General features: G+C 36.9%; 6 protein-coding genes across 6 annotated transcripts; 5 read left to right on the top strand and 1 right to left on the bottom strand.

The window, feature by feature from the left end:
- Positions 1-11056: 11056 nt before the first annotated feature.
- On the top strand, positions 11057-12013 carry LOC109245225 (olfactory receptor 8K3-like). Its single transcript, XM_019412540.2, has one exon. It carries the CDS (start codon positions 11057-11059, stop codon positions 12011-12013), a length of 957 nt encoding a protein of 318 aa, XP_019268085.2.
- Positions 12014-22071: 10058 nt separating this feature from the next.
- On the bottom strand, positions 22072-23016 carry LOC109245226 (olfactory receptor 1052). Its single transcript, XM_019412541.2, has one exon. It carries the CDS (start codon positions 23008-23010, stop codon positions 22072-22074), a length of 939 nt encoding a protein of 312 aa, XP_019268086.2. The 5' UTR covers positions 23011-23016.
- Positions 23017-28118: 5102 nt separating this feature from the next.
- LOC109245307 (olfactory receptor 8K1) lies at positions 28119-44417 on the top strand. Its single transcript, XM_019412611.2, has 2 exons — positions 28119-28223; positions 43290-44417. Exon 2 carries the CDS (start codon positions 43299-43301, stop codon positions 44256-44258), a length of 960 nt encoding a protein of 319 aa, XP_019268156.2. The 5' UTR covers positions 28119-28223; positions 43290-43298; the 3' UTR covers positions 44259-44417.
- LOC109245308 (olfactory receptor 8K5) lies at positions 38060-39004 on the top strand. Its single transcript, XM_019412612.2, has one exon. The coding sequence runs from the start codon at positions 38063-38065 to the stop codon at positions 39002-39004; it is 942 nt and encodes a 313-aa protein (XP_019268157.2). The 5' UTR covers positions 38060-38062.
- A 15281-nt stretch (positions 44418-59698) lies between the features above and the next one.
- Positions 59699-60646, top strand: LOC109245309 (olfactory receptor 8J3-like). The gene has a single exon (XM_019412613.2). The coding sequence runs from the start codon at positions 59699-59701 to the stop codon at positions 60644-60646; it is 948 nt and encodes a 315-aa protein (XP_019268158.2).
- Positions 60647-71136: 10490 nt separating this feature from the next.
- Positions 71137-72087, top strand: LOC109245310 (olfactory receptor 1044). Its single transcript, XM_019412614.2, has one exon. The coding sequence runs from the start codon at positions 71137-71139 to the stop codon at positions 72085-72087; it is 951 nt and encodes a 316-aa protein (XP_019268159.2).
- Positions 72088-72089: the final 2 nt, after the last annotated feature.

The following is a 72089-nucleotide window of genomic DNA, read 5'->3' as shown; positions in this document are numbered from 1 at the left end:
AACATGGATCACAGATATAAATATAATACCTAAAATCTAAAAATTTCAAGAGAAAACATAGTAGAAAATATTCATGATTTTGGGTTGCGTGAAGTCTTCTTAGATACAACACCCAAAGTAAAACCAACAAAATAGAATTTTGATACATTGTACAACATGAAAATGAAATCTACTCTTCAAAAGATACTCTTAAGAGGGTGTAAAACCAATTTATGTTCTGGAAGATAAGAGTTTCAAGTAACGTATTTCATAAAAGACTCATTCCACAACATACGCAGAGATGTCAAAACTCAATAGTAATAATAATAGACCTCCTGAATGGGCAAAACATTTGGAAAATACTTCACCAAATAGCACCTGGGTGGCTCAGTTGGTTAAGCATCGGCTCAGGTCGTGATCTTGCAGTTTGTGAGTTCGAGCCATGCAACAGGCTGTGTGCTGACAGCTCAGAGACTGGAACCTACTTCAGATTCTGTCTCCCTCTCTCTCTGCCCCTACCCCTCTCAGTCTCTTCTCCCTCTCTCTCAAAAATAAATAAACATCAACAAAAAATTTAAAACCTCAATGAGATAACAGTCTAGATCTATTAGAATACCAAGATGTTGGTGAGTATACAGAAAACTAGACTCTTTCATGCATTTTTGATGGAAAAGTAAAATAGTATCAATATTTGAAAATAGTTTGTTATGAGCATCAGTGTCTTAAAACTTAAACATAACTTTAACACATTATTGAGACTTTCCACTCTCACGCTTTTTCTACAAGAGAAATGGCAACACATCTTATAAGACTTGTATCCAAATGTCCATAGCAACTGGAAGATTCAGAACATGTCACTTCCAAATCTGTTGCTTTGGCGTATTGATTACTTTGAGCTAAAGATGCAGAAAACACAGGTAGTGCAAGAAGGGCACTCTGAACTTCCTTTTTCCCTCTGAAAGCAGAAAATGAAATTCCCATGTCAACGATGACATTTTAATTTTAATTTTTAATTTATTTACTTTTGAGAGGGCAAGACACACAGAGAGAGACATGAGCAGGGAGAGGCAGAGAGAGGTGGAGACACAGAATCTGAAGCAGGCTCCAGGCTCTGAGCTGTCAGCAAAGAGCCTGATGCGGGGCTCGAACTCACAGGGCGTGAGATCATGACCTGAGCTGAAGTCAGACACTCAGCCAACTGAGCCACCCAGGCTCTTTGCCACTATGTTTTTTTAATGTTTATTTATTTTGAGAGAGAGAGAAAGAGAGAGAGAGAAGATCCCAAGCAAACTCCGCACTGTCAGTGTGCAGCCTCATGCTGGGCTCAAATCCACAAACCATTGATCATGACCGACCTGAAACCAAGAGTCAGACGAACTGAGCCACCCAGGCACCCGCCCCTACAAATGCCACTCTTTGTTCAACTTAGTAGGTAAATACTTGATCCTGCCAGTTCGCTGGGTTTTCATACTTCTTATGAAGACTCCCACATACATGTAAAAATTTACTAAATAAAATCTGTATGCTTTTGTCCCATTATCTCTTGTGTCAGTTAGATCTCAGGCCAAGGTGGAAACGTTAAGGTGGTAAAGGGGTAATTTTTCTGCCCCTTCAGTTTTATTAACTTTTATTTGTAATGGCCTCAAACTAGAAACAAGCCAAATGTTCCTACGCTTGAGAATGGACTGTAGGATATCCAAGCAAGTGAATGCCACTCTCAGAGAAGAGAAGGAGGGGAACAAACCACAAGAGACTCTTAAAAATAGAGAACAAACTGAGAGTTGATGGGGGCGGGGGGGGGGGGGGAGGTGGGCTAGATGGGGGATGGGAATTAAGGAGAGCACTTGTTGTGATGAGTACTGGGTGTGGTGTGTAAGTGATGAATCACTGAATTCTACTCCTGAAGCTAATATTGCACTGTATGCTAACTAACATTTAAATTTAAAAAATAATAATAATTAAATAAATAAATAAATATTTTTTTAAAAAGTAATAAATTATTGGTACATCCAAAAATGTGGATGCTCTCAGAATACTTCTGCTGAGTAAAAGATGGCAAAACAAAAAGGCTAAATAATTTACAATTACATTTACAAAAAAAATCTAAAAATGCAAAATCACCTATATTTACATGAAGCAGATCAGACAATGCCCAGAAGGTGCAAGAAAAACACATAGAATATTTACAACTTGGAAATCAAAACAAACAAAAAAAATGAAATGATCCTTACATGCAAATGATATGTTATCTAATGAAAAAAATCTCCATGAATCTGAAAAACAAAAGTTTAAAACAAAATTGTGAGTTCAGTAAGGTGACATGATATATGATTAATGAACAAATATTATATATAATATTATATATATTATATATTATATAATACTATATATTATATACAGTATTATAATCTACATATATTGCAAACTAAATAAAAAATAAAACATTCAAAATCCATCACGTATACTGAAATATGTAATTAGAAACAAGCAAATCATGTACAAGATCTATATGCAGAAAAGTACAAAGTAGTAATTAAAGGAATCAAAAAAAGATCTGAATAAATTAGAAGGCACATTGAGTTCAGAGATTAGAAGACTCAATACAGTAAAAATATCAATTGTTTACAAACCTATCTATAGATTTAATGTAAACTTAGCAAGATTTTTGTAGTACCAACTTTATACTGAAATTTACATGACAGTTCAAGGACCTAGCGGAGATGAAACACATTTTAAAATGGAGCATAATGAGGGTCTTCTGGGTGGCTTAGTCAGTTAAGAAACTAACCCTTGATTTTGGCTCAGGTCATGATCTCATGGTTGGTGAGCTAGAGCCCTGCGATGAGCTTTGCCTTGGCAGCATGGAGCCTGCTTAGGATTCTCTCTCCCTCCTTTTCCCCCCTCTCATTTTTCTGAAAATAAGTAAACATTTAAAAAATAACAATAAAATAAAATAAAATGTAGCATAATGAGAAACAAAACAATCCACTCCATGTCGAGATTTACTACGTAGCCACAATAATCAAGTCTGTGTGACTTTGGTGGAGATACCACCACATAAATGAATCTCACATAAATGGACAGAACTAGACCTCTATTCTGTCAACTAAACAGTTCAACTAAAATTTTATGAAGAGGCAAAAGTTCAGCTAAAATTTTATAAAGATGCAAAGGTAGCTCAAAAGAAGTGAATAGCCTTAAAAAAATAGTGGTGCTGTATTTGGGAATACAGAGGCAAAAAATAAACAAATACTGTTAACTTAAACCTTATACAAAAATTTAACAACAAAATGAATAGCAAGTTAAATGGAAAATGGCAAACCATAAAACGTCTAGATAAAAACGTAGGGGAAAACCTGTATTCGGGACCTCGGGCCAGTGAAGAGCTTATAGACATGACATCAAAAGCATAAACTATAAAGACAGTAAAACCTTGGTTTGCAAGCATAATTCTTTCTGGAAACATGCTTGTATTCCAAAGCACTTGTATATCAAAGTGAATTTCCCCATAAGAAATAATGGAAACTCAGATGATTCATTCCAGAACCCAAAAATATTCATATAAAAATGATTACCATACTGTAACATAATACAAAATAATAAATAAAATACAAAATGTAAAGAAAAATAAACAAATTAACCTGTACTTACTTTTGAAAACCTTCGTGGCTGGTGTGAGGGAGACAAGGGAGGGGAAGGTTATTGTACAGGATGACATTTCCTATCACTGTTGGAATCCCTGCTGTCTATTGGCTCAATGGAATCTTTTTCTTTTTGTGCAACTTTAACAATGAACCTATGCAATGACACCTGCTTTTGCCTCCTTTTGAGGATTTCACAGAAATATGGCATTGCCCTGTCATTAAACAGATCCATCGCTTGCACTGCCACAGCCTTATTCAGGTGGTGCTTTTCTATAAAATTTTGAAGCCTTTCCCACATTTTACACGTCTCCCTAATCTCATTAGAAGCAAGGGATTCCTCTGCCTTTTTCTCTTCCTCTTCTGCAGACGAGATCTCCTCCGTAACCTCTTCTGGTTGCTCTCAATGCAGATCCATCAGTTCGTCGGTGGTCAGCTCCTGACCATGTTCCTCCACCAGCTCCTGAATATCGTCCTCATTCACCTCCAGTCCCCTGGTCTTCTCCAAGGACACAATTTCACTGACAACAGGTGGCTCTTATTCATGAGCAAGGCCCCTCTAAGACATGTCCGAGAACACAATCAGGCCAGTTTTCTCCAAGTAGAACTGAGGGTTCTTGGTGGCCCCATCCCAGGCTTTTTCAATGATCTTGAGGCAGTTTGCAATGTGGAAATGATCTTTCCAAAACTCTCAGAGGGTGAGGTTTGTTCCTTGGGTCGCCTCAAAGCACTGCTGAAATAGTGCTTTGGTATAAAGCTTTTTAAAGTTCAAAATGACCTGCTGATCCATGGGCTGGAGGATTGGAGTGAGGTTGGGAGGAAGGAACTTGACATTAATGAATCGAATTCCTCCAGTAAGACATCATCCAAGTCTGGAGAATGAGCAGGAGCATTATCCATAACCAGCAAGGCTTTGAGTAGCAGATTCTTTTCTAAAAGGTATTTCTTCCCTGAAGGACTGAAGACTTCATTGATCCACTCAGCAAACAAGATGGCAATGACCCAAGCCTTGCTGTTGGACCTCCACATCACGTTTAACTGGCTCTTCTGCACCTTGCATTTCTTGAAGCTTCATGGATTCATGATACATAAGTCAGGGGTTGACTTTGAAATCCCTGCTTGCCTTAGCACAGAACAAGAGGGTGAGATGGTCTTCCATGGGCTTGTGACCAGGCACTGTATTTTCTTCTTTTGTAAGGTCGGTCCTCTTTGGCATCTTTTTCCAAAAAAGCCCCATCTCACTGCAGTTAAAAACTTGCCCTGGAAGATAACACTCAGAAACTATGAACTTGCGGAATTCAGTAGCAAACACCTCAGCTGCCTTAGCATCTGAACTGACAGCCTGTCAATGCTTCACAACAATATGGATGCCACCTCTCTAAAATTACCAAACCATCCCCTGCTTGCCTTCAAGTCTTCTTTGTTTTCTGTTGATGTGCGTGGCAGTTTACTCATGAGGTTGGTGTACAAGGCCTTTGCCTTCTTGCAGATAAAGTTCTCAGTCATAGTATCACTTGCCAGTTGCTTCTTGTTCATCCAAACCAGAAGCGACTTTTCTACATCTTCCAGAACACATCGACATTGCTTTAATATTCTCATGACTCCTTTTGTGGCATCTAGCCCCCTTGTTTCTTCTTTCTTCTTTAATATTGTGCAAGTGGTCAACATAGACTTCTTATAAAATCTTGTAATTTCGGCCACTCACATACCTCATTTGTACTTCTCCATGATTTTCTTCTTAACTTCCACCTTGATCTTCTCCTTCTTCTCACCACCTTTCTTTCCAACTTTTTCTGCATGGGGACTATTGTATACTCTTGCACCATTATTGACCACAGTACAGTATTAATAAACTCTTGTCATATACTGTATCTAATATAACTGTCAGTAAGGCAGCAGAGGAAAGGGTCTGCAGTCAGCCTGACCTAGAAGGAAGCAAAGCATTCCTAAGCTTACACTTGTATGGAAAAGCAAAGAACTTCCCATAGGTTCTTTGAAGTGAGAATAAATGCACTAGAGCCAGTTGTGGGCACCTTCCAATGTTCTGAAAAATCACCAATGTTCTGCCAAACACCACGGCCTGAGATTGAACATACAAGCATGGAAGACGATCACCCGCAATCCTACAGCAAGAGAGAGAGAGGGAGAGAGGGAGAGAGAGAGAGAGAGAGAGAGAGAGACAGGAACCAATGTCTCAATTGTGATCATGTAATGTTTGGCATCACGTACTACTTGTTATGCAAGACATCACTCATTTATCAAGTTAAAATTTATTTAAAATGTTTGCTCTTCTTGGAGAACACTCGCAGAACAGGTTACTTGAAATCCAAGGTTTTACTGTACTGGTAAACTGGACTTGATCCAAATTAAAACAACCTATAAATCTCACTCTTGGATACCCATCCCAAGGGAATGAAAATCTGTGTTCACATAATCATGTTTAAGTGAACATTTACAGATGTTTTACTCTTAATAGTTGAAAACTGGAAAGAACTCAAATGCCTTTCAGTGAATGAATGATTAAATTAATCAATACTGTGCAATACTGCTCAGTAACAAGAAAGGAACAAATGGTTTATATACACAAAATACAAGTGAATCTCAAGAGAATTCTGGTGAGTTAAAAAATTCAATCTAAAAAGATTAAAAATTGTAGGGGCACCTGGGGGGTCTCAGTTTGTTGAGCATCATCCACCTTTGGCTCAGGTCATGATCTCACGGTTGGTGGGTTCGAGCACTGCCTCCAGCTTGCTGCTGTCAGCTCAGAGCCTGCCTTGGATCCTCTGCCCCCTCTTTTTCTGCCCCCCTCACATATGCTCTCTCTCTCTCTCTCTCTCTCTCTCTCGAAAATGAGTGAACATTTTTTTTCAAAATTACAAATGGATTTTTTTTTTATTTTAGAGAAGGAGCATGAGAGTGTGCATGAGTGGGAGAGGGGCAGAGGGAGAGAGAGAATCTTAAAGCAGACTTCACGCCCAGGGCAGAGCCCCATGCAGGGCTCCTTCCCATGACCCAAAGATCATGACCCGAGCCAGAATCAAGAATGGAACCCTTAACAGATTGAGACACTCAGGCACCCCACAAATGGTATATTATTTATAAAACATTTTTATAAAAGATAACAATATAATGATGGAAAAGAGATCATTGATTACCAGGAATTAGTAACAGTGGCAGAAGTGGAGGTGGGAGGTGTCACTATAAGGGGACAGCTGAATGGAATTTTGTGGCAAGGGAATAGATCTATTTAAGGTTGAGGGTTAACAGAATGGAATCACTGAAATGGTGCAATATGCAGTAAAAGGAAAAAAAGCAAAAATACAAGAGAACAATGAACAGACAGTTGGAAATTTGCAATAAAGTGAGGAATAACAGTAACTAATTTCTGTCCCTTCGGGAAAAGTAAAAACAATAAGAGCCACCAATCAAAGAAGCAGCATCTCATATTTGCATAACGTATTCTTTTGATTCCCTAAAAACTTAAAAATAAGGTCATAGGACGGTGTTTAAACACTTCTCCGCTGCGCTATTCATTTCAAGAGACCATTGTGAAAATGCAGATTCCTGTTGGGATGCCCTATAGATATAATATTTTAATCAAGAGTCCCATGTATACAAAAGGAAAGGTAACCAAGAGTAAAAAAATGGAAGGAAGGAAGGAAGGAAGGAAGGAAGGAAGGAAGGAAGGAAGGAAAGAAGGAAAGAAGGGAGGGAGGGAGGGAGGAAGGAAGGAAGGAAGGAAGGAAGAAAGGAAGGAAGGAAGGAAGCAGGGAGGGAGAGAGGAAGGAAGGAATTCAGAAAGGAAGTCAAAAAGAAAGAAAAGAAAGAGAGAGAGAAAAGACAATAAATACAAATTTTCTCTGATAATTAAAGGACAACCTCCAGACATTTTGTTATGCTCACAAATACTTTTGGGATAATCTCCTCAGGGAGAGTCTCAAAAGCTGAAAAAAAAAGCCATAAATTGCTCTCAATATGCCATGTAAGAAACACAGGAGGGAGTCAAGACAGAGGCTTCATTCCAGGTAAAATGATAGAAGATTTCATGGGGTATCTTATGTTACCAACACCAACAATGATCAAGTGACATAGGAAAAGTTCGGCTTTAATTCAATAGCAAAGCTGTAGCAACAAGTTGCCATTTATGTTTTAGTATTTTTTGTTTGGTTGGGGGGATTTTATTTTGTTCTGTTTTCGTTTTTGCTTTTATTACTCCATAATGCCTAAGCAGGAATAGGATGCCTACCCTTTTCTCTTCCTACTGTGCGAGTATTTTTACCTGGATCGACAAACTATTCATGGAAACATCATGCTATTGCTTACAAAATATTCATTTTACAGAATTAATTATATCTCCAATGCAGACCGAAACAGAGATCAAGTGAAGCGTAACTAAAGAGATACTCGTTTTTAAAACTTGGCAAAATTAAGAGGCTGCAGGTGCTCAGTCTTTCATTTTGAGGTCCTTCCAAACTCTTAGTTATTTAGTGACCCCAGGCTCTTTTTTGTGACCCTTTCCATATAACTTAAGATTTAGTGATTATTTAAATAAAAATATAAATATGATTCTTTCCAGATCTCTTGATGAGACAAGAAAGGGAGAGAGGGTATTCTACCTCACGCTGACATGTGAAAAGCATTATTTGGAGACTTGCAGACTTTTAGGTACCCCGTTTTATGGCAATGATACGGTGTTCAGCATGTGCTTCAATTTGAGTGGAATTTAATGGGAAGCAGATATAATTATCTCAAAGAATACAGTTTTTAAAAAAGTAACAATTGGTATTCAACAAAAATGTTACACTGTGAACAGACAATTTGGTCCTTTCCCTAGAACTCTAAAACTTAGAGAAAAACAAAGCAAAATAAAACAAAACGTGTTGATCTTTCCTTACCTTAGAGAAAACTTGGAACATACCAAGTATGCTTTTTCTTAGTCTTTCATATTTTTAAAACGAAACAAAACAAACAAAAGTTAAGATTGATACCACTCCTTATTGAATTTGCAGAAGATATTTTTCTAAAATTACTATCGACTGATACATGCTTCCGTCTTTATGATGGAAGACAGATGTGTGCATCAAGGCAAGGCAGTTTATCAGGATGTCACAATATTAGCAGGAATATTTTAAATGAGTTAAGTGCAAATTTTATGTACCCATTTTTTAATTTAATGTTTTATTTACACTTGTATGTTTTTATTTTCTTATAGATCAGAGACTGCTGTAAGTATGTAATGTAACTACATTATAATGTATTGATTATGTCACAATGTATGTTTCATTATATCTAGTATCAATTCTATTTTTTTTTCTTAAGGAAGTATTCATACTGGCAATATTTTAAATTTAATACTTCTCTTGCCTTAATCTGCCATCCCCTTCTTACTGTTATATTCCTAATCTGTATATTGTTAGGGATATTTAGTTACATTTTTATTTGGTTAAAACGTATATCTGTGTTTTGTGTTATATTATAGTTTGGAGAAGTTCCTGTGGCCTTAAGGTCTAGAAGAACTTAAAGGAATATCATAGAATCCATGTATATCTCACCTTTAGTGCATTTAATTCACCTCCATGGGAACTTTAAACAGTTTTTTAAAGTACAGTGTCTCTTAATCCAAAGGGAGTTTTTTTTATGAGTCTTTATTATATGAAAACAATGCCCACGGCTGCTCATTCTCCCAATGGGCCCAGATTTCCTCATTCTCTTTGGGTTCTCGCATGATGGAGTGTATTTGATTTGTCACATGCGTGTTAGTACATGACTATAATTGACATGAAAATGTTCCTTGGGGAAGATTACTTTTTTAAAGAAAATTTATATCAAAATAAACTTATTTTTATATTTTGTCAAAACAGTTAAGGAAATTAGAAGACAAGTAATTAAAAGAATAGCACCTTGACTGTCCAATATAGTTATGGAGAAAGGGCTCAGGGTAGGGCCTGCATTAAGCTGCATTTGATCGTACTTGACCTATTCTGTACCTGTTCATCCTCATAGCATGGACAAAGAAGATATTTCATAGTCCAGAAGAGTTTACATACAAATATGTGATGAGACCTGCTTTGAGCTAAGTTAGTGCTACCATTAAAAAAAAAAAAAAGAAGAAAGAAAAAAACTGGGGCATCTGGGTGGCTCAGTTGGTTAAGTGTCCAACTGTTGATCTTGGCTCAGGTCACGATCTCATAGTTCATGAGTTCGAGCCCCACACAGAGTTCCAGTCCGATGGCATGAAGCTTCCTTGGCATTCTGTCTCTTCTTCTCCCTGTCCCTCCTCTATCTCTTCCTGTCTCAAAATAAATAAATAAACTTAAAAAAATAATACAAGCAAACACTACGTACATGATTTTCAAGTAGCATCGGCACATTGAATCATTCAATTTTCATTTTTCCCTCTCAAGAGCCCGACGCAAGGAAGTATTGTTTTGTATATGAGAATAAAGAGTTTTAGCTGAGTTAGATTACTGGCCCAGAGTAACCCTCATATATGCCATAAGTGGAGGTATAACAGACCGTATCTATATAAATCTACCTCATATATTTATGCCACAAAGACAAATAATTCTCAGCTGTAATCCATTATAGGTTTTTTTTTTTTAATTTATACACGTGCCCACGCACACAGTGCCAATTGTGACAACCTGTAGGTGTAAAGGATTTATTTTATGGGAATATGTATCGAAGTAGTGGGTTCTGTATATTTTTGAGAATTGGGTATTTTAAATTTTTATTGTATTTATTATATAATTGTATAATATAATTGATTATATATTGACGTATATATTAAGTTATAGTATTAACTACAATTTATAAATGCCACTGTGTAATTGCAATTATATCAACGACTAATTGAAAACTTTGAAACATTGTACCGTATGGTTTCTATGTGTTACAGTCAAATTTTTAACATAGTTTTGATTTAAAAAAATTTTCCTGTGTGTACCTATGTCTATATCTATATCTATATTTATATACGTATATGTTTTTGTATCTACCTATGTATCTATTTCTCTCTCTCTTATTCATCTGCTTATCTATCTATACCATCCTGGTCTCTCAAACTTGGCATTATTGCTATTTCTAACTGAATATTGGGTATTGCAGGATGTTTAGAAACAAAACTGACCTCTAATCATCACAAGCCTGTAGAGCCCCACCTTCCAGTTGTGACAACCAAAATGTCTTCTAGATATCGATAAAACGACATTCGGTTACAATAAAATTGCCTCCAGTTGAGGACCACTGACTGTCTATGTTTATGTTATACTAGCCTTGGGGGAGATGGCTGCATTTTCAAATATCTGAAATTGGAAAGTTTGGATGTATTTTGTTTATACGAGTTTTGCATACTAAAATTCACCCAGCTGATAGTACATGAAATCTACTGACCATGCTGATATCTCTATCCAGAATAGGTTTCCTGATAAGTCTGCATGGAAACACATAATCTAACAATGCTCAATGAATTCATTCTCATGGGAATCACAGACCGTCCTGAGCTGCAGGCTGCATTATTTGGGCTCTTCCTCATCATCTATGTGATCTCAGTGGTGGGCAACCTGGGCATGATCATCCTCACCCAGATGGACTCCAGGCTACAAACACCCATGTACTTCTTCCTCAGACACCTGGCTCTCACTGATCTGGGTTATTCAACAACCGTAGGACCCAAAATGCTAGTCAATTTTGTTGTGGATCAAAATACAATCTCCTATTATTTTTGTGCTATACAGCTCGCTTTCTTTCTTGTGTTCATTGTTAGTGAACTTTTTATTCTAACAGCAATGTCCTACGACCGCTATGTGGCCATCTGTCACCCTCTGCTCTATCCAGTCATCATGTCACAAAGTGTGTGTCAGGTGCTGGTGGCAATCCTCTATCTCTACAGCACATTTGTGTCTCTTATAGTCACCATAAAGATTTTTAGTTCGTCCTTCTGTGGCTACAATGTCATTAGTCATTTCTACTGTGACAGTCTCCCCTTGATATCTTTGCTTTGCTCAAATACACATGAAACTGAAATGATTATTCTGATTTTAGCAGGTTTTGATTTGATTTCATCCCTTTTGATAGTTATTGTGTCTTACCTCCTGATCCTTGTAGCCATCGTCAGGATGAACTCAGCTGAGGGTAGACACAAGGCCTTCTCCACCTGTGGGTCCCACCTGACAGTGGCCACCGTGTTCTATGGGACTCTGATATTTATGTATGTGCAACCTGAGTCCAGTCATTCCTTTGACACTGATAAAGTGGCGTCCATATTTTACACCCTTGTTATCCCCATGTTGAATCCCTTGATCTATAGCTTGAGGAACAAGGATGTAAAATATGCAGGACAAAGGATGTGGAAAAAAATATGTAATTCTTTTTTCTTAAAATGCACTGTCTAACATGATTCCTATAAACTAGGTTATGGACTTTAAATTTTTCTCTCTGTGCCTCCGAAGAAAAGAGGAAACACAAATGCGTTCAACATATTTGAAGACAGTTTATAGATTGTCTTATGTATGCTAGGCACATCTAACTGTTGTAAATGGATTTGTAAAAAAAATAGTAAAAAATATTGCCTTCCTTCCAAGAGAAAGGTGGATTGTGTATGTAAATCAAGTAAATATTATAGTACAGTAGAATGTGTTAGATGGATATACACACAGAGAGACACATAAACACAAAACTGTCAAGTATTTCTGCGTTTTTCTCACCTATATATTGTAAAACTGCAGTGCCTATGTATATGTGTGTGCGTGTGTGCGTGTGTGTGTGTGTGTGTGTGTGTGTGTGTGTGTAAGTCCTTTCCTTCTGTTTTAGCCTTCAAACTCTTCCCTGGTATGTTTTGGAATTATTTTAATACTGGTTGTTTCTGTGATATCTGATGATTTGAAGTATTGGGTCACAGTAGTGTGTTCAAACACCTTTATGACAAGCGTTGAGATTCCCCTTTCTTCTCCTCAATTTATGAGTCTATTGGCTGAACATACTTGGTAATCCAGCAATCTGAGTGGCCTGTGGTTTGTCTCACAAAGTCCCTTCAGTTGATATCTGAGGATATTCAAATTAAGATAAAGTTTTGAGGGCTCCCTGGTTTGTGCTTTTTCCCTCAACTGGTTGTTCTTAGTAATCTGGCTTGTTGGTTTAGTATATTATAATATTTCCTTATCTTTTTTAAGAAAAGTAATTATCTGTGTTTAAAAAATATGTTCCACTTGTTTTTGTATCCTTGAGTAAAAGGACTATTCTACAATGAATTAATTGTATTGCTTCTCTTTTCTTGGATTGATGTTTCCCAAAATTTATCAATACTTTTTATGCACCATATGTTAATGGACTATCACCATTTACCTGCATTGATTGATTCTCTTACATGTGGGAAGCAAAGGGAAATGAACAATCCTGTTTTTGCATTCAGTCATACTTCTTTTTTTTAATGTTTATTTATTTTTGATAGAGAGAGAGAGACAGAGCATGAGCAGGGGAGGGTCAGAGACAGAGGGAGACACAGAATCTGAAGCAGGCTCCAGGCTCTGAGCTGTCAGCACAGCCCGACGCAGGGCTCGAACTCACAGACTGTGAGATCATGACCTGAGCCGAAGTCGGCTGCTTAACCGACTGAGCCACCCAGGCGCCCCAAACTCCGTCATACTTCTAAGGTGAATGAGGATGGATACATAGCAAGGACACACAGATCTTGCCTCTCATGCATAGGTAATCTATGTCGCTCCACACTTTCCCATGTGCTTATTTTTAATTTCCCCTTTGCTTACCTTTATTCTTCTTAATACTTCTGGGATTTTACTGAAGTTAGGAGTTAATGATACTTGCTTTGGTCACCATGATGCAATAAAGTCTCTGTTTAGCCAATGGACATTGAATAAAATAATTCACTGGAATAAAATTTAAGAAGTGCGTAATGATGGCACTTGCTGTGATGAGCGTTGGGTGTTATATGTAAGTGATGAATCACTAAATTCTACTCCTGAAACCAATATTACCCTATATATTAAGTAGCTAGGATTTTAATAAAAACTTGAACCAAAATTTTTAAAAAGTAAAAAAAAAAAAAAGGAAAAGTACATAATGCAAAGCAATCAAGATGCCCTTCCATAAGAATATGGGTAAGTAAACCATGACACATGCAGACAATGGAATATTATTCGGCACTAAAAAGAAATGATCTATCAAGTCACAGAAAGATATGGTGCAACCATAAATGACTGTTGCTAAGTAAAAGAAGCCAATCTGAAAACACTACTTACAGTATGATTCCAGCTCTACGACACTCTGAAAAAAGGCATAACTATGGAGACAGTACAAAGATCAGTGGTTGCCAGGAGTTAGGGAAGAAGAAGGGATGAATAGAGGAAGAGATAAAAAATTTAGGGCAGTAAAACTATTTTGTATGAAAGTATAATGGTGGATACGAGATGTTATATATTTGTCCGAAGCAATAGAGAAGTACAACCCCAAGGGTGATTTGTAATATAAATGATAGAGTTTCAGTGAAAATGACGTATCAGTGTAGGTTCATCAAACGTAACAACTGTACCTCTCTACTGGGGAATGTGGATAATGGGACATGGGGAGGCTATGCATTTGTTGGGACAGGGGATATATGAGAAATCTCGGTACCCTCTTAAGTTTACACTAAACCTAAAACTTCTCTTAAAAAATAAAGTCTCAAAATAGAAAAAAAAACTATATTGCATAATTCAGTATCATGTGAGGATCAATTTTATCAAACTGTTGATGTCCTTAAAAGGAATCTTTGTGATGGTCATAAAGACTAGTAGGTATTATCTCCTCTTTGGGTACTGTATGACAGGCATTCTTCACGTCTTGAATTTTGTCCTCACAACAGCTCTGTGAGATAGATTTTACTAGAATTTTTATTTTTTAACTTATAAAATGGTGATTCAGAGGGGTTAAGTAAGCTGTCAGAGTACACAACTCATTAGGTGTTAGAACCAGGCTTCAAAGCTGGGTGGTCTAGTTCATTACTAAGGCTTCATGCCCTTAAGACATACCCTTTATTGTCTCTTAATGTCATTTTTATGCTTCACTGATGTCATCCCAGAGATGACAGAGAGTAAAATTTCCCGTAAGCTGATGTCAGATTAGAAAAGGAGAAATAGCAGAGAGATTCATAAAATAATGGAAGCCACGTCTGTACAGAAAAAGAATTCAAGAACGGTAAAATCAGTTAATTACAAATAAATGAACTGACTCACAGTAATTAATTAATTAATCAGGCATTTGGGGTTTTTTAAGTGTTTATTCACTTTGAGAGAGAGAGAATGAGAGAGAGAGAGAGAGAGAGAAAGAGGGGGAGGGGCAGAGAGAGGGGAAGTAAAAGAATCCCAAGCAGGCTCCACTGTCAGGCCCAGACCCCAATGCAGGAGTCAATGTCACAAAACAGTGAGATTATGACCTGAGCCAAAATCAAGAGTTGGATGTTTAACTGATTGAGCCACCCAGTCGCTCCTAATCAGGCATCTCGTAAGGGTGATTTTGCTCAGACAGCCATAACAAAGTGAATGCAGGACAAAGCCTGAGCAAATCTCTAATAAATTGGAGGAGGGCAAGAATTAGCATTAAGTTATCAGAAACATCCTGAAAAGAAATAAACAAGGAGGTTTATATTTTTATATTTATGTTCAAAGTTTGACTCCTTTTGAGAAATAAAAGGTAAGGAGAAGCAGAATTACAGAAAAAAAGCCAAATGTCATTGTTAGTGATTTGTAGTAGGAATTCTGCCAGGGACACTATAAGAGATAGATACTCTTTCCAAAAAAAAAGTTGGGGGGGGTGGGAGAGGCCTGTAAGGGTAGTATTTATTCTCAATCATCTTCTACTCCTTAGGCTTTGCTGAAATTTTATCCAAGCTTCACCCATTTGGAAAATTAACATAAGGACAAGAGAATATATTGACTCTGATGTTGTGCAACAGAGCTAGTGAAAAGCCATGAAGTTCAACAGTCCATCACTTTTTTTTTAATGAAAAACATGGCCCTCTTTCTTGAGCCATGATCTGTTGAGTGACCCATTAAATGCATGGGAAAATCATTCCTAAATGATATAATGGAGAAAGGTAGAGCATTACCTGCAGTTGTGAAGGTTGGGCACCATGTTATTTTAGGGTGTGCCATTCATATAGACTAAGATGTGAAAAACACCTCCCCAATGAAGTAGAATACATTGAATATTGCCCTGATTCATGTTAACGCCCAAAGGCCTTTCAGCACAGTGGTGACGCAGATAAAAAGAACAAGCTAAAACTTTATCCACCTCATGAAAAAAAAAAAAAAACTTTATCAGTCAACCTACACAGTTTGTCATCAAAAGAGCTCCTGAAAATATGAGGAAGAGAGAGAGGGAGAGAGAGAGAGATAACTGAGAATCTTGCGTATGAAAGTTAAATGATGTTATGTTTGGAATAAGGAACGATCTATGATTCATTAAATATCTAATGACCTACAATAATCATAATATTCCCAGATGTCAAATTGTATCTGCATATGATTTCTTAATTAGAGAAAGGCACCACTGGGAAAGAAGAAGGATGTGGGAATTGACAACTGGTGCCACGCGTATCTCAGAATTCCCTGGAGAAAGAGGAACCACTTGGAGAGCTGAACAGGAATGCTTTGAGGTAGAGAAATCTCAGAAGTCATATTACAGGAGAAACTCTATTCTAATTTCTAGTATGTGTGAGTGACTCCCTGGAAGGCACGAAGGGTGTGCCTTCCTATTCCTTACTGTGTCATATTTCAGCAGAAATTCATATTATATTTACACTCAGTCTTACCTTGATTGTTTCCTTCATGATAAGGATTAAAATACTTTGGATGATATTCTTTAAATCTCAACAAACTTTCATCAAATAGCACACGAAATGAAATGATAGCAAAATATATGGTCAGAGGTATCTGCCTATTTATATGATGCACAGCTCAAAATAATAGAAATCAGTCAACCATAGAGTAGACAAAGTAAAAATTCAGATTTTATTCTGTCATAGAAAATTTTGGCATTATTATTATTGTTGTTATTAATTATTATTAAAGTTTTTTTATTTATTTTGAGAGCTTATTATTATTATTATTTAAAGTTTATTTATTTATTTTGAGATAGAGAGAGAGAGAGACCATGAGCAGGGGAGAGACAGAGAGAGAGGGAGAGAGATAATCCCCAGCAAGCTCCACACTGTCAGTGCAGAGCACAACGTGAGACACAAAACCATGAACCATGAGATCATGACCTGATCCAAAATCAAGATTCAGATGTTTAACCAACAGAGCCACCCAAGCACCCCTGAAAATGTTGGCGTTTTTAAAACTTACCTCTTCATAAAATTTTTCCTTGGTCATCACAGTGCACCTTGATTCCATAGAAATTAGAGACTTATTTTCAAAAAATTGATTTAGAAATAGAACATTATAAAGATTTCTTTCAAGTTTTAATTTTTTACAAAATCATTAAACTTTCACATGTTTTGTCTACCATAAAGAATTTAATACCTGTTAGATAAATGTGATTTCTGTCTCTTGCAAGGTGGATTATACATAGATTAACCTCCTGATTTCAGATCTAGTAATAGTCACGTAAATGGACTTTCTTCCCCTTGTCGCTATTTTTATTTTTATAGCAGTCTCATTGAGATATAATTTACAAGCCATACAATTCACCCATTCTAAGTGTACAATTCAATGATTATAGGATATTCACAGAGTTGTACAACCAACACCACAATCAATTTTAGGACATTTTCATTACCCCAGAAAGAGACCTCGTGCCTATTAGTACTTAGTGGTTACTCCTCATTCTTCATCAACACCTCCAAACCCCAGCCTCAAGCAACCAACAATCTCTTTCCTGCCTCCATGATTTCATCCATTGGGGCATTTCCTGTAAGTGTACTTATACAATATGTGTACCCTTGGGTCTGATGTCTTTCACAGATCTGAAACTTGAACAGTTTTATATTATAAGTCAACGAATCATCTTTTATCTTGTCTGTTTAATAACCTTTCTCTGACAGTGCTTAGCAGAGGAAGGAGGAACTGCCTCATGACTGCCAGAGGGAAAAAAGAAGCCCAGATTCCCCACTTGGTCTCTGTTGACGTCTCTGGTTTTCAGCAGCTCTTTCAATGACAAACTGTATAGGTTGATCCGTGAAGGTTCTTTTCATGGGGTTGATAGATATTCCTGAGTTGTACCTTGTTCCTTTTATTTGTCTAATCACTGTGGTCAGCAGCCTTTGGATGTTTACATGAATCGGGACAACACTCAATATATTGTATGGGCATACCTTGGAGATAGTGCAGATTACTGCCACATTAAAGCCAGTGTCACAATAAAGCTGTATCACACTAAATCAAGAGAAACAAATGTTTTGATTCCCCAGTGCCTATATAAGTTGTGTTTACACTATAGTATTGTCTATTAAGTATGCAAAAGCATTATGTCTAAAAAACAATGTACATATCTCAATTTCAAAAAATGTACTAACCATCATCATCTGAGCTTCCAGAAAGTCATAATCTTTTTGGTAATGGAGAGTGTTGCCTCCATGTTGGTCCCTGCTGACAGATGGGGTGGTGTTGCTGAAGGCTGGGGTGGCTGAGGCAATTTTTTTAAAGCAAGATGACAATGAAATTCACTGCCTCAATTGATTCTTTCTCAGATGAATTTCTCTGTAGCATGCGATTCTTTTTGGTAGCATTTTACCCACAGTAGAACTACTTTAAAATTGGAGTAGATCCTCTCAAACCCTGACCCGACTTTATCAACTACATTTATCTAATATTCTAAATCCATTGTTGTCCTTTCAATAATCTTCCCAACATCTTTACCAGGAATAGATGCCATCTCAAGAAACCACTTTCTTTGTTCATCCAGAAGAAGCAACTCTTCATCCAACACTGAGGACGGGAGGAGTTGTAGTAGGATGAGGCAATCCAAAAGGAAATGCTGACCGGATACAGTTCCTTGTCCTTCTTCCTTCTGCAGTTAGCCAACATTTCTCTATTCGACCCACCTCACTTCCATTAACTTTTTTTTATGAGATTGCAGCCGTTCAAATATAATGATAATGAAAAAGTCTGAAATATTGTGAGATTACCAAAATGCAACACAGACACAAAATGAGCTGAGGCTGATGGAAACATAGTGCCAATACACTGCTCGATGCAGAGTTGCCACAAACCTTTGAGCTGTAAAAAAAAAAAAAGTAGTATTTGCAAAGTGCAATAAAGTGAAATGCAATAAAATGAGTTATGCATGTTCTGTATAGGCATTGACATTATGCATTATTAATAATATTACAACTATGATAATTATTATTACATTGTTGGAAATAACTTTATACCATTGGCTTCTTATCCCTCTGAATGATTGTAGTATATATTTTAAATTCATATCCATATCATATACATTCCAAAATCTGTTTATAAATATGATCATTTTACAGTTGTATTTTTTACAACAGGAATGTCTGGGGTTTTTCCCTGTTTATGTAGAGAGACTTTTGTTAACTAGTTGAATATGCCTGGCTTGTCAGTTATGAACTAGCAAAAATAAAATCATTGGAATATATTTTCAACTGACTCATGGGCTTTGAGAATCCCAGATTGCATCTACTGACCTTCACAGTAGTAGAACTCAAAAATACATTGAAGAACCTGGGTGGCTTAGTTGGTTAAGCATCCAGCGTTGGCTTAGATCATGATCTCAAAATTCATGAGTTTGAACATGGCATTCGGCTCTCTGCTGTCAGCACAGAACATGCCTTGGATCCCCTGTCCCTCTTTCTCCCTGTCCCTCCATCACTTGCACTTTCTTTCTCAAAAAAAATAAATAAACATTGGGGTGCCTGGATGGCTCAGTCGGTTAAGCGTCCAACTTTGGCTCAGGTCATGATCTCATGGTTTGTGAGTTCAAGCCTTGCGTTGGGTTTTATGCTGACAGCTCAGAGCCTGGAGCCTGCTTCAGATTCTGTGTCTCCTTCTCTCTCTGCCCCTCCCCAACTTGTACTCTGTCTCTCTATGTCTCTCAAAAAATAAATAAATGTAAAAAAAATTAAATAAAAAAATTAACATTAAAAAGAAATGTTTAAAGAACTCAAAAATACACAAAATTGTACTTAATTTAATGTGAATGCAAATATATTTCCCTCAGATTTATTTTTGTTTATTAATGGTAAAGGTTGGTATTATTAAATGAAGGAAAACTATCAAATCACTGAGTACTTACCGAACTAAGCCAGTAAGTGCGTGTCAAATTACAGAACCTGATTTTTAAATGTATTCAATGGAATTTTTCGAAATTGTGAGATTCCAGCATGTGAAGTATTTTCTTGGCATTTTCGTTTTGTTTTAAATCTTGAATGAAGAAAAAGAGGATACTTAAAAAGAGAGAAGGTTTTGAATTTACTAAATTACTCTCGTTTAAATTTTTTAATGTTTTATTTATTTTTGAGAGAGATAGAGCATGAGTGGGGGAAGGGCGGAGACAGAGAGAGAGAGAGAGAGAGAGAGAGAGAGAGAGAGAGAATCTGAAACAGGCTCCAGGCTCGGAGGTGTCAGTACAGAGCCCGACGAGGAGCTTGAACTCGGGAACAACAAGATCATGACCTAGGCTGAAGTCAAACGCTTAGCCACCTGAGCCACCCAGGCACCCCTACTAAATTAGTCTTTAAATGATCCTACACTAGGGACTAGAACTGAAACACCTGAAGCAGAAATCTTGAGGCTCCTGTTATAATCTCAAAAGTAGTCATTGGGCGGCCAGCTTCCCTCTTCAGAGATTAAGACATAGAAAAGAAAGAAACATGGACCAAATAACAAGCTTTGGAGTGGAAAGTTCTCATTACATTTGTATGGAGGTACCACTAATGATTTTGTACCTAAATTCCAGTGTGTGTATCTGTGTGTGTGCACATGTGCACGTGTGTGTGTGTGTGTGCGCGTGTGGTTTTCCCACATTTTTTTTCTCAGTTAAATCTTTATGTTATTTCCAGCCAGAACACCACATAGTGTTGGTGAGAACTAACAGCCCCTGGCATTGCACAAACAAGTCTTGGCCGCCTGTTTTCCTCTCTTTTCCTTTTAGCCCTCCTACTGTTCTCTTTATGCTGCAATCCACACAGCAGCAATGGCCAGCCTAACTCTGTTGATGTTAGTGGCAAGAAATTTCTAACAGCAGAGAGGAGTCCTGCAATTCAACTCAATATTGACTCCCTCTACCCAGAGATAGTGTCAGATCCTCCGGGTTAAGGGTTCAGTCCCACAGACTGCCCGCCCCCCTCCCGTCCCCCACTTCAGATGCCAACTCCATGACCAGGTTGTTTATTGTGACTCTGACCAACTGAGTCCAAATCAGAGGTTCCAATGACCCCATTCCTCACGGTTAATACATTTGTTAGGGCAGCTCAGGGAACTCAGGAAACCGGTTTATTCACTCCAGAGAAAGTTAAGGCATAGAAGCAAGCCTTCATGAGTATAAAGAAAGAAAACATATAATATATATGGATTTAGGTCAATAACAGTTTCAGATATTTGAATAAGCATATATACATAGGACAGAATATACCTGAATAAATGCAAAAACTAAAATTAATTTATTAATTATTTAGGGAAAGCTCATTATTGCATGTTGACGATTGTAACTATCATTTTCTCAAAATGAGGTCACTCATATCTAAGAAGAACAGTAGACAAGTAGCTGCTGTTTGGAAAATATCACTTGAAATAACACCTGTCTTTTTAGTCACCAGGGAGATTTTCCCATATTTAAAATTTAATGCAAGTTTTGGGGTACCTGGGTGGCTCAGTCGGCTGAACCTCTTGGCTTCCACCCAGGTTATGATGTCATGGTTTGTGAGTTCAAGCCTAGCATTGGGCTCACTGCTGTCAACAGAGAACCCACTTCAGATCCTCTGCCCCCCTCTTTCTCTGTTCCTCCCCTACTCATGCTGTCTCGCTCTAAATGAAAAAAAAAATAAAATAAATAAATACATTTAATGCAAGTTTTACAAATAAAAGAAAAAATGTATGCAGTTAAATTTGTGGGCAAATAATTTTTAAGTATCTTAGAAGAACCCCTAATTCTTTATATCTCCAACAGTATATGTATATTTTTTTCTTTCCGTTTTCCAAACATCAGAAAATACACAATTCTAGGAAGTGATGAAATAATTTTGTTGAATTAATTTTATTAAAATTGATGCAGATACATATCTCACATGAGCTAAGCTTTGTTATCTGTTCTAAAATGCAATTATGAATTAAATCACTTTCTACAAAAGTAGAAATACTTTTGTTTTCTCGTGTGAAAATGAGTATGTAGAATATATGGTTTGTACTAAGAAACTACAGTTAATTAAATTCATGCGAACGTTAGTTAAGTAAAGAAGGGACCGGTGGACTGTTGTACAATTCACAGGGACTTGAAATTAACAGGGGAAATGTTTCGTCCCTATGGCCCTTTTCACAGCATCCTTTACCTCTTTGTTTCTCAGACTGTAAATAAGTGGGTTTAACATGGGAATCACTAGTGTATAGAACACAGAAACCACCTTCTCCTGCTCCACAGAATACTGGGAACTTGGCTGAATGTAACTAAAGCTTAAGGTACCATAGAATATGGTCACAGAAGTCAGGTGAGAGGCACAGGTGGAGAAGGCTTTCTGTCTACCTGCTGCTGAACTGATCCTCAGGATAGTGATAAAAATGAAAATGTAGGAAATGACCACAATCAAAAAAGTAGCCATGGCAATGACTCCAGAAAAAGTTAAGAGCAGCAACTCATTCTTGGATGTATCAGAACACGACAGCTTTAGCAGTGGGGGAACATCACAGAAGAAGTGGCTGACAACATTGGACCCACAAAAGGACAGTCTTCCCAAGCTTATTGTGTGTATCAATGAGTTGAGCATTCCACCTACGAATGACCCAGTGACCAGCCCTACACACTTCCTTTTAGACATGACTACACTGTAAAGCAAAGGGTTGGCAATGGCCACATAGTGGTCATAGGCCAGCAATGACAGCAAGAAGCCTTCTGTGGTGATAAACACCCCAAAAAGCAAATGCTGCACTATGCAGGCAGAGAATGAGATTGTTTCCCTCACAACCAAGAAGTTGATCAGCATTTTCGGTGCAATAACAGATGAATAGCAGGCATCTATAAATGAAAGGCAGCTTAGGAAAAAGTACATGGGTGTGTGGAGCTTGAGAGTGATTTGGATTAAGAAAATCATGCCCAGATTCCCTGCCAAGGTAATTGCATAAATCACCAAGAACAACACAAAAAGCATGATTTTCAGGTCAGCATTATCTGTCAATCCCAAAAGAATAAATTCAGTAACAGCTGTGAAATTTTCTTCGGCCATTTGTTAATTCCTTATCTTGAAGTCTGATATGAAAAAAAATAAAGGAATTAGAATGAACAGGACAGTCTGGCATTTAGTAAAAACAAACAGAAACATGTTTAGAGTTGTGTCTTTAAATAAATCATTTTGCTGAATCTAAGTCTACTCATTTATAATAACTGGAGCTTTATTAAATTGCTTCTTAATTTTTTTCAGGGTTACTTATGATTCTATCCCATAAGGAAATATTGAAAAAGCATTTAGACTTTCAAAAATTTTAGTCTGTTTCTATGGTGCCCACCTCAATAGAAAGAAAGCTAATACCAGAATGAGGGACACTGATGGCAAGTGAAAAGAATTTGCAAAGTTAAATTTAAGCTATGGTCTCAACTCTTCTTATTTAGACATGAAAGAAATAAATTACAAGAAGATCTAAGGCAGGGGTTGACCTTCAAGCTGGTGCCATGATACTCTTCAAAGTGCATGGATCCCTGGTTTCTTGTGATGGCTTCTGATGAGCCCTTGGAAGGACACCCCCAGTGAAATCACCTACTCTGAGACCCAGGAAATCACTTTCACTACTGACTTACTGACTTTGGCAAACTCATTTATCTTTCCTCAGACTGCATATAATTACAACTACGTCACATGATTATTGAAAAGAAAATAGGAGATATTGCAAGCAAGATGCTAAATATTGTTTTGAGTGTATAATAAATACCCAAATTATAGAAAAGATAGTTAAGATATATATAACAGAAAAATGATAGATGTAGATTAGATAAAAGACAGACAGATAGATAGATAGATAGATAGATGATAGGTAATAGATGATAGATATGGAGGTAGATAAGCAATATATTGATAGGCAATTGCTGTGTGAGTTTCTTTAAGAGAAGATGTGGACAAATATAGATCATGAAAAAAAATATTTTAGTCAACCAATTTACCTTTCCCCAATTTTAAATATCTGGCTCATTTTATTTAAAATGGCATTTAGGGGCGCCTGAGTGGTTCAGTCGGTTGGGCGACCGACTTTGGCTCAGGTCATGATCTCACGGTGGTGAGTTCGAGCCCCACATCGGGCTCTGTGCTGACAGCTCAGAGCCTGGAGCCTGTTTCAGATTCTGTGTCTCCCTCTCTCTCTGACCCTCCTCTGTTCATGCTCTGTCTCTCTCCGTCTCAAAAATAAACATAAAAAATTAAAAAAAAATTTAAATGGAATTTAAATGTAAATGTAAATGGATGGTTTAACATTTCCTTTGATAAATTACTGGCCCATAAATATTCACAATTTCTCATATGCTGCTCAGAAACTATCAATATATTTGCCACAATGCATGAGTGCTTTCAACAAATGATGTTAAGCCCAGACTTTTCATTACTGAATATAACATTAGTCTATCACGTCCCAAGTATCCTATGCAGTGTGATTTCATGAAAATATTTACACATAAAGTGAAACTGAATTAAATTTAAATTATGTGAACTAGTCCCCATTCAAGTGCTCAAGACCCATATGTGACTGGTAGTCAATATGCTGAACAACAGAAATTATAGACATTTCCATCACTGCAGAAAGTTGCATTGGTTAGAATTCTCATGGAACTGTCTGCTTCTTCTTTTCAGAACACCAACTAAAAAACATTTTCTCAAGGAAAGATTGTCTATTGTAAACAGTTTTCATCGTGAGTATAATTAAAAACACGGCACTTCCAAATGGAATTTAGAAACTCAATTATAGTGCTTATTCAGAGATACCCATCCTCTGCAAAATTTAAGATGATATTGAAGCAGAATTGAATGATAAGGTGTTGAGTTAGATGACATAATCTCTAATATTCTTAGCACTCATATGATTCTACCAGACTTAAAACAAATTTTCTAACTAATCTACTAATTATGAGGAAATTCAAAGAAAAAGGAAAAAAAAGCTTACAAAACTAATTGAACTTACCAAAAAAATTTTAATCTTTCAGCTTTAGAAACTCTGTGTACTTTTCCATGTTTTTTATTGGTGAAAAACAGTTTCCATTAATAATTATGTGATATACAGAGTTATTATATTAATAGTATGTATATAAAGATAACTCCAGGTAAAATAATTGAAGGCAAATTTTATCTATTAATGTACAAGGAGCAGAATAACAAACTAATGAACAGTTTTAACATATTTAATACTTTTCCTCTAAGAGGACAAGTTTGTACAGAAGGGACGTCTATATATATACACACACTTGACATTGGCCTCTAAGGAGATCTATGACAGCTTCAATGTTATACAGTAACTTAGGACACTGTCTCTCAAGGGAATTTACACTTTCCCATGATTTCTGTATCTCCCTAAAGTGTATAATTAACTAAAATGCTATTAATAATTTAAGAAAACATCAAACAAAAGATGGGGAGATTTTTGAAATTCAGTAGCATATAATAGGAACAATAACTGAAGATAAATCTGTTCAAAAGAAAAGTGAATTAACTAAGTGATAAATATTTAAAGGTTTCTAGGCGTGTTACAAACTTTGTCTTTTTTTTTTTTTTTTTTTTTTTTTTGAAGTTTAGTTATTTATTGTGAGGGGGGAGAGGAAGAGAAAGAGAGAGAGAGAGAAAATCCCAAGCAGGTTCTCCACTGTCAGGGCAGAGCCCAGGGCTCTCCATCCCATGACCTATGAGATCATGACCTGGACAGAAATCAAGACTTGGTTGCTCAACCAACTGAGCCACCCAGGTTCCCCCAAACTTTGTCTTTATGCAGATGTTCAAGGTAAGGACACTGACAAATGTTACTACTTTAAAAGCAATGTACGCACACACAGTAAACAAGCAAATTTCTGATGGTTAGGACACCTATCTCTATTCTTGGTTTAACATGCAGAATGATTTGGAAGAAATCCTGCTTGAAATCTGGCTTAGAGTCAGTGCTTACACTCACCAAACTAATGTTTACTGATGCATGATACACTCTAGGCATTATGGTACACACTAGAGATGAGGGGTTATCAAAAATAATGGAATATTCGTTTTAAGAAAGATTGGAGAATAAACATCCTCCCAAAGACACTTACATCAGAATATCTAGATATCTGTTCAAAAAAAGTAGATAATCATGGAGGGAAATAGGAGGATGCTAAAAATCAGGCTGATAAGGGAAAATTGGTAGCATGTCTTTTCTGAGGGCTTTTGTCAATCTCTGTAACTGGAATCTGGCTTTTAATAAGCCTGCTGCAGAAAACCACTGAAAATTGGAGAACACACATGTGACAGATGTTTTCAGATATTTGATGATTGGCGGCACATTACTGTGATCTGTAAGGGGGCACGTTTACTGGATCCTGACACGGGGTGGTGGTTGGGAACACAAGGAGAACACAATAGTCACACTGAAAGGAAAAGACAAAATCAGATCAGGAAGGGCTGGGGTGCCTGAAATGTGGGAGCTTAGTCCTGGAGTAGAAAGACCTAAGCAAAGTGATCAAGATGTTGACATGACGTTTGAGACTTTGGATGACTTCCGAAGTGCACATATTAAGAGAAGACCCCATAAGTCCAGATCAGGAACAACTCCCAGGGAGAAAGAAATCATCAGGAATCTGTATGATGAAAACTACTGATTCACACAAGATATATCAGATATATTTAAATTCTGTTAACACTTAGTGAGGAAATTTATTGACTATATAGGGCTTCCAGTGGAGATAGGAAAAGAGAAAAGAACTCACCCCAGAGGAAAAGATTCACTAGACTCCATTTTAACACAGCTCAATATTAACTTTCAACAGGATTAAGTAGAATGTCAAGTAAATAAAAGTAAACAAACTCCTTGCCAAAAGAAAACTCAACACTGTTTAAAGAAAGATGTAAAAATTCTCTACTCAACTGCAGAATGTTTGAAAGGTTTAGCATCTAAAGTTATATTTCTCTGCAGGTTGAAAAAACAGGAAAATGTTATCCATAATCTCAGGAAAAGTAAATCATCGGTATTAGACCTAGAAATAACAGAGATAATAGAAATAGCAGATTAGGACTTTAAAACAATTGCAAATATTTGCAAGAATTTAAAGGAAAACATGGATATTAAAAAGAGAAACAGGAATTATGATAGAGAACCTAAATGAGTTACTAGGGGCAGGAGGTAATATCAGTCATAAGCATTTTATTGTTCTTTTTTTTAAAGTTTATTTATTTATTTTGAGAGAGAGAGAGAGAGAGACCACAAGCAGGGGAGGGGCAGAGAGAGGGAGAGAGAGAATCTCAAGCAGGAGAGAAAGAACCCCAACCAGGCTCTCAGTACAGAGCCAGACATAGGGCTCAAGCTCATAAACTTTGAGATCATGACCTGAGCTGAAATCAAGCTTCAGGCGCTTAACTGACTGAGCCACTCAGGCATCTCTTATTCATTATTTTTTTTACAGCAAACTAGATACTGCATAAAAAAACAATTAGTGAATTTGAGAACAAGACAATAGATTTTACTCTTAACGAGTACAGTTCATGGGAATCAAAGATTGGTAGGATCTCAGCTCAGGAAACATTATACTTGAGGCAATCATTATGGCAATACATTGCATTACAATCATGGTTACAGGTTTGCCATATGAAAGGTCAAGGCATGTATATCAGTCATTTAAAGATGAGGCTTTAATTTCAAATCTTCTACTTGTCAGCCATGTGACTTTTGGCAAGTCATCTGAGTTTGGTGTCCTTTGAATATGGAAATAGTAATATCTATCTTACTGAGGTTAAATGATGTATTTTAACCCAGTGCCTACTGATATGCTTGTATTCTAATAATAAATTCCAAGAAAAATTCTTGTCCAATTATGATGTTATTGTCAAATGTATCCATGATTTTTGGAGCTATTCCAGTTTTACTGGGATAAAGCTGATGTCAAACTATTTTCCATTGTTACTTTCATCACTGACTCTGAATGAGTGTATTTATATCATGTAGGTCTCCATGGAGCTGTACATTATCATTTACGTTGTTTTGTTCCTTTCCTTGAATTGTCCCTTACATTTTTTCACTAGGGAATATGTAGGATATCCTCGATAATTAGTAGGTAACACAAAGCAACTTAAAAATATCTCTCAGATGATTTGGGCACTTTCATCTGAATGAATTACATGTAACTTCCTCAGGGAGCATTGCAAAGAAGAGGAGAAACATAAATTCTCCCTGCCCAAAGGAAAAGTAAGAGTAATTTAGGAGAAGAAAATCCAGTCTATTAAAGGTGAGTAGATAGGATTTGTTAATTTTGATTATCACTTGGATGCTGGTAATTTCCCGTGATTCCTGGCTTCTGGTCATGGACACTCCCATGGTCACTGACAGCAGATTCTTTCCAACACACCACAAAAATTCATTATACTTTTTGTTAACCGGGGTTCCGGGGAGGAGAATTGTCTTTTTAGGGCACTAAATCCTATGAATTGACTATGTGTCATAGATCCATTTGATCTGTGAGAGTTGATAGTGGAATTTGGATATTACAAGTGAAGAGGAAGCCAAAAGTATCTGAAAAAATCAATATTGGTCTCATCAACTAGAAACTGTTAAGGTTAGGATTTCTACATAAACTACAGAATGCCCAGTTACATATGGATTTCATATTAACAACAAATAATTTGTAATATGTGTCCTATGTAATATTTAATAATATTCTTTAGTATGAATATATCCAATGAAATATTTGAAAAAGAATATTTTAAGATATATTATTACCCATGCAATATTTTATAAACTACAAATAATTTTAATATAAGGACTCCAAGGCATGAGCTTGTAAATATTTTAGTTGTTTGTTTTTTGTTTTTTTTCCCTGACTGATTTGCTTCCTACTTGATTTCTTTATTCAGAATGGGATTTATAAACTGATTGAATAGCCTGGAAAATAAATAGAATGACTTTTAAGAATTATGGAGAAAGCCCTGAACCCCAAATAATTCCTACCTAATATTACCATGTCTGAAGATTGAAAAGTCATTTTCAATATGTCGTTTTTTTATATCCTGTTTTAATGGCTAGCCCTAAATGGAAGTATTTAAAATATATGCATCAAGAAGTTCAAAACTGGGGCACTGGGTGGCTCAGTTGGCTAAGCATCTGACTTGGGCTCAGGTCACCATCTCGCGGTTTGTGGGTTCGAGCCCCGCATTGGACTCTGTGCTGACAGCTCAGAGCCTGGAGCCTGCTTCAGATTCTGTGTGTCTCCATCTCTCGGCCCCTCCCCTTCTCATGCTCCGTGTCTCTCTGTCTCTCAATAATAAATAAATGTTAAAAAAAATTAAAAAAAAAAAGATGTTCAAAACTGATCAGATATCCTTTTCAAAATAAGAATGGATAGGGTGTTAATCTCTCTTTAAGACCTTAATAGCCATTCTTTTTGATAAATACTCAGAAGCAGTGTTCCTAGATCATATGGGGAATTGCTAATCAACAGGTATAAAGTTTCAGTTATGTGAGATGAGTAAGATCTAGAGATGTGTCATACAACATCGTGCCTAGTTAACAATGCTGTGTTGTAGAGTTAAAAATCTTTTAACAATGTAGATCTCATGTCAATTATTTTTATAATAAAATAAAAATTAAAAGAGAAAAAAAAACAGGGCGAAAGAATCCAGATATCTTCATAGAGAGGTAAAAACTGACACTGAAAGTGGAGAGAAACTCAATAAACATTAGACTAGTTCTTAGCAATACATTGACGACTTCAAAGTGGTGGGATTGGTACCAGAATTCTGAATCCCTTTGTTAAGCCAGTGCATTTTCCGTTCTGCGGGAAAACCCATGACAGCAGGTCCGGCGACCCTTGGCGCTTATTCGTGCAAGAGGAAGGGCCCTGAAAGCAGGGAGGAACTCAATGGAGAAATAGACAATATCATCCAGGAAAATGGGCTGGTATCTCCAGTACTGCCTCTCTTGTCCATGCCCACTCCGGGGATCAAACTGGCTGACTCAACACTAAAAATTATCAGATTCTTAGAAATCTGCCAGCTGCCCCAGGTAGCTTCAGACTCCAGCTGGCCTGTGGTAGGCTCCCGGGAGTTTCATCTGATAGGTCGAAGTGTCTACCTTAACCCCCTTGGACTGCTAGTTGTACTGACTAAAGCTACACATCTCGTTACGTGAAAGTAATTCTATTCTGTATTTTATCTGACTGAATATGTTCAATTCCAATTCCTTCTCCACTTGAAAATCATGCTAACAGAGTTCCGAACGTTCACTGAAAAACAGTGGGAAAGGAAGGGAATCCAGGTGGGTTGAGCTAAAGCAGTTTCACTGTCTTCAATCACTTTGTTTCACTGACTTCCAATGTAAATTTTATGAAACGAAGGCGACACTTATCAGAGAAATATTTGCAAATCACAGTGTTGTGCCCTACGTATATCCCTTTGTGGAATTTGAGAAATAAATTGACATAATAAACACTCAAATAAACATGTTAAATGTTTTATAGACCTTATCATATCCACAGTGGAAGAATCAATCTATGCATATAAATAAGCAAAGCAGAGGCAATATAGCATGTAAAATTCAATATTCAAAATCCCTGAATATTGATATAAACTGTATATTTTAGCAGGAGTGGATCCAAACCTTGTGCATTTTGAGGCTTATCCTAATTTGAGATCGTTCTTTAAAAAAAAAAAAAAAAAAGAAAGAAATAGGGGAGCTTGGGTCGCTCAGTCAGTTAAGCGGCAGACTCTTGATTTCAGCTCAGGTCATGACGTCATGATTTGTGAGTTCAAATCCCACAATGGGCTCTGTGCTGACAGCTTGGAGCCTGCTCCCAATCCTCTGTCTCCCTCTCTCTGACCCTTCCCTGCTTGTACTCTCTCTCTCTCTCTCTCTCTCTCGAAAATAAATGAATGTTAAAAAAAAAAATTAAAAGAGAAGAAATAAAACTATGCATGTACGTTGCAATGTAAATGTGAATATTTATTTACAATGGAAACATAATCTTAAAGTTCAGCTCTAAAACTAATAATCAAAAGCATCATAAAATCTTGGGGTGCCTGGGTGGCTCAATCAGGTAAGCCTGATTTTGGCTCAGGTCATGATCTCAGGGTTTGTGAGTTTGAGTCCCACGTGGGGCTCTGTACTGACAATGCAGAGCCTGCTTAGGATTCTCTCTCTCCCTCTCTCTCTCTGCCCCTCTCCCTCCCTCACTCATGCTGTCTCTGTCTCTGTCTCTATCTCTCTCTGTTTTACAAAAAAAAGCATTATAATATCCATAAATATGTTCTTATTAATGACATACATCTCAGCATATTGGGTGGTAGGAGTGTTCTTAACAGCTGTTCTTACACCAAATGGATGGTACTTTTCAGTGATAAATATCATTGATTTTGAACCATATAGATATATTCAGATATATTCAGTAACCATCAAATAAAGTATTGTTTACTCAACCTCTCTTTAACTGGATCCCACAAATGTCCTCAGACATGACAAACTATCTTGACATTAGCTGAAGGATGATGGAGAAGTTGGAAGGGAGAGAGAAAATGAGCTTAATTGATCAAGGTTAAAATATTTTACATCTGCAACATTTACAAAGATATATTACTTTGTTAGTTCATGCCTAAAGCCTCATTCATGGCCTTGAAAATGCAAATGAGGAATCTAAATCTTAAACTGCATTACCTCCAGATTATTTCTGCTTCTTTCATTAAGAATATCAAAATTTCACTGGAATTATCATACAAAAATGGAAGTGTACAAAAGGAAAATTGATACCATTGTGTAGATGAAATAAAGTCTAATAAATCTGTATTAATGCTTATATGGCTTTTTACTTTTTTTATGAATAGACTTTTATTTTATTTCATTTTTTAAATATAAAATTTATTGTCAAATTGGTTTCCATACAACACCCAGTGCTCATCCCAACAGGAGCCCGCCTCAATGCCCATCACCCACTTTCCCCTCCCTCCCACCCCCCCCCCCCCCATCAACCCTCAGTTTGTTCTCAGTTTTTAAGAGTCTCTTATGCTTTGGCTCTCTCCCACTCTAACCTCTTTTTTTTTTTCCTTCCCCTCCCCCATGGGTTTCTATTAATTTTCTCAGGATCCACCTAAGGGTGAAACCATATGGTATCTGTCTTTCTCTGTATGGCTTATTTCACTTAGCATCACACTCTCCAGTTCCATTCACGTTGCTACAAAAGGCCAGATTTCATTCTTTCTCATTGCCAAGTAGTATTCCCTTGTATATATAAACCACATCTTCTTTATCCATTCGTCAGTTGATGGACATTTAGGCTCTTTCCATAATTTGGCTATTGTTGAGAGTGCTGCTATAAACATTGGGGAACAAGTGCCCTTATGCATCAGCCCTCCTGTATCCCTTGGGTAGATTCCTAGCAGTGCTATTGCTGGGTCATAGGGTAGGTCTATTTTTAATTTTTTGAGGAACCTCCACACTGTTTTCCAGAGCAACTGCACCAGTTTGCATTCCCACCAACAGTGCTGGAGGGTTCCCGTTTCTCCACATCCTCGCCAGCACCTATAGTCTCCTGATTTGTTCATTTTAGCCACTCTGACTGGTGTGAGGTGATATCTGAGTGTGGTTTTAATTTGTATTTCCCTGATGAGGAGTGACGTTGAGCATCTTTTCATGTGCCTGATGGCCATCTGGATGTCTTCATTAAAGAAGTGTCTATTCATATTTTCTGCCCATTTATTCACTGGATTAATTGTTTTTTGGGTGTGGAGTTTGCTGAGTTCTTTATAGGTTTTGGATACTAGCCCTCTGTCTGATATGTTATTTGCAAATATCTTTTCCCATTCCGTTGGTTGCCTTTTTGTTTTGTTGATTGTTTCCTTTGCTGTGCAGAAACTTTTTATCTTCATGAGGTCCCAATAGTTCATTTTTGCTTTTAATTCCCTTGCCTTTGAAGACGTGTCAAGTAAGAAATTGCTGCAGCTAAGGTCAGAGAGGATTTTTCCCACTTTCTCCTCTAGGGTTTTGATGGTTTCCTGTCTCACATTCAGGTCCTTCATCCATTTTGAGTTTATTTTTGTGAATGGTGCAAGAAAGTGGTCTAGTTTCATTCTTCTGCATGTTGCTGTCCAGTTCTCCTAGCACCATTTGCTAAAGAGACTGTCTTTTTTCCATTGGATGTTCTTTCCTGCTTCATCAAAGATTAGTTGGCCATACTTTTGTGGGTCCAATTCTGGAGTCTCTATTCTATTCCATTGGTCTATGTGTCTGTTTTTGTGCCAATATCATGCTGTCTTGATGATTACAGCTTTGTAGTAGAGGCTAAAGTCTGGGATTGTGACGCCTCCTGCTTTGGTCTTCTTCAATATTACTTTGGCTATTCGGGGACTTTTGTGGTTCCATACAAATTTTAGGATTGCTTGTTCTAGGTTCGAGAAGAATGCTGGTGCAATTTTGACTAGGATTGCATTGAATGTGTAGATAGCTTTGGGTAGTATTGACATTTTAACAATATTTATTCTTCCAATCCATGAGCACAGAATGTTTTTCCGTTTCTTTATATCTTCCTCAATTTCCTTCATAAGCTTTCTATAGTTTTCAGCATACAGATCTTTTACATCTTTGGTTAGGTTTATTCCTAGGTATTTTATGATTCTTGGTGCAACTGTGAATGGGATCAGTTTCTTTATTTGTCTTTCTGTTTGTTCATTATTAGTGTATAAGAATGCAACTGATTTCTGTACATTGATTTTGTATCCTGCAACTTTGCTGAATTTATGTATCAGTTCTAGGAGACTGTTGGTGGAGTCTATTTGGTTTTCCATGTATAATATCATGTTATCTGCAAAAAGTGAAAGCCTGATTTCATCTTTGCCAACTTTAATGCCTTTGATTTCCTTTTGTTGTCTGATTGCTGATGCTAGAACCTCCAACACTATGGTAAACAACAGCGGTGAGAGTGGACACCCCTGTCGTGTTCTGGATCTCAGGAGGAAATCTCTCAGTTTTTCCCCATTGAGGATGATATTAGCTATGGGCTTCTCATAAATGGCTTTTATGATGTTTAAGTATGTTCCTTCTATCTCAACTTTTTTGAGAGTTTTTATTAAGAAGTGATGCTGAATTTTGTCAAATGCTTTTTCTGCATCGATTGACAGGATCATATGGTTCTTATCTTTTCTTTTGTTAAGGTGATATATCACATTGATTGATTTGCAAATATTGAACCAGCTCTGTAGCCCAGGGATGAATCCCACTTGATCATGGTGAATAATTCTTTTTATATGCTGTTGAATTTGATTTGTTAGTATCTTGTTGAGAATTTTTGCATCCATGTTCATCAGAGATATTGGCCTTTAGTTCTCTCTTTTTGCTGGGTCTCTGTCTGGTTTGGGAATCAAAGTATGCTTGCATCATAGAATGAGTCTGGAAGTTTTCCTTCCCTTTCTGTTTTTTGGAAAAGCTTGAGAAGGATAGGTATTATCTCTGCTTTAAATGTCTGCTAGAATTCTGCAGGGAAGCCATCTGGTCCTGGACTCTTATTTGTTGGGAGATTTTTGGTAACTGATTCAATTTCTTCACTGGTTATGGGTCTGTTCAAATTTTCTATTTCTTTCTATTTGAGTTTTGGAAGTGTGTGGGTGCTTAGGAATTTGTCTATTTCTTCCAGGTTGTCCAGTTTGTTGGCATATAATCTTTCATAGTATTCTCTGATAATTGCTTGTATTTCTGAGAGATTGGTTGTAATAATTCCATTTTCATTCATGATTTTATCTATTTGGGTCATCCCCCTTTTCTTTTTGAGAAGCCTGGCTAGAGGTTTATCTGTTTTGTCTATTTTTTCAAAAAACCAACTCTTGGTTTCGTTGATCTGCTCTACAGTTTTTTTAGATTCTATATTGTTTATTTCTGCTCTGATCTTTATTATTTCTCTTCTTCTGATGGGTTTGGGGTGTCTTTGCTGTTCTGCTTCTATTTCCTTTAGGTGTGCTGTTAGATTTTGTATTTGGGATTTTTCTTGTTTCTTGAGAAAGGCCCTGGATTGCAATGTATTTTCCTCTCAAGACTGCCTTTGCTGCATACCAAAGCATTTGGATTGTTGTATTTTCATTTTCATGTTTTCCATATATTGTTTAATTTCTTCTCTAATTACCTGGTTGACCCATTCATTTTTTAGTAGGGTATTCCTTAATCTCCATGTTTTTGGAGGTTTTCCAGACTTTTTCCTGTGGTTGATTTCAAGTTTCATAGCATTGTGGTCTGAAAGTGTGCATGGTATGATCTCAATTCTTGTATACTTATGAAGGGCTGTTTTGTGACCCAGTATGTGATCTATCTTGGAGGATGTTCCATGTGCACTCGAGAAGAAAGTATAGTCTGTTGCTTTGGGATGCAGAGTTCTAAATATATCTGTCAAGTCCATCTGATCCAATGTATCATTCAGGGCCCTGGTTTCTTTATTGATCCTGTGTCTAGATGATCTATCCATTGTTGTAAGTGGGGTATTAAAGTCCCCTGCAGTTACCACATTCTTATCAACGAGGTTGCTTATGTTTGTGAGTAATTGTTTTATATATTTGGGGACTCCTGTATTCGGTGCATAGACATTTATAATTGTTAGCTCTTCCTGATGGATAGACCCTGTAATTATTATATAATGCCCTTCTTCATCGCTTGTTACAGCCTTTAATTTGAAGTCTAGTTTGTCTGATATAAGTATGTCTACTCCAGCTTTCTTTTGACTTCCAGTGGCATGGTAGATAGTTCTCCATCCCCTCACTTTCAATCTGAAGGTGTCCTGAGGCCTAAAATGAGACTCTTGTAGACAGCAAATAGATTGGTCTTTTTTTTTTTTTTAATCCATTCTGATACCCTATGTCTTCTGGTTGGAGCATTTAGTCCATTTACATTCAGTGCTATTATTGAAAGATGTAGGTTTAGAGTCATTGTGATGTCTGTACGTTTCATGCTTGTAGTGATGTCTCTGGTACTTTGTAGTCCTTACAACATTTCACTCACAGAGTCCCCTTTAGGATCTCTTGTAGGGCTGGTTTACTGGTGATGAATTCCTTCAGTTTTTGCTTGTTTGGGAGAAGCTTTATCTCTCCTTCTATTCTGAATGACAGACTTGCTGAGTAAAAGATTCTTGGCTGCATATTTTTCCTGTTCATCACATTGAAGATTTCCTGCCATTCCTTTCTGGCCTGCCAAGTTTCAGTAGATAGGTCTGCCACTCGTCTTATGTGTCTACCTTTGTATGTTAGGGCCTGTTTATCCCTAGCTGCTTTCAGAATTCTCTCTATCATTGTATTTTGCCAGTTTCACCCTGATATGTCGTGCAGAAGATCAATTCAAGTTATGTCTGAAGGGAGTTCTCTGTTCCCTCTTGGATATCAATGCCTGTTTCCTTCCCCAGATCAGGAACTTCTCAGCTATGATTTGTTCAAGTACACCTTCAGCCCCTTTCCCTCTCTTCTTCTTCTTCTGGAATTCCTATGATACAGATATTATTCCGTTTGATTGCATCACTTAGTTCTCTAATTCTCCCCTCATACTCCTGGATTTTTTATCTCTCTTTTTCTCAGCTTCCCCTTTTTCCATAATTTTATCTTGTAATTCACCTATTCTCTCCTCTACCTCTTCAATCCGTGCTATGGCCACCTCCATTTTATTTTGCACCTCATTTATAGCATTTTTTAATTCCTCATGACTATTTTTTAGTCCCTTGATCTCTGTAGCAATAGATACTCTGCTGTTCTCTATACTTTTTTTCAAGCCCAGCGATTAATTTTATGACTATTATTCTAAGTTCTTGTTCTGTTATATTTCTTAAATCAGTTTTGATCAATTTTTTAGCTGTTGCTACTTCCTGGAGTTTCTTTTGAGGATAATTCTTCCATTTTGTCCTTTGTGTAGTCCCTATGGTAGCTCCAACTTGAAGGGCACTTCCCCTGTGCTGTCTGGAGTAACTTGAGTTGGTGAGTGGGGCCGTAGTCAGACCTGATGTCTGCCCCTAGCCCATCACTGGGGCCACAGTCAGACTGGTGTGTACCTTATTTTCTCCTCTCCCAGGGGCAGGACTCACTGTGGAGTGGTGTGGCCCTTGTCTGGGCTGCTTGCACACTGCCAGTGCTGCTTAGATGGGATTTGGCCAAGGGCATATTAGACAGGGTGGATCCACAAGTTGCACAGGGGAGGGTGGGGCAGGCTTAGCTAGCTTTGCCCTTGGTGGTCCTCTGTGGAAGGGACCCTGCAGCACTGGGAGGGAGGCACGCCCATCGGAGGCATGGATCCACAGAAGCACAGCATTGGGCGTTTGCAGGGTGCAAGCAAGTTCGGTGAAGGGAACTGGTTCCCTTTAGAATTACGGCTGGGGGATGGGAGAGGGAAATGGCACTTGCCAGTGCCTTTGTTCCTCTGCTGAGCTCTGTCCTTCTGGGGTTCAACAACTCTCCCTGCCGTTGTCCTCTCACCCTCCCCACTCTCTGAGAGCAGAGCTGTTGACTTTTAACATTCCAGATGTTAAGTCCCGCTGGCTGTCATAACTCACAGAATCCGGCCTCTCCTCTCTGCAAGCCAGACTTCAGGGGCTCTGCCTTGCCCAGTGGGATGCCCCTCCACTGTCCTAGCTCCCTCCCACCAGTCTGTGTAACACTCACCACCTTTCTGCCCTTCCTACCCTCTTCGGTAGGCCTCTTGTCTACGCTTGGCTCCAGAGATTCCATTCTGCTAGTCTTCTGGTGGTTTTCTGGGTTATCTAGGCCAACGTGGGTGGAATCTAAGTGACCAGTGGGACGCAGTGAGCCCAGCATCCTCCTACACCAACATCTTTGCCAATCTTGTATGGCTTTTTAAAAATCAATGGGTATGTTCCAAATATTGTTGGCTCTATTTAAAGTTTAATCGGCTATCCCAGTACATTTGTTTCATGTGGATCTCTTGCTGAGAAGTAGAGAATTCCATCATTTGTTTTAGTTTCAAAATAAGACGTGGAAATTCTTCTTCTATCCCCACTACAAAGAAATATTTACATTGTGTCTACCAATATTGTAATTTATTTAAATGAACTACATGAAAGCTAATAGCAACCTCTCTGTGTCTTCTCAGAAGAGCTAACTGGAGTACATGGGCCAACAGAATCTAACATCACTGACGGAGTTCATTCTGATGGGAGTCACAAGGCAGCCTGAGCTACAGGTTCCCCTTTTTGGGGTCTTCCTCATCATCTATACAGTCACAGTGGTGGGCAACCTGGGCATGATCATCTTGACCCAGGTGGACTCCCACCTACATACACCTATGTATTTTTTTATCAAACATCTGGCTTTCATTGATCTTGGTAATTCTACTGTCATTTGTCCCAAGATGCTGGTAAATTTTGTTGTGGATCAAAATGCCATTTCTTATTATGCATGTGCCACACAGTTGGCTTTGTTCCTTATGTTCATCATTAGTGAATTTTTCATCTTGTCGGCCATGGCCTATGACCGCTATTTGGCCATCTGTAACCCTCTGCTCTACAATGTCATTATGTCGCAGAGACTTTGTCACATGCTAGTGGGCATTCCATACCTCTACAGTACCTTTCAGGCTCTAATGTTCACTATTAAAATTTTTACATTGACCTTCTGTGGTTCTAATGTCATCAGTCATTTCTACTGTGATGATGTTGCCTTGTTACTTATGCTCTGCTCAAATGCACAAGAAATAGAATTGTTGATCATACTATTTTCAGCATTTAATTTGATCTCTTCCCTGTTGGTAGTCCTCGTGTCTTACATACTAATTCTGATATCCATATTTCAAATGCATTCTGCAGAGGGTAGGAAAAAAGCTTTCTCCACGTGTGGGTCTCATTTGACAGTGGTGATTGTGTTCTATGGATCTCTACTATTTATGTACATGCAGCCCAAATCTGCCCACTCCTTTGATACTGATAAAATGGCTTCTGTGTTTTACACATTAGTGATCCCCATGCTAAATCCCTTGATCTACAGCTTAAGAAACAAAGAGGTAAAAATTGCCTTCCGCAGGGTCTTTAAGAATCAGCACAAACTTTGTGTCTAATATTCAATATGGAATAATGTTCTAATAAACAATGATAAAGGCAAATGTCACTTGATAATGTATCTAATTCCTTTTGACTCCAGAACAAAGACTAATTATCATATACAAATCAATCTCTTCTATTTAACCAATATACTTATATATATTCAGTTCGTATTTTGGATCTTAATTAAATGCACTCACCCAAAACATTCTTGCTTTTGATTCAAAGTTTATTTTAGTTATCCCATAGAACTTTACATTATTCCCACTGGAAACCTTATTAAATGCTGCATCAGTAAACTAAGTGTGTGTTTGTTTCTTTCAAGTTTTTTTTTTTGGGGGGGGGCGAAGGGGATAAGGGGTAGGTATCTTTGCAATCTTATTTACTCTGTATTTTCTGAACCCACAACAAAGTATAAACAAAGTGAATCTTTTGCAGATAATGTATAGTTGGATCATGATTTCTTAAAAATCAATTCCCCCAATTCCTACCTTTGGAGAATTGAATTTATTTACATTTAAAGTAATTACATTACAAGGTCTTCTTGAGTTTATGGCTCAACACTAACTTAGGAATGTTTATAGTGAAAGTACACAAGTGATTAAAAGAATGAGCATGGAATTATGAGCTGAACAATTCCAGGGTCACATAAGGCAGGAAGACATGAAAATTTCCAAAAGCCGGAGTGTAGAATCCATGTTTAACACCTAGGCATCCAGTAGAGATCTGAGGTAAAAACTACTTCAGATTCCTGTTCGTATAGTTTGAAAACAAATCTCAAAAAAAGCCAAGTAATACTTGTTTATACCATTATGAACATTGTTTAACAGTGTTTATAACTTAGCATTATCTTAGGAAGATAAAAAATAATAGTCTTCATTAACAGACAATTCACAATATTCAGCATCCAATCACAAGTACTAGATACAAGTGAAGGCATGTGAAGAAAGAAACATGTGATCCTACCCAGGAAATAATTAAAATAGGTTCTAAAATGACAGTGATGATAGAATTACCAGGCAAGGACTTTATAACATATTAAACATATGAAAACATATGCTCAATGTATTGAAAAATTTAATAAAAACACTCACCTTTTGAGGACACAAATGAAAGATTTAAAGATGACCAAAGGGAACTTCTATAAATTAAAATACAATATTACACACAAACACACATAAATTGGACGAAAGTAACAACAGCTGAAAAAGAAGTAACTTCACTTAAGCATATCACAATAGAGGCTACCCAAAATGAAGCCAGAGGGAAAACAAAAATTAAATAAACACTTTGAAAATTGTCTAAGTGATCTCCAGAACAATAACAAGCTGTATACTATACATTTAAATGTAGGTCTAAGTAGAAAAAAAGAGAGAATGTGGAACAGAAAAACCATTGCAAGAGATGTTGGCCAGAATGGTTTTTTTTCCAAATTCATTAAAAAACATTAACTAGAATCCCAAAGATTTAAGAAGCTAAAAATATTCTAAGCAGGGTAAACAGAAAGGAAAGTATACCCACATTTCAATCAAATTTCCAAAACCCAATGATAATGAGAAATCCTGAAAAACAGAGATGAAAGATACTTCATGAACAGGGAAAGAAAAGATTTACCACTGATACATTGGCAGAAACAATATAAGTCGCAAAACATTGCCTTATGTTAGCCCATAATTATATATCTAGTAAAAGTATCTTTGGATAATGGATGCTGTACTATCCAATATCACATTATCTTTTTATAGGAAGTCATTCATTCATTTACCCTTGCATAGTTGTGTGTGTGTGTGTGTGTGTGTGTGTGTGTGTGTGTGTATGTGAGAGAGAGAGAGAGAGAGAGAGAGAGAGAGAGTATGTGTGTAATATGACTAATATGTGCATGAACTGAAATGCTGAGCATATTTATGATTCCCAGTGTTTAATGATATTGTATAATTTATTCATTTAGACACCCATACAAGACACTTCTGATCTTTCTCAATGGGATACTCCAGGAATAATTTCAGAGACCCATGGTACTCTCACTCAAGTAATTACATGCATTTTTTTTTAAATTCTGGAGTCGGATTAAAACTTTAACAGAATGAGTCTCAAGGGGGCAGGGAAATGTTTAAATACATTCTGCAGCAACCGGTGAGGATGAAAACAATAGAAAGTCAAAGCTGATTCTCCAGTAAGGTAAGTAGAAAACACTGGTCTTGGAAAATGTCAGGACGTACAGCTTAAACTGGGTCATCACCAAAGTCTTGAAGGGCATTATGCTCTGCAAAATTGCTTTTTCCTTTGCAATATACTTTTCTGCCATCAATAGGATTAATGTGTAGGAGAGATCTATTATATACTCTCTGGTACTCTGAGCTGTGCTATTAGATCACCTTTGTTGTCAAATAACTGCTTTTGTCGTTTGTTTTAACAAGAATCTTCCTGTATCCTTATTTACCTCATGTTCCTCTTGTTGAACTGTTCATTTCCTACTGACTCAGGGTGACCTTAATAGAGAGAAAGACTCCTATTGTGTTTATGAGAATATATTCTGAAGACAGAATAACTTTTTTTTTAAATTTTGACCCCACCACTTATTATCTGAGTGACCTTAGTCATTTCCTTGACGTTCACATGGATACGGTCCTACCATCGATTTTCTAGAATTACTGTATGCATCATATGAGTTAATCTATGTAAAGTGCTCAGAAAAGTGTCGGGCACGTAATGAGTTCCCCATCAGTGCTTGATATCCATTTGTATTCTTCTTTACACTGGGCCTCTTTAGATGTATCTCCATGAAGAATTCATAAATAATTAGATTGGCCAAATCCCTTTTAGTGCAAAAGGAGTGTATGATCGGAGGATCGTTAGTATAAGTGATTCGCCAGGCAGAAATACCAGATGTGGCAAACGTGGACATGATACAAATAACAATATTCTGAAATTAATATAGTACATCATTAGATTTTGTAGAGGGTAAATAGACTGAGCAGTAATGTGAGAATATTGAGATATATATTTAATGTCAAAGGTTTCCTGAACATCACCTTTTGCATCACTCCGTCAACCATTTGAAAAGTTTTTTTAATGTCTTGTTATTTTAAACAGATATGATCATTGTCAATAAGGTAAAGCTTATGGTTGAGGTGTACATGTTTGTTTTCTGGGCTTCAGAATTTTAAAAAGCAGACATATAGGGGTGCCGGGTGGTTCAGTCGGTTAAGCGTCCGCCTTCAGCTCAGGTCATGAGCTCACCTTTCCTGAGTTCGATCCCCAAGTCAGGCTCTGTGCTGACAGCCTCAGAGCCTGCAGCCTGTTCAGATTCTGGGTCTCTCTCTCTCTCTCTCTCTCGCTCTCTGCCCCTTCCCCGCTCATGCTCTGTCTGCCTCTCTCAAAAATAAGTAAACATTGGGGTGCCTGGGTGGCTCAGTCAATTGAGCATCTGACCTCGGCTCAGGTCATGATCTCAGGGTTTGTGAGTTTGAGCCCCAGGTCAGACTCTGTGCTGACAGCTCAGAGCCTGGAGCCTGCTTCAGATTCTGTGTCTCCCTCTCTTTCTGCCCCTCCCCTGCTCACAGTTTGTCTGTCTCTCTCTCAAAAATAAAAACATTAAACATTACATTTAATAAAACATTAAAAACATTAAAACATATTTGTAAAATTAAATAAATAAATAAATAAATAAACATTAAAAAATTAAGTTTCCATTACTATGTGTTGTGTGCGGGTCTCAGTCTATCAAAGTGAAGCTATCAATTAGGAATGCCCGGGGACCCATGCTATTCTTGGTCTCAGAGAGGTCGGGGAAAGAACTTGGAGTTCTGCCTTGACTGGGGTCAAGGATGGGATGTTTGCAGTTTCATGGGTTTGCTCGTCATCGGTGAATTTAAAACCTAGGAGGCAGGAATTAAAGCTTGGGAAGGGAAATGCAGGGTACCTCCAGCAGTCAGCCCTCTAGGTCACCCAGGGCCTTCCAAAAGGGGGACTTCATGAGTGAGGTGGTCTGATCTTTCCCTAGTTGTGTACCTGGCAACGTGCTTATCTGAGAGCGATGTTTTTGAAATCGCTGCCTTGGCAATCAAAAGCTTAATCTCAGAGATTTACGTTATAATACATTACAATTAAAAAAGCTGATTGTTAGGCATTTGCACTACAGTGTGGGTGTAGGTGCGTGTAGTTTGGGCCTGAGGGGAAGAGGAGTTTTCATTTATGTTTCAAGGTAAAGAGAGTATATCTCCATCTCATGCACAGTATTTTAAATTCTTTTAAAAGATAGCCTCTCAAATATAATACATAGTGATTTTGTACCTTACACAGGTTACCAAGATGAATCCTATGGAGAAACAGAATCATTCCGCAGTGATTGAGGTGACTGAATTTATTCTCCTGGGGATCACCAGCAACCCTGGGCTGCAAGCACCTCTCCTCGCAATCTTCCTCATCATATATTTGATCACAGTGACAGGCAATCTGGGCATAGTTATCTTGACCCATTTGGACTCCAAGCTAAATACCCCCATGTACTTTTTCCTTAGACATCTGTCAATTACTGATCTTGGTTACTCCACTGTCATCGGCCCAAAAATGATGGTAAACTTTGTGGTGCACAAAAATACAATTTCCTACCATTGGTGTGCCACCCAGCTGGCGGTCTTTGAGATTTTCATCATCACCGAACTGTTCATTCTTTCAGCAATGGCCTATGATCGCTACGTAGCCATCTGCAAACCTCTCCTCTACGTGGTCATCATGGCAGAGAAGGTGCGTTGGGCGCTGGTCCTTATTCCTTATTTCTACAGCACATTTGTGTCGCTCTTTCTCACAATCAAATTATTTAAATTGTCCTTCTGTGGCTCTAACATTATCAGTTATTTTTACTGTGACTGCCTTCCTCTCATATCCATGCTCTGTTCAGACACACATGAATTAGAATTGATCATTTTAAGTTTTTCAGGCTGTAACCTGCTCTCTTCCCTCTTGATTGTTCTCATATCCTACATGTTTATTCTTGTGGCCATCCTCAGAATGAACTCAACCGAGGGGAGATACAAAGCCTTCTCAACCTGTAGTTCCCACTTGACGGTGGTGGTCGTGTTCTATGGGACATTATTGTTTATTTACCTGCAGCCCAAATCCAGCCATACTTTTGATATTGATAAGATGGCCTCTGTGTTTTACACCTTGGTGATCCCTATGCTGAATCCGTTGATCTACAGCTTAAGGAACAAAGAAGTAAAAGATGCTCTCAAGAGAATTTTAACCAACCGATGCAAAATTCCCACTTAATATCATACAGTTCAGTTGCTAAGGTGGGTCCAAAAGTCTTTGTTTAATGCTCTGCCAGTTCAATTATAGCATCAAAAAGTAGAAATGTTTTACCTGATTGATTGTGTTCCTCCTTTTTGGACAAAACTCCTCCTATATCTTCCTGTATTCTTCTCCATTCCAATTGAATAAATGAACTAATGAATTAATTAATATTATAGAAAGATAATTTAAGTTCCAAGTTATGTCCAAGGTCATATTGGAGGTTGTAGGCAAATCATATTGAACTTGGGTTTGTAGAGGTTAAAAAAAAATCTTAGTCAAAATGGAATAAAACTTACCAGAAAATTACTAATGCGTTTTTTATAGTAGTGATTTTGTATTGATGATAGGTAAGATTGTGTGTGCTAGGCAGGAGGCAAGAGAGTAAGTAAATGTGTGATTATAACACAACATGATCAAATCGTTTCAAGAATCTAGGCTAAATAAGAAAGCATAACACCTCAGAATGATATTATCAGTTGGCTTGAGTTCATATTTTCTATTTCAAGGATACAGGGGTCATCTGGGAAGATTGTTTCATTAAGAACATGAGAAAAATATTGGCTGATTCTTGGTCCCCCTTGACAGGTCCTCATACTGTATAGGTAACTTTGATTTACCATAGGCTCCTGATAAGCTGATTTAGAATCGACAAACTCAAGATCAAGGAGTTATTTGGTCGTCTATCAAAATGACATCAAGATTTTGAAAAATCTATAGCAGTAATAGCAAAGATTAAAGATAAATGAGGCTATTTTTTAAGTTTATTTATTTTTTTTATATTTGAGAGAGAGAGAGAGAAAGAGAGAGACAGAGAGAGAGAGAGAGAGAGAGCATGAGTGAAGTTGGGGCAGAGAAACAGGGAGAAAGAGCCAAGCAGGCTACATGCTCCTGATGCAGGTAGGGTTCAAACATAAACCATGAGGTTATGACCTGAGCCGAGATCAAGAGTAGGATGCTTAACTGACTGAGCCACCCAGGTGCCTCTGAGACATGCCTGTCTATTTGGTCCCCTTCCTCAGCCTGTATATACAGTGACGCTTTTGCATGGACTATGCTAACAAGATGCTTCATTCCATTGTGCACTCACTCAGCAAATGGATGGACTCCTTACATTTTCGTATTATCTTTGTTATTTCATGGATATTTTTTAGACTTTTAAAATATGTACACGCCCCTGCTAGTGTTTGTTTCCATCTGCCCTAGTATTAAAAGTTAAAATTGTGGGAAATGAAATCAATATATGAACCATGCCCTCCTTGTGCTAAATCCATGCATTTTGCTTATTTTGTCCTCCTTTAATGTATTGTAGTTTCCTTTGTGAAGAGAGTTGATCTCAAATTTTCTCACGACAAATAGAAAAAATATGTGAGGTGATGGATATGATAATTAGCCTGATGGTAGCGATCATTCCATGATACATTACAAATATCAAACCATTATGTTTTATACTTTAGTTTTATACAATGTTTTTATCGATTGTTATCTCAATAAAGCTAGACTTTTTAATTTTTTTAAATAAAGTGAACTGACTAAAATAAAACATAAATTCAATACAATAAGATGAACACAAAGTTGTGTTCTCTGATCATATCGATTTTGTTTACCATGTTGGTTTTGGATCTTATCCATCAGCTTATTTGTTGTTATGAGTGCATTTTGTTTTCTAGCCTAACAGTTTATATTGTACTGCACAGTCCTTTTCATTTCCATTGGTATTCACAAAACAAAAAGTAAAGTCAAATAACATTAACAGCTTTCTCCAATACCATCCATTATAGAAAGATATATTAAAAAATCATAATTCACCATACCTCTGCAACTTACTTTCCTTACTTGACAATTCATCATCAGCATCTTTCTTGGTCAATAACTGTTCAAAAACATTTTGAATATCAGCATACTGTGAAGTACCCATCAGTCACTTTCTCTTTGCCATTCCTTGATTGATGAACATTTGATTATTTGCAGCTTTTTATTTATTTAGCCATTATTTTTTAAAAATCCCTAAAAAAATAGCCTTGTACTCAGGGCTTGATATTGCTATTGCTTCTTATTTCAGAGCAAATATTTAGGGTTTTTCACATTCTTTTAAATTTTTTTTTAAAAATACTTATTTAGTTTTGAGAGAGAACACGAGTGGAAGGGGCAGAGACAGATGGGGACACAGAATCTAAGGCAAGCTGCAGGCTCTGAGCTGTCAGCACAGAACCCCATGTGGAGCTCGAACTCACAAACTGCGAGATCGTGACCTGAGCCAAAGTCGGATGCTTAACCAGCTGAGCCATCCAAACACCCAGGGTTTTTTCACATTCTAATGATATGTTGGGTAAACATTTTATAAATATGCATAATAACTTGAAATAAAAAAAAACACAGAAGAAAAGTCCTATGCATTGTGATTTTACCAAAAGTATTTTTATTTTATTATTTTTTAAGAGATATGAACATTTACTGAGTTATCATTTTCATTGTGTGATTGCATGATAAAATTGCAACATGTGACTAATAGGTGATTATTACTTTCAGCTGATAATCAGGTGATTATTATCATCACTAGCTGATATTGTGAGCTATTTGATATTCTAGCTATATCAAGAATGGCTCTAAAACATTACCTTCTTTTTTCCAGGAAATTTATCATATTCTTGACTTCATTGGTTAGGGTTAGGGCTATTGTCCCTACAGATTCTCATCATAATGATAATGATAAATAGTTTAGAAATAATGCAACCGGGGTGCCTGGGTGGTTCAGCTGGTTAAACGTCTGACTTGATTTCAGTTCAGATCATGATCTCAGGGTTCGTGAGTTTGAGCCCCACATTGAGCTTTGCTCTGAAAGTGTGGAGCCTGCTTGGCATCCTTCCTCTCCCACTCCCTCTACCCCCTCCCTGCTCATGTTGTAAATAAATAAATTAGTTAATTAATTAATTTAAAAAAAAACCAGAATGCTACCAACCTATATGAAAATCCTTTGGTATTTGTACACTCTTTCCCAAAGTTAGGACCTTTAGTTTTTCTTGTATTTTCACCCCATATCTAATTAATGGATTCATGCATACAAGCTTTTAGTTTGGAAATTGGAATATATTTGTATCAATGATTAAATGGAATTAGTTACAAGGCCCTAATGTCTCAACTGCAAAGCTCACGCTCCAATTATTTCTAAAAGTCCTTGAGATTGATTTCCTACATGGACTGTACATCGATGTCTTGAATTCCTTTCCTATCACCTCTGTTTAAAAAAAAACAAAAAACAAAAAACAAAAACAAAACAAAAGAACAAAAAAACAAGAAACACTGTTTCTTGAAGGGGCTTTTGCAAACACTTAAAATTTCCCACGTAGAACAGAATGCCATTCTGGCTTCAAGAAACTGGAGAGAGTTGGCTCAAAAAAGAATGATCTCTTTTACTATGTCATCCTAAGTATCCAAGTAGTTCATCCCTTAACTTAACATCATAGGGTCGAGACAAAAGTACAACTTTTAACAAGACTCAATGTTAAGTTTGGGATCAAATTTTGATATGAAAATAATTTAATAACTGCTACCAAATGTGATCCTTTTCAGAGCAGAATGTTCTAAACCTAACCTCATGGTATGCAAGATAGGTCCCGCGTATCTGGCTTTCGGTCTGCTCTTAATACAGTACACAAAAGATCCAGAATAGCTAAAACAATTTTTAAAAAAGAATGAAGTTAAAGAACTTACAATATTGATTTAAAGACCAACTATAAACCTGGAGTAATCAAGAGAATAGAGTGCCCCAAACATGTACACATATATGTTCAATTATCAGCTAAGAAACCAAAGTAACTTAATAGGATCCAAGATATATTCTACAAATCAGTAACAAAAGACACTATGCAAAAACTGGAGAAAAAGATTAGAAAATACATTTCACAGAAGAAATATAAAAGGTCAATACACACATATTAAAAGTTGAACATCCTTAGTCGCCAGGGAAATGAAATTAAATAACTATGAGCTACCACTTGTCACCCACTAGGGTGGATAAAATTTAAAATACTAGGTTGCCAAAGAATCACATGTACAAAGAATGATATCAGCTGCTACGTTCAGCTCCCGAAATTATCATACGTTGCTGATTGGAAGGTACAAAGGTACTTCACTTTGGAAAACGGACTGGCAGTTTTATGTAAAGTTAAACATGTTACTCCCAGGAATTCTTCTCCTGGATGCTTACACGAGAGGAATAAAAAGATCTCCAGCAAAACAGGTGTTATGTTAATGATACTGATAACTTTACTCATGGCAGTACAAAATGGAAATATTTCAACTGTCCATCAATAGGTAAAGCATAAATTGTAGTATATGCATCGACTGAAGTACAACTCAACAGTAACATGGAATACATGTCCATGTGTATAACAGAGTGTACGAATTTCAATAGCATTACGTTGAGCAAAAGAAACCAGACATAAACATTATTCCATTTACATCAAGTTCCGAAACAGGTAAAATTCAGCCATCGTGATAGAAATCACAGTAATTGTGGCTTAGGATACAGTGTGGGATAATTAGCTGCAAAGACACACATTTTAAGGTGATGAAACTCTCTCTAATTGGAAGCAGGAGTAATACTGGAAATGTTATTTTTCAAGTGCTGTCCATGCACAATCGGCATTTTATCTTCCCTAAGTTATACCTTAAAAACATATTGTCTTATTTACATTTTTATTTAATTTTAAAAAATACATCGTTTTAAAAGAAACCAGTATAATATGGTCATTTTTTCCTTTTTCTTTCCAAGTTTTTATTTAAATTCCAGTGAGTTGACGTACGATGTAATGTTAGTTTCAGGTGTGCCATATAGTGACTCAACCCTTCCATACAACCCTTGGGGCTCGTCACAAGTGTCCTCTTTCATCCCTACCACCCTATTCCAACCACTGTCTCACCCACCTCCCCTCCAGGAACCATCAGTTTGCTCTGTAAAATTAAAAGTCTGTTTCTTGGATTGCCTCTCTCTGCCCTCCCCCGTATTCATTTATTTCTTAAATTCCACATATGAGTGAAATCGTATGATACTTGTCTTTCTCTGACTTACTTTGCTTAGCATAATACTCTCTAACTCTATCCACATCACTGCAAATGGCAAGATTTTATTATTTTTGATGGCTAAGTAATATTCCATTATATATATATGTGTGTGTGTGTATACACACACACACACACACACACACACACACACATATATGTGTGTGTATAAGTATATATACACTATAGCTTCTTTAGCCATTCATCAGTTGATGGACATTTGGGTTCTTTCCATAATTTGACTATTGTTGATCATGCTGCTATAAACATCAGTGTGAATGTGACCCTTTGAATTAGTATTTCTGTATCCTTTATATAATGTAAATACCTAATTGTGCAACTGCTGGATCGTAGAATATTTCTATTTTTAACATTTTGAGGAACCTCTATACTGCTTTAATATTGCCTTTTTAATACTATTTTCAGTTTGTTTCTCAGAAGCTTTTGGTTTGTTTGTTTGTTTTTCAGTTTTAATTCTTATTTTACGTAAATTATTTCGTTCACAATTTCTTCTTAGTTTCTACTTTCTTCCTTTAACAAAATTAAGAATTTTCAAAAAGGATCTTGCATTGAATATTTCCCGCTTTAGCAATTGAGCACTATAAGGCAAAAACGATACATACATTTTATGTATATATAGTGGGAAGTACTAAATAGGACTATACAGTTGCAAAGTTTCTACATTTTAAAGTAATACAATATTAACACTAATTAAAATGTGAAAAATTAGTGGTGTACATTGTGTTCCCTAGAGTCACCATTAAATATATATAAATGGAATTTTAAAAACTCTAGAAACATTTCTATAGTCCAAAATTAGACAGCAAAATAAAAACAGGAATAAAAAACAGAAGGAGAAAAGTGGAAAACAAAAGTTGTTTTTATATGTTTCTTTCAAGTTTTTATTTCAATTACAGGTAGTTGACATATAATGTAATATTAGTTTCAGGAGTAGAGTTTAGTGATTCATCACTTACATACAACACCCAGTGCTCATCACAAGTGCCCTCCTTAATACCCAACCTAAATACTCTTTTAATCCATTCTCCCTGCCCACCTCCCCCTCCAGCAATGCTGTTTGTTCTCCATAGTGAAGAGTCTGTTTTATGGCTACTCTTTCTCTTTTCCCCTTATGTTCATCTCTTTCACGTCTTAAATCCCACATATGAATGGAATCGTATGGTATTTGTCTTTCTCTGACTAATTTATTTTGCTTAGCGTAAGACACTCTAGGTCCATCCACATCATTGCAAATGGCAAAATTTCATCCTTATGGATGGCTGAGTAATATTCCATTGTGTATATACATCACAACTTCTTTCTTGTTAAAATGTCTATGCTACCCAGAGAAATCTACACAATTAATGCAATCCCTAACAAAAACCACCAGCATTTTTCACAGAGCGAGAATAATCTTAAAATGTGTATAGAACCACAAAAGATCCCAAATAGGAAAAGCCATCTTAAAAAAGCAAAACAAAGCTGGAACATGATAATTCCGGACTTCCAGACTTCAAGCTATATTACAAGTCTATAGACATCAAGACAGTATGGTACTGGCACAAAAACAGACACATAGATCAATGGAACAGAATAGAAAGCCAAGAAATGGACCCACAACTATATGGTTAATTAATCTTCAAGAAAAGAGGAAAGAATATCCATTGGAAAAAATACAGTCTCTTCAACAAATAGTGTTGGGAAAACTGGACAGCAACATGCAAAAGAATATAGCTTTTTTATAGCACACACACACACACACACACAAATTCAAAATGGATGAAAGACCTAAATGTGCAAGAAGAAACCATAAAAATCCTAGAGAGAAAAACACAGGCAGCAATCTCCTTGATATTGGTTGTAGCAACTTTTTACTAGACATGTATTCAGAGGTAAGGGAAACCAAGGCAAAAATGAATGATTGAGACTTCGCCAAGATTAAAAGTTTCTGCAGAATGAAGGAAACAATCAACAAAACTAAAAGACAGCTTACAGAATGGGAGAAGATATTTGCAAATGACGTATGTGATAAAGGGCTAGTATCCAAAATCTATAAAGAACATGTCGAACTCAACAACCAAAAAATAAATAGTATAGTTAAGACATGGTCAGAAGACATGAATAGATATTTTACCAAAGAAAACATACAGATGGTTAATAGACACATGAAAAGATGCTCAATATCACTTATCATCAGGGAAATACAAATCAAAACCATAATGAAATATCACCTCACACCTGTCAGAATGACCAATATTAACAACACAAGAAGCAACAGGCACTGACAAGGATATGAATGGATAAAGAAGCTTTTCAATTTCTATATAATAAATACAAAGTTTTAAAGAATATATAAAATTATATTAATTATGTATGTTTATAATTTACTTAATAAGTTTCCAAACTATTTAGTTTCTACTATTTTGCCATACTAATAATATACTCATGAAGATTTTTATATAATTTAATAACTTGTATTATTTTGCAAAGAAGATTTCCAGAAGCAAGTTTTCTTCCTACTGAACATATGTATGTTTTCAACTGTTTTTGGACCTAAGGCAAGATGTTTAGAAAAATTATATTCCTCAGTTCATGACATTGTATCATCATTGGGCCAGGCAAAGGCCCTCTCTTTCCTTAGTTTATTTTTCATTCCAATTTGTTATGAGCTGAATTGTCGCACCAAAATCATATGTTGAAGCCTTAACCCTCGGTATTTCACAATGTGACTGTATTTGGAGGTAGAATCTTTAAAGAGGTAATTTGATTAAAATGGCTTGTTAAAGTCATTTGGATAGGGGCCCTATCCAACGTGACCGGTGTCCTTATAAGAAGAGGAGACTAGGACACCCAGAGAGAAACTAGACATGTACCTAGAACCAACAATGACCATGTGAAGACATAGCGAGAAGGTGGCCATTTACAAGCTAAGAGACTCCTCAGAAGAAACCAAACCTGTCAAGCCTGTGATCTTGGACTTCTAGATTCCGCAACTGAAAAGATACATTTCTGTTGTTCAAGCCACCCAGTCTGTGTTTTTTTGTTATGCAGCCCCAGCAAACTCTACATCTTTCACCTTATTTGTTTATTCAGTTCCCTCTCCCACTACCAGCAGGTAACCTTCCTGATGTATTTAATGTCTATCTGGTTTTTTTGTGTGTGTTCTTACAGGACAGTTTCCTTTCTACATAATCCTATTGTTCATTGCATGCATAAATATGTATGTATAATTATTACACCTATGATAGTATATGTATATAAGATTTACTGGTTAAAATATATATGTAGGTGACAGGAAATTTATGGATATAGCCAAGAGGCTTCCTTTTTTTAAAAAAATTAATCTTTGGGGCGCCTGGGTGGCTCAGTCGGTTAAGCGTCCGACTTCAGCTCAGGTCACGATCTTGCGGTCCGTGAGTTCGAGCCCTGTGTCGGGCTCTGTGCTGACAGCTCAGAGCCTGGAGCCTGCTTCCGATTCTGTGTCTCCCTCTCTCTCTCTGCCCCTTCCCTGTTCATGCTCTGTCTCTCTCTGTCTCAAAAATAAATAAACGTTAAAAAAAATAAAAAATAAATAATCTTTATTTATTTTTGAGAGAGAGAGAGACAGAGTGTGAACAGGGGAGGAACAGAGAGAGAAGGAGACCAGAATCCGAAGCAGGTTCCAGGCTCTGAGCTGTCAGCACAGAGCCCGAAGTGGGGCTCAAACCCATGAACTGCGAGATCATGACCTGAGCCAAAGTCAGACGTTTAACCAACTGAGCCACCCAGGTGCCCCAAGGCTGACTTTTTAAATACTGTGTTTGATTCTTCCCTAGTAGTTACGTTCTACCTTTCCTCACCTGAAATATAACCATTAAGAAAAGGTAAAATGATAATCTTACTACCTGAGGAATGTTTTTAGAGGACACATTCTCCTTTTAATATCTACTTCACCCCATGAAATAATGGTTAATTGTATTATTTGAAGCAAAAGTGAAGGAAAAAAAAGAAAAGGTGGTATAATAAAAATATTTTAAATGTTTATTTATTTTTGAGAGAGAGACAGAGACAGAGCACAAGCAGGGAAGAGGCAGAGAGAGAGGGAGACACAGAATCCAAAGCAGGCTCTAGGCTCTGAGATGTCAGCACAGAGCCCGACACAGGGCGCAAACCCATAGACTGGGAGTGATCATGACCTGAACCAAAGTCAGATGCCCAACTGACCGAGCCACCCAGGTGCCCTAAAAGTTGGCATAATACAATACTATTTATGGATAGAGATTGTTCTAACTTTACTGCTAGGCCATTGGTTTCTACCTCTTTAATATTGCATTTTTGCAATAATGAATCTCTGAATGCACATGAGTTACTTTGACACATACACTTTAATCACTGTGTCCCTTAGATATCAGGGAACTGAACTCACTTCATTAATGGAGGTTCATAGTGCCACAAACAACACTCAAGGGATGTCTGGTTGAATTCCTGCAGGGAGATCTTGTTAAGGAGCTATTTCCAAGTGGCATCTTCCCCAAGGATATAAAAGGCAATTTGTGGATTCTAGAATCACCCGTGCTTCAGAGTTAGGTATTTTATTGAACCGCATTTAGAGACTGTCACTAAGAGCCTGAAGCAGATTCTCCTTTAGAGGTGGGTAGAAAATATTTGTCTTATTTTTGTATAATGGCTTTTGAAAGATCCAAAACTCTACCTCAAACTGAGCCCCTTCACTTCCATTTTGAAAGGCACTCGACACTATGAATAATCCAATAAGATAATACGTTAATCTGTTTCCAAGATTTGTAGCCTTTGGGAGAATACATGTTGTTAAATATGATCCAGCTATTATGTTTCCAAATCAGGGCTGGTATTGTTATGTCTTATGTACCCAAATAAATTATATCCTTCCTGAAACCATAACTTTTGCTCACTGAGTTTATGTATATCATAGTTTTATTTCTTCCATATTAGCTAAAAGAAAACTGCATATTTCCCCTGACAATCTGTGAGAAAAAGAATTCCTAATGCTGTTCCTTTTTGAGAATATAAAATCACAAATTATCTTGAGAAAACTCCCTTTGAATATGATAATATACAGATATACTATCTCCTAGTAAAACTAATCTGCCAATATTATAGTTGAGAAGATCTCACTCATAAAGAAAAACCTGTCTTTGAGGAGAGACGCTGCATAAATAGAAGTGAGACTTTAAGAAACCGCAAACTTCAAGATCCCTGGTTTTATAGGACAGAACCTCTATAACAAGGAAGAAAATGTTCACTTGCTGGGTTGCCCTTACCTCACATGACACAAAATAAGACGTTCAAAAATAAATTTACTTTTTAAAAAATTCTGCCTCATAATTTTATAGTAAAAGAAGGCTCTAAGTACATGGAAACTACTTCCATATATACTTTTTAAGGTTATGATTATTAGCCATGAAACATTGGTGTTAATGAAAGCTCAACTTTTTACCCTCCACGTTACTCATTAGTATTCGTAAGAAGATTGAAAATGCCTAGAGTATGATCAGAGATGACATTGTTAAATACTCCAAAATTCACGTTTGTTAGCTTCATTTGACACTACTTTTATTTCTATTTTCTGATCACATGGGGCTCCCTGCTACAAAGGATGAGCAAACTTCCTTCAGATAACATGTCACCTCTCACACACAAAGAATGGAGTCATCTCAGGAGAATCAACATGAGGACACAGACAGCCGGAGATGAAAATTATGTTCACTGTGTATCCGATAGGATAGTATGACCAGAAAATTGGTATAGCCCTGATTGTGGAATGCACTGAAAATGAAGCTGAAGCATCTTTCAATTATTATTTTTTTTTAAAAAGGCTCAGATTATATACCTTAATTACGCAAAAAGCTTTAGCGACTGCCATTTTTCTACCAGCTAACCTGAGAGAATTATGATAGGGAAAGCAAGACAGATGCAATAGTCAAGTCCAGTGATAAAGAAAGCTTGACCTACGCAAGTAGAAGAGGAAGACGCTTAGGATGGGGAAGTATTTAGAGAAATTGGCCAACAATGCATATGGAGTTTTGAAAGAGCAAATTGGAAGATGAATAAGATGTTTGTCTTTTAAAATGGTTGCTTTTTAAAATATATTTTTGCTCTTTAGTATGAAGGATATAATGAGCAACATATCAGATTCCAGCAGAAATGGAAGAGCTGATATAATTTAGATTTTTTTTTGCTTAGGGTTGATGTGTTTGCCAAGGGAGACAATGCAGAGCCAGAAAGCTGTGAACAAAATATTAAAAGTCGTAAACAAAGAAGATAAGGTCATAAAGAGGCATGGAGGTGGGGACACAGAAGCAATATTCTGTAGTGTAATGTTTGAGGATAAAAGAAAAGCTAGAATCTTGAAACAGAGGGTTGTCCCTGTGTGGAAAAGGATGAAGATTGAGGAACATATTAGAAGTTAGGGTTTTTTGTTTGTTTGTTTGCTTTTTACAATTTTTAAAAAAAATTCTTGAATTAGATGAAAAAAATGCTATCTTAAGTATCTATAAGACCAACCACACTAATGTGCCCCAGATTTAAATATTAGTTTCTGTAAATTATTGTTTAAATGTCTCATAAGCCTCTAAAGTTTACTATGTTCAAAATGCCACTGTTGGGGCGCCTGGGTGGCTCAGTCGGTTAAGCGTCCGACTTCAGCTCAGGTCACGATCTCGTGGTCCGTGAGTTCGAGCCCCGCGTCGGGCTCTGGGCTGATGGCTCAGAGCCTGGAGCCTGCTTCTGATTCTGTGTCTCCCTCTCTCTCTGACCCTCCCCGTTCATGCTCTGTCTCTCTCTGTCACAAAAATAAATAAACAATAAAAAAAAAATTCAAAATGCCACTGTAATCACTCCATCTTAAACCACATTCTCTAATATTCAAAAATGTCATGGCTGTTGATCCAGTAGCAAAAACTTAAAAAAAAATCACAAAGTCTTTCCTGATCTGGCCCCATCTGTTATCCCCTCATATCCGTCTCACATAATATGAATTATGTTGAAGGTACCATCTTCTTTCTGCTACCAACTGTTAAATGTATCTCCTTCCCTCTACCTCCAGCTTCTCCACTTGAACCCAAGTCAACATTATCATCCCCAGGAGCCTTGTAACAAATGCTTGACTCTTTTTCTAAGTTTCTATTCATGTGTACCTCTTTCCAAACCTATAACTTATTATCTTCATGTCAGTAGGAGTTCTCATTTTAAATTTAAAGTTGATCATGTTATTTACCTACCTTAAAACTTTTTGTTCTTTTTTTTTTCATTTTTTTAAATGTGTATTTATTTATTGAGTGGGGAGGGGCAAGGAGGGAGGGAGAGAGAATCCCAAGCAGGCTCTGTGCTGTCAGCTCAGAGCTCCATACGGTGCATAAACTGTGAGATCATGACCTGAGCTGAAGTCAAGAGTTGGATGCTTGACCTACTAAGGCACCCTGGTGCCTCAAGTTCCCTTTTATTTTTTATTTTTATTTTTTAAATGTTCATTTATTTTTGAGAGAGAGAGAGATAGCATGAGCAGGGGAGGGGCAGAGAGAGAGGGTCTGATCTGTCAGCACAAAGCCTGATGGGAGGGCTCTTACTCACAAACCACGAAATCATGACCTGAGCCAAAGTTGGACACATTACCAACAGAGCCACCCAGGTGCCCTCAAGTTCCATTTTAAAAATGAACAAAACACTGGGGCACCTGGGTGGCTCAGTCTGTTGAGCATATGACTCTGGATTTTAGCTCAGGTCATGATCCCCGGGACGTGGGTTCAAGCCCCACGTGGGATTTTCTCTCTCTCTCTCCCTCTGTCCCTCTCCCTGACTTGTTCTCTCTCAACCTCTATCCTAAATCAATAAAAAATAAATAAACAGGAACAAGTTGTAGTACAAGTTGTAAACAGAGAAGACAAGTTCTTTTCTACTCCTGTGCAGTATCTTCAAGAAATACATGCCTGCCTGAAATCCTGGAATGTTCTTCCTGTGATCTATGAAGTAGTTGGTTCCTTCCAACACTTTAGGTTTCAGTTCAAATGTCACTCTCTCAGAAAGTCCTTCTCCTAACATCCTATGCGATATCATCATCCCAGATTATCCTAATGTATGTTTCTATTCAATTTATTTATTGTGTTTATTACAACCTTCAATTATCTCATTTATGAGTTCCATTACCAGCCTTTTGTCTCTTCTTTATTATTGGAATAGAAGTCTCATGAACTGAGGAACAAGTAATTTATCTGGAGATTGAACATTCTCTTGCACAAGTAGGAAATAAACAAATACTTGGTAAATAAATAAGTAAGGAGATGGCTCGGGTTCCTGGGTGGCTTGGTCAGTTGAGCATCCAACTTTGGCTCAGATCATGATCTCATGGTCCATGAATTTGATGCCCGCGTCAGGCTCTGTGCTGTCAGCTAAGAGCCTGGAAACTGCTTCAGATTCTGTCTCCCTCTCTGTCTGCCTCTTCCCCACTCACAGTCTCTCTCTCTCTCTCCCTTGAATAAGAAAATGGCTCAAAGAAACCAGGAAAAGAATGATGATGTAGTAAATACTCTACAATGTTAGAAGTTATTCTGGTCTTGTTTTTTCTGATTCTTTCTGTATTGTTGCTTCATTCGTTTTTTCTCACTGCAGAATGGTTCTCTATTCCATCCTATTGTAAGAGAGAAAATGTCAACAACTTGAGCTTTAACAGTTCAGGCATTTACGACCTGTAGTCTTTTTTTTTAGACCACTTTATTAAGGTATGGTTGACATACAAAAAGCTTATCCATGTTTGATGGGTACAATTTGATGAGTCTGAAGTTACATCAGTGAACCCATCACCACAACATATCATAACCATATCCATCATGTCCAAACATTTCCTCCTACTCACTTTTATTATTATTATTATTATTATTATTACTATTGCTATTAATTTTGTGTGTTTATGTGCAAGAATACTTAAACTTCTGCTAAATGGTGGATGTTATGTTATATGATGATATAGTCTTGATTCTCTAGAATGTAACACAAGATGGTACTTTTTTGGACAGGTGCCCACCACTGGAACTATCAGTCGTAATTGGGAAGGGATTCTAATTGGCTCAGTTAGGAACAGATGACCATTCTCGAAACAAGCAACTCTAGGAAAATATTCAGTCATATTATAATAGCATGCTGATCCGTTGGGAAATATATGCAATGAAATTATCATAGAGGTTTTATAATGTAAGGATGTTTATTACCATTGCAGTAGTGAAATATGTCAAAAGTAGGAAAATATGTCAAGATAAAGTTCAACTAAAAACAAAGGCCAGATATATTATGTTTTTAAAATAATGTTATAATATTCTATAAATTAAAAATACTGATTAAAAATAACCATGATGGAACTTTATAACTTGTGAGGCAAGAAGGAAAAGTTATGAGAAAAAAAAAGGAAAAAGAAATAGTATCCAATAAAGCATAATGGGTTGTTTTACAAAGATTTGTAATTTTTACAGGTCTTATTTTCTGAAAGCTGAAGAGAAAATAAGTCATCTAAAAAATAAAAGACATATTTCCAGGGCACCTGGGTGGCTTAGTCAGTAAAGCACCCAACTCTTGATTTTGGCTCAGGTCATGATCTCACAGTTTGTGAGTAGAGCTCTGCATTGGGCTCTGGAAGGACAGAGTGGAACCTGCTTGGGAGTCTCTCTCTCCTTCTCCCTTTGTCCTTCCCCTGCTTGTGTATGCTCTCTCTCTGTGTTTATCAAATAAATAAATAAATAAATAAACGTAAAAAAAAGACATATTTCCAAGTATTTTTGTCTGGGTTAATAAAATGGAAAATGAGAAAAAACAGTTAACAGATATGGATGGTAGAAATTGCAAATTCAATGTTCATCAGCTAGAAGTTATAGAAAGATAGGATAAAGAAAATGGGGCAGGATAGTGACTAGAATCATCCAATCTTACAATAAAGCAACAAGTCCCAGGTTAAGAAATCACAAGGAGAAATTGGATTTTTTGAAGGCATACAATTCCTCAAGGCTTTTCACACTCAAGAGACATATAAGATAGAAATCATGGCTTCAAATAACTGGCAAGCTAATAAGATATTCAAAACTGAATAAGAATGTGAGGAAGGAAATCCTCAAATAATGAATGAAGCTGGGTCATCTATTTAATTTGCTGCACTTGCTTTTTCTCTCTTCCAAATGACTGTACTTTACTAGTCCTAGCACCTTGATTTCAATAACCGAGTTAGATTCATACATCATTCCAGGAAATCTCACCTAAGGAATTACCCTTACTGCCTAATGAAAGTCCTAAAAAATAAATCTTTAGAGTTTGTAACCACTTCTCCTTTTCTTCTCCAAACAGATGAGTTTCCAAACCCTTACATGGCCCCAGGGAATCTCACCCCGGTGACTGAGTTCATTCTCATGGGAGTCTCAGACCGCCCAGAGCTCCAGATTCCACTCTTCTTTGTTTTTCTGGTGATCTATGGGCTGACCATGGCGGGGAATCTGGGCATCATCACCCTCACCAGTGTTGACTCTCAGCTTCAAACCCCCATGTACTTCTTCCTGCGCCATTTGGCTATCATCAATCTTGGCGATTCTACTGTCATTGCCCCTAAAATGCTGATCAATTTTTTAGTACAGAAGAAAACCACCTCATACTATGAATGCGCCACCCAATTGGGAGGGTTCTTATTTTTCATTGTAGCCGAGGTGCTCACGTTAGCTGTGATGGCTTATGACCGCTATGTGGCCATTTGTAACCCCCTGCTTTACATGGTGGTGGTATCTCCACAGATCTGCCTTCTGCTGGTATCCCTCACATACCTCTATGGCTTTTCCACAGGTATTGTGGTTTCATATTGTATATTTTCTCTGTCTTATTGCTCTTCCAATGTAATCAATCATTTCTTCTGTGATATTGTCCCACTGTTAACATTGTCCTGCTCTGATACTTACCTTCCAGAGACAATAGTATTTATATCCGCAGCTACAAATTTGGTCTTATCCTTGATAATAGTTGTAGTATCTTATTTCAACATTGTTTTGTCCATTCTAAGGATGCGTTCATCAGAAGGAAGGAAAAAAGCCTTTTCCACATGTGCTTCACATATGATGGCTGTCACTGTGTTCTATGGGACCCTTCTCTTCATGTATTTGCAGCCTCAAACTAACTACTCATTGGATACCGATAAAATTGCTTCCGTGTTTTATACACTGGTGATCCCCATGTTGAATCCCATGATCTACAGCCTGCGGAATAAGGATGTGAAGGCTGCCTTACAGAGATTTCTAACAATTTCATGCTATTCTTTAAAATCAGTGTAATTTTAGAGCTCTATAGGTAAATGATGAGATGGTTAAAATAGGTTACCATATGTTGGAGAAAGCAAACAGGTGGCTGACATAGGTTTACAATTAATCCCAGGAATTAAAAGGAGCTAGGATTTGGGAAGCATTGAATTAAAAAGTAAACTCAAGTTCTTGGAAATGTGAGGTTGTTACAGAAACAAGCATTGCTCACTAACTTCATACCCAATTTTAAAAGAAATATTTCGGGGCACCTGAGTGGCTCAGTCAGTTGGGCGACCGACTTCGGCTCCAGTCATGATCTCACAGTTTGTGAGTTCAAGCCCCGAGTCGGTCTCTGTGATGACAGCTCAGAGCCTGGGGCCTGCTTCGGATTCTGTGTCTCCCCCTCCCCTGCTCACGCTCTGTGTCTCTCTGTCTCTCAATAATCAATAAATGTTAAAAGAAAAATTTTAAAGAAATATTTCCAGGAATTGGGAGAGACATATGTTTAAAAAAAAAGTAAATAAACTTGAACAAAGTAATAAAATACAGCTGAGAGAAGTAAATTGATCCTTCTTATCCTTTGGTTTCTGTTTTTGCTTTGTGCCTGGGTACGTTGGGGTATAGTGGATCACTGCATTTTGAAGAACTATAATCCAGATAGTTAAAATCCTCTTCAAAGCCAAGTGAATAAAATTGAACTGAAAAATATATTTAAAATAAAACTCCTTACTATTGTCTGATTGAAAAAAACATATAATACTGATGAATTTACATTCTGAACACTAAATCTGATTGACATTATTTTATTTTATTTTTAATTAAAATTTTTTTTAATTTTTAATTTTTTTAATGTTTATTTATTTTTGAAAGAGAGAGACAGAGCTTGAGCCGGGGAGGGATAAAGAGAGAGGGAGACACAGAATCTGAAGCAGGCTCCAGGCTCTGAGCTGTCAGCACAGAACCCAACACGGGGCACGAACTCCTCAGCTGTGAGATCATGACCTGAGCTGAAGTCGGACACTTAACCAACTGACCCCCCCCCCCCGCGCCCCTGATTGAAATTATTTTAATGAAATTAATATAATTTATATAACTTTCCAGTGAAAGACCCAGAGGACAGTCATTGATATTTTCGTGTTGATTCATAAATTTACTGGAGGATTTTCTTTTTTCCCTACTCTCTCAGTCTTCTTTATTGTGTATAATATATGTCCTGTACTTGATATCATTAGACATTCCAGGGATCATGTTTGTGAGAATTCCTTGTATCATTAGAGGGAAATTTTTGTTGTTGTAATAGACTTTTTTGCTGTTTTTTGAGAGTTTTTGATCAGTGAGTATACACCAATCTCTATTGTACAATTTTGAATAGAGGTAACCAGATTGTATTATGGACCTATTAAACCAGCATCACCAGAAAAAGGTCAATAAATCCATATTTTAATCAGTTCTATGGCTGATTTCCACACTTACCCTCAGGAATGAGTCTTGACAAATAGTCAAAGAACTAAACTGGAAGAGATATGGGCATCTGTCATTTCATTGCATTTTGCTTTATTGCACCTCACAGACATTCTTGTTTTTAAAAATGTTTGTGGCAACCCTGTCTCGAGCAAGTCTAGCAGCATGGTTTTTCCAAAAGCATTTGCTTACTTTGTGTCTCTGGCACATTTTGGTAATTCTTGTGATATTCCAAACGTTTGTTATGGTAATCTGTGGCCAGTGGTTATGAATTACTGAAAGTTCCATTGATGGTTAGCATATTTTAGCAATAAAGTTTTTTAAATTATGTACATTGTTTTTTAGACATACTGTTATTGCACACTTAATAGACTATAGTATAGTGTAAACGTAATTTTTATATGCCTTAGGAAAACAAAAAAATTCATTGGATTTGCTTTATTGTGATACTTTATTTATAACAGTGGTGTGCAACCTAACCTTTAAAATCTTTGAGGTATGCCTGTATATGGAAAATCATGTTAACCTGCTCTGGGTATGTTCACTTTACTTATAAATGAATTCCAGTGTTGAATATCTTCTTCAAGTATAGGCACTAAATATTTAGGCATAAGAATTATGATATAAGAAAAGAAATGCAATCCTGCAAAACAAAATTAGACTCATAGACATGAAAGAATTGTAATTGAGGTATCCTTAGATTACCTGCCCCCCAAATCCTTTTTAAACTCTTCCCTACTAATTTCCTTCCTAATTAAGTTAAATTCTTTCGAAACTACCCAATTTGGGGAGAAGAAATATGAGGCAACCCAGAGAAATGTTGGTTTTTTTTTTTAAGTTTATTTATTTTGAGAGAGACAGAGACAGAGAGGGAGTGGGGTAGGGGGAGAAAGAGGCAGAGAGAGAATCCCAAGCCAAGGTTAAGAGTCAGATGCTTAATCAATTGAGACACCCAGGCTCCCCGAAAATGTTTTATCAGTTATACTAACATTGTGACAAAGCCTTTAGTGGATACTTTGCATTGTCCCTTGTTTCCTTTAATTTGTTGTAAAATTATTGATGAATGGTCCTAGTTTTAGAATGGACAGCTAGAGCAGACGCTTTAGTAAGCAAGGAGACCACAAAGTCCTTTGGAATCTTCTTATTACCCTGAACTTAGGTATGGGAGTGTATAGATCCACTAAATAATAGGGAAGAATAAAATTATGTAGTCTTTAATTTATTTTTTTTAGTTTATTTATTTATTTTGAGAGAAAGAGATAGAACATGAGTGGGGAGAGGCAGAGAGAGAGAGAGAGAGAGAATCCCAAGCAGTCTCTGCACTGTCATCATAGAGCCCGACAAGTGGCTTCAACTCTTGAACCATGAGATCATGACCTGAGCCGAAATCAAGAGTCAGATGCTTAACCGACTGAGCCACCCAGGCGTCCCATGTAGAGTCTTTTAGTATGCACCCACTGTTGATGTTAAAATATTATTGATCTAGTCTAATGTTACAAGATGGAAATCCTTAATTTACTACACTTGTCTGATCAGCCAAGTTCTGTTCACTGAGCATGGTTTTATTATACATTTATTCGCAGACACTATGCCTTATAAATCTTGTTTGTGATGAGACATGAGTGAGGAAATGGATGCTTAGGAGGAGCTAAGCCATGAAATACTTATGGATACTGACAGTGATTGCTACAAGTCTGAATAGGAAGGTATGGATTGACATTAAGCAGGACCATCGGGTAAATATACATGCAAGATTCATGGGATAAAGTTTCTGGACTCCCACATAAAATGTAGGTATGGTTTTCCATGACCGTTTATAAAATGTCTTCTATCCGTTGTATTTTATTTAATTGTTTTACCTGATACAATATTTTAAGATTAAAAAAAAGAATTGAGGAATCGAATGTAATTTCTGAACTCTTTACATATTTCTTTTTATTTTTTAATGTTTATTTATTTTTGAGAGACAGAGAGAGACAGCGCATGAATGGGGGAGGAGCAGAGAGAGAGGGAGACACAGAATCCAAAGCAGGCTCCAGGGTCTGAGCTATCAGTACAGAGCCAGATGCGGGGTTCGAACTCAGGAACCATGAGATCATGACCTGAGCTGCAGTCAGACACTTAACCGAGGTGCCCCATACTCTTTGAATATTTCTGATTCAGAGATGCCTGGGTGGCTCAGTCAGTTAAGTGTCCGACTTTGGTTCGGGTCATGATCTCATGGTTCCTGAGTTCGAGCCCTGCATCTGGCTCTGTGCTGACAGCTCAGAGCCTGGAGCATTCTTCGGATTCTGTGTCTCCCCATCTCTCGGCCCTTTCCCTGCTCATACTCTGTCTCTTTCTCTCTCTCTCAAAAATAAATAAACATTTTAAAAAATAAACAAATATTTCTGATTCATTAGTAAGAGTGTCCTTTTAATTACATTCAGCATTGAATGCCTTGTTCAGAATCACTGCTCCTCAGGATTTTGTTAGTTTGTTTTTAAGTGTTGTACTGTACATAATGGACAAGCATCTCAATACCAAACCTCAAGTCGCGGCATTTTATAACAAGACACAAGTAGAGATGGGATATTTAGCCAATTGTACCAGATGTGTTCCCCAAACAGGGATGCAGAAGAAAAAGGCAGTATACATTCAAAGTATTACTTAATATCTGGAACATGTAGTTCAAACATATACAATTTCCTATCTTGATCTTTCCCTAGCTTGATCATCATTTACACAATGTAAGCAGCATGTGATTTTTAAGCCTTTGCGATATTTTCTCCTTCACAGTGTCTTTTTAATACATCATGGAAAAGAAATGTAAGACTCCATCCCCTTCTTCATTATATCGCGGCCCAGTGTTATAGTTAACTTTTTGCTCAAAGGATAGGAGAAAATTTTAAATTCATAGCCAGTATATAAAATTCACATATCCACACTTCATTCCCCATGCACCATTGGCAACATATTTCTTATTCACCATCTAGGTCAAAGTGACTAGGGTGGAAACTAATGCCCAGAGCTTTTACCAAATGCCCTGTGCATACAGTATTAAGGGGGAGGCCCTTAAAGGAAATAGATACTCATCTCACAGGAAGTTATGAGAGTTTTAAAAATGTAATTCACACTTGCCCTTTAAAGCAAATCTCAAAGATTGCCACTAATCATCTACTACCACAAAAATTATGTTTAAAAATTAACTAATCATAATATTTTAAGAGTTAGGAGAACCTTAGAGCAATAATACTATACTAATGGCAGAGATATAGATATGCAGTTCTTTACAAACAGGGAATCACATCAATAAACCTTCAAAGCTTTCTCGAGGTATCAATTGAACAGGGACTGTAATTTTTCTAATAATCTTGTTTGCATCATGCTGTGAGGCAAGATCTTTTGGGACAGAGACACTAATAAATGCGTGCAGTCACCTGCTATTCAGACCCATTGTGTGAAGAAAGAGGAGCACCTTCTACCTGGGTAGATAAGAAGAATATATTTCAAAATGGTGGGCTTTGACTTATTGACTTATTAACAATCCTGTAGCAGCTCAAGATAAGAATTTTAAAAAATAAATAGAGTAGAGGGTGCCTGGGTGGCTCAGTCGGTTAAGCATCTGACCTCAGCTCAGGTCATGATTTCACGGTCTGTGAATTCATGCCCCACATTGGGCTCTGTGCTGACGACAGCTGGGAGCCCGGAGCCTGCTCGGATTCTGTGTCTCCCTCTCTCTCTCTCTGCCCCTCCCCCACTCATGCTCTGTCTCTCTCAAATAAATAAATGTGAAAATTTTTTTTAATTAGAGTATAACATGATGGACAAGTGCATTTTGTAAAATAAAAGTAAACTGTTTTCTCTGATTTTGCATTAGATTTATTTATATTTACATTTACATTTATATTTATATTTATATTTATATTTATATGTGTTTCTTTTTGGATTTAAATATATATTTATTTATACATATTTTTATTTTTAGATTATATATTTTATATGTATTTTATTTCATATATATAATTTCTTTTCAGATTAAAGAAAATAAAAATTTCAGTTCAGAATCTCTGAAGAAATTTGGAAAAATCAGGCCCGTGATTTATCAGATTATAATCTATGCCAAAACTGTGTCTCTGCATTTATTATAGCTAGAGAATTCACGCAGGATTAGTGGGGAGTAAATTGGACAAAGGTCACCAGTGTGTCTTTAGAAATATTTTCCAAAGCAATGACTGCAACATAAGAATAAGAGGAAGAAATATTCAAATAGAATTATTATGATATTAATCTCAAAATAGTTAACCGAATGTTACTATTTATTTCTTTATTATCTAACATGTAGAAGAGACTGCACTAGGAAATGACAAAAAACCATCATGGCTCTCAATTTTAAAATGTCTAACTAACATCTAGAAAGGGAAGATGTATGGATACAGATGGTCGTTATACACGTGGCGAGAACTATAAATGAATTATGTGTCAAGTGATTCTAGAAAAAAAATATGAAATATGTTAACATGGGAAGTAGCTCTTCACAGAATAGATGACGTTTCAACAGGCATTAAGGATAAAAGAATGTTCCTTTCCTCATCCATTTTTCTTGTAAAGAAGAGTACAGTAAACCCTTGGATTGCAAGTAACTTGTTCTGTGAGTGTTCCACAAGATGAGCAAACATTTATAATAATTTAATTTGATAAATGAGTGATGTCTTGCAATGCAAGCAGTATGTGATGCTGAAAGTAACATGATCACGAATAAGCCAAAGGATCTTCAATCTCTCTCTCTCTCTCTCTCTCTCTCTCTCTCTTTCACTGCGGGATTGTGGGTGATCATCTCCCATGCTTGGATGCTCAGTCTCAGGCTCTGGTGTCTGGAAGAAATTAGTGATTTTTCAGAATGTTGGATGGAGCTCACAACTGGCGCTAGTGTATTTATATTATATATATATATATATATATATATATATATATGTAAAATAGTGTATTTATATTTGTCACTTCTAAGCACCTATGGACAGTCCTTTGCTTTTCCATACAAGACTAAACTTGGGAATGTTTTGCTTCATTCTAGATCATTGGATAAGTTCTTTGTTAAAGTTGCAGGAAAATAAAAAGATTCCATTGAGCCAATAGATAACAGTGGTTCCGTTAGTTATAGTGAAAGTTGTCCCAGACAATAACGCTCCTGTCATTCATCTCCCTCACATCAACCAAGAAGGTTTTCAAAGGTAAATGCAGGTTAATTGTTTATTTGTCTTTATATTTTTTATTTTCTTTATTATTCTGTATTATATGACAGTATTGTAATTCATTTTTATATGAATATTTTAGAGTTTTACAATGAATCATCTGAGTTTCCATTATTTCTTACAGGGAAATTCACTTTGATAAACAAGTGCTTTAAATTACAGGCCTATTTCTGGAATGAATTATGCTTGCAAACCAAGGTTTTACTGCACAGGAAATGGCAAGAACAAAGTAGAGAAGCAAGGAAGGGCATGCTGTTATTGACAAGTGGAGACCAGTTTGATTAACTGGACCAATGGATGTCCACTGCTGGTAGAGAGAATTGAATGGAATTGAGATTATAAAAATATTAAGGGATGAGATTATAAAAGTTTACATATACTTTTAAATATAATTCATGCTTTACTTTTAATACAAAGTAAAATGGTTTGTCTGTACAAATGTCAGAATTTTGTGTGTTGTAGTGAAGCAAAACAATTGAGAAGAAAAGAGACCAGAAAAATAAAGGAAATTGAGGTAAAGCTTTCTTTCCAGTCTAGTCTACTGTCTATTCTTTGGCTGCTCTGTTTTCAGACAGTAGTGCTTGGAAATGAATGGTTCTCAATACATATTATTGAAAGAGTGAATGAGTTAATTGAGATAGGCTCCTAAGGGAGTTGGACATAACCAAGAAAAGGGTGGAATGTGCACAGTCTTGCTTATTGATCAGGATGGGAGGTGTTACTTAGATCTGTTTACAGGTAAATTGCTCATCTACTCAGATTAGTGAGATTGGTGATGGTGTGTGTTATGCTAGCATGTAGCTTTTGGAACTGTGTTGTAACTACTAGTAAGTAGATCATGATTCCATTTTTAGAATCTTAACCGTAATATTTCAATTAATTAAAACAGATTCTTTGTTTAAAATATTTTTGTAGTTATATATTTTTCTATTTTTTTTTTAATTTACATCCAAATTAGTTAGCATATAGTGCAGCAATGATTTCAGGAGTATATTCGTTAATGTCCCTTACCCATTTAGCCCATCCCCCCTCCCACAACCCCTCCAGTAACCCTCTGTTTGTTCTCCATATTTAAGAGTCTCTTATGTTTTGTCCTCCTCCCTGTTTTTACATTATTTTTGCTTCCCTTCCCTTATGTTCATGTGTTCTGTGTCTTAAAGTACTCATATGAGTGTAGTCGTATGATATTTGTCTTTCTCTGACTGACTAATTTCACTTAGCATAATACCCTTTAGTTCCATCCACATAGTTGCAAATGGCAAGATTTCATTCTTTTTGATTGCCGAGTGATACTCCATTGTATATATATACCACATCTTCTTTATCCATTCATCCATCAATAGACATTTGGGCTCTTTCCATACTTTGGTTATTATTGATAGTGCTGCAATAAACATTGGGTGCATGTGCCCCTTCGAAACAGCACACCTGTATCCCGTGGATAAATGCCTAATAGTGCAATTGTGGGGTCATAGGGTAGTTCTATTTTTAGTTTTTTGAGGAACCTCCATCCTGTTTTGCAGAGTGGCTGCACCAGCTTGCATTCCCACCAGCAATTCAAAAGAGATCCTCTTTCTCCACATCCTCACCAACATCTATTGTTGCCTGAGTTGTTAATGTTAGCCATTCTGACAGGTGTGAGGTGGTATCCCATTGTGGTTTTGATTTGTATTTCCCTGATGATGAGTGATGCGGAGCATTTTCTCACGTGTCAGTTGGCCATCTGGATGTCTTCTTTGGTGAAGTGTCTATTCATGTCTTTTGCCCATTTCTTCACCAGATTCTTTGTTTTTCGGGTGTTGAGTTTGAGAAGTTCTTTATAGATTTTGGGTATTAACTCTTCATCTGATATGTAGAACAGTTTCTATTCGAACACAAAAGAACATGCAAGGTAAGTGCATGCCGGGTAATGAGAGTATCATTCTGGATATATTTATTAATTTCATTGCCATCATGTAATAACTATTTATTTCTGTGGTTTGTGACACAAAAATGTTGAGTCTGAAAGCTAATAGTCTACAGAAAGATCTTTTATGAGCAGACCAATAAATAAAAATTTTATTTTATTGCCTCCCCCCCCCCTCTTTTTAGAGTGTGGGGGGGAGAGGGGCAGAGGAAGAGAGAGAGAGAGAATGAATCTTAAGCACTGAGCATGGAGCCCAACTCAGAGCTCAATCCACAATGCTGGGATCATGACCTGAGCCAAAATCAAGAGTTGGAAACTCAATCAACTGAGCCTCCAGGCACCCCATTATTTTCCCTTTCTCGTTCCTTTCTCCTTTTAAAAAAACATTTTACTTAGATTGACTTTCATTTTTAATATGAAAATTAGATATCTGTAATAGATGGGTTGCTAATTCTTATTTATCTCAATTTCCATCTTGCTGTAATTAGACATTAAAACCCCATGAATATTAATGTTTTAGAAAGGAATATACAATTTATTTATGATAAAATTAAAGTAAATAAGTATTTCTTAAAAGTTTTTACTTACCACACAGTGTTTCCCAATAAGCATACTGATTGAAACAAACAAAAAATAACTAAAATGCGTTTTTGGATAAGTTGAATAATAGTTGTAAGAGCTACAAAAGAGCTATTAGTAAACTCTGGACAAGATTTGAAGAAACATAAGTTTTTATTAGATTTGTATATTTATTCCCTGTTTAATTTCCAGAGTGTATAAAGCAGTTTGTATGAGTTTATCTAAGAAAGATTTGTTTTCATTTCTCAGGTATAAACATGAGACAGAGATATAGAAGGAGAGAGAAAGAGGGAGACAGGGAGAGTGAGAGACAGTCAGAGAGAGAGGGAGAGAAAGAGGGAGAAGAAAAGGAGAAGAGAGATGACATTTAATATTAACAGTATGAACACAGTTCTATAATTCTTATGCTTTCCTAAAATAGATTTCCATAAATTATATTTGGATGTTCAATAGTTCAATTAGGAAAGTCACTCAAAATGAATAAGAAAAATAAATATCCAACCTAAAGTAAGAAAATGAGGATGAATATAAAAGCACAATTTAAATTGATATTTCCTTAACAAGAGGTAAAAAGAATTGAAAGAAACATAAATTGACTTATAAAGAGACATACATTTTCAAATCTCTTGGAAAGCAAATATCAGTTTATTTTCATTCTTAATATATTGTAAAATTCGTGAGGGTTCATTCCCTTGGATCATGTAGGTTCATGTTTCAGAGATAATGATGTGTGGGCAGTATGATAGAAAGCAAAATTTGAAAATGATGAGATATGGTCTCCTGAGTTAAAAACATATGAGTGTGAAACCAAACTACCTGTACTCAGACCAGTCATCTGCTTTTGTTTCAGGTGTTACTATTTCAGTTTCCTCTTCCTCGTGTGTAAAGTGGGCATTACAATATGGTTTTTACATAAAGGTCTAGCAAGATCAAATGAGACCAATAAACATCTCATTGTACCCTCTCTACCCATTTTTAGTATTTGAATTGTTAATATAACTATGAAGATTATTCTGCAACCTAGAAGGGACTTTAAGTGACAAATTATTAAAGTAAGATAAAAAATACAAACTAGTTTTCTGTCAGCTTTGGGACAACAATGTGGACTATTCCATGGGTCCCATCTTTCTATAGACAATGGATTTGAGAGAAGTGAAATATGCCTTTCCCGCATATATTTCTTTCTGTTCTCCATCTCATTCCCAGAATCACAATATGCTAACAATCACTATTTTGGCAACTAAACCTCTTCACAAGACAGTAAAGTATAAAATTACTACTCATAGGAGCAGCAATTTGAATTTAACTCTTTTCTCTGCTTTCCTATGCAGAAGCCTTGGAAAGATATGGCTCAGATAAATTGCACCCACATAAAGGATTTTATTCTCATGGGCCTCACAGATCGAAAGGAATTAAAGACGCCCTTCTTTGTGGTTTTCTTATCTATCTACCTCTTCACAGTAGTTGGTAACCTCGGCTTGATCCTAGTCATTAGAACAGACTCAAGACTCAACACACCGATGTACTTCTTTCTTAGCAACCTGGCGTTTGTTGACTTTTGCTACTCTTCTGCCATTACACCCAAAATGCTTGGGAATTTCTTGTACAAACAAAATGTTATCTCCTTCAATGCATGTGCTGCTCAATTAGGCTGTTTCCTGGCCTTCATGACCGCTGAATGCTTGCTACTGGCTTCCATGGCCTATGACAGATACGTGGCCATTTGTAACCCTCTCCTCTACCTGGTTGTCATGTCCCCAGGAATCTGCATTCAGCTTGTGGTTGTTCCCTACAGCTATAGCTTCCTGGTTGCATTATTTCATACTATCCTCACCTTTCGCCTCTCCTATTGCCACTCCAATGTCATCAATCATTTCTATTGTGATGACATGCCTCTCCTCAGGCTAACCTGCTCAGACACTCACTCCAAACAGCTATGGATCTTTGTCTGTGCTGGGATCATGTTCATTTCTTCCCTTCTGGTCGTCTTTGTCTCCTACACGTACATTATTTCTGCCATCCTGAGGATGCGCTCAGCTGAGGGCAGGCGCAAGGCTTTCTCCACATGTGGCTCTCACATGCTGGCGGTCACCATATTCTATGGGACCCTTATCTTTATGTACTTACAGCCAAGCTCAAACCATTCCCTAGACACGGATAAGATGGCCTCAGTCTTCTATACAGTGATCATTCCTATGTTGAACCCTTTGATCTACAGCCTTAGGAACAAGGAGGTGAAAGATGCTCTGAAGAAAGTCATTGTCAATAGAAACCAGGCTTTGTGTTCATTAAATTAAGG

The sequence above is a fragment of the Panthera pardus genome, unplaced genomic scaffold, assembly GCF_024362965.1.
Source record: "Panthera pardus isolate Hobbes unplaced genomic scaffold, ASM2436296v1 HiC_scaffold_12, whole genome shotgun sequence".
NCBI lineage: Eukaryota > Metazoa > Chordata > Mammalia > Carnivora > Felidae > Panthera > Panthera pardus.
Note: the sequence above shows the minus strand (reverse complement) of the source record. Positions and strands in the feature narration are given on the sequence as shown.

Bases quoted from the DNA above. Each gene is read 5' to 3' on its own strand.
- LOC109245310 (XM_019412614.2), top strand. From the start codon at position 71,137: ATGGCTCAGATAAATTGCACCCACATAAAGGATTTTATTCTCATGGGC.
- LOC109245226 (XM_019412541.2), bottom strand. From the start codon at position 23,010: ATGGCCGAAGAAAATTTCACAGCTGTTACTGAATTTATTCTTTTGGGA.
- LOC109245307 (XM_019412611.2), top strand. From the start codon at position 43,299: ATGAATCCTATGGAGAAACAGAATCATTCCGCAGTGATTGAGGTGACT.
- LOC109245308 (XM_019412612.2), top strand. From the start codon at position 38,063: ATGGGCCAACAGAATCTAACATCACTGACGGAGTTCATTCTGATGGGA.
- LOC109245309 (XM_019412613.2), top strand. From the start codon at position 59,699: ATGGCCCCAGGGAATCTCACCCCGGTGACTGAGTTCATTCTCATGGGA.
- LOC109245225 (XM_019412540.2), top strand. From the start codon at position 11,057: ATGGAAACACATAATCTAACAATGCTCAATGAATTCATTCTCATGGGA.